Consider the following 69,356-nt stretch of genomic DNA (forward strand, 5'->3'; position numbering starts at 1 on the left):
AGGCAGGGCCGAGCTGGCTGCTCTCGAGGGGCTCAGCACCCCTCTCGGCCCGATGCATCGCTCCTGTGTCTGTTCTGATGTCCAAGCCCGCTGGGTGCACCGTGACCACAGGCCACTGTGTGCACAGCATTCTATGCTGACTGTGTGAGCACCTTCCTGCGTGCAGCTGGTCCTCCACATTACCCTGAGTGCTCGTTCCGACTCAGCTGGGCTGCACGCTGCCCGAGGACACGGTGTGCTAAGTGACTTCGTGTTCCTACCATCCAGTGAAAGGAAAGAAGGAAAAGAGAAAGGTCAGACAGGAAGGAAGAAAGGGAGAAAGGGGAGGCAGCAGGAAGGAAGGATAATAGCAGCGTGTATTTATAGAATGATGCTACACCAGGTCGTGTGCACTTTCTTATTTAATCCTCCAACTACTCGGTGAGGTAGATACTATTATTAATTTTTCCTAGCTTACAGATGAGGAAACATCCTTCCGAGGGTTGGGTAACACGCCCGGTGGAACAAGCCACGGCCACTGAATCGGGGAGGCGGTCTGTGAACAAGATTTGTTTAACTGAGTTCCCATCTCTGACGCCAGACTGTCCAGCTGTGTTCCCATCTCTGCGGCTAGACTGTCGCGCTGAGTAGAGTTTTGAGCACAGAGGAGCAGATAACTGGGAACCAGGACGTGACTCTAAAGAAAGAAAAAAGGAGAGTAGGAGAGAAGGCAGAAGAGAACACGGATGAAAGGGGAGATCTACAAACACAGATCTCACACCGGACCTGCGAGTGTGGTTTCTGCTTCATTCCTCGACATCTCCAGAAAGGAAGTATGTGCTTCCCGGTGATGTGTTCCAGGTTTCATTCTCCAAGTGCCAAACGCATCCTCAGAGAGCCCGTTCTGCCCGCCTGCCTGTGAGAGAAGACAGGCAGACAGCTGACTCTGGGTCTGTACCCCAAGTTAGCAAGTCCTGAACCACTGCTTGGGGAGGCGGGGTGGGAAATACAAGGCTCTCATGACATTCTCATCAGCCAATCAATACACAACCTTTCTTATGTTCATTTCTGTTTAAAGACACCTGATTTTAATAGATTGCTGACTCATTAACATTGAACTAGGACCAGCAGCACCATAACTATGCCTGGGCAGAGCTTGTACAAAGACCTGTATTTCCCCATAAGGCACATCACAGCCTCCTAGCACTGAGGAATCCTAGACGATCCTTCAGCATGACACTTGGGGGGTGTATTTTATTCTGTAAAATCGTCAACAAAACTGTCACAAATGTGGCAGGAAATAGACTGTGAAAAGGACACTTGGTTATGTCGGTGGAGCTGAAATCAGAAGGCAGAGGGTCACCCTGCCCTTCTCAGCGGGGAGTGTGCTCATCTGCTGGCTCAGTTTTCCACCGTTCTGCATGCGTGTGTGTGCATATGATGCCCAAAGTGGTGCCGAGGTCCCCCATTTCATCCTGAGGGTCAGTTACATCCAAGCAACTTGGAATTGATGAGGCTATTGCTTTTGCTTGGTGGCTAAGTCGTGTCTGACTCTTTGCAACGTCATGAACTGCAGCACGCCAGGCTTCCCTGTCCTTCACCATCTCCTGGAGTTTGCTCAAACTCATGTTCATTGAGTTGGTGATGCCATCCAACCATCTCATCCTCTGTCAGCCCCTTCTTCTCTGGGCCTCAATCTTTCCCAGCATCAGGGTCTTTCCCAGTGAGTTGGCTTTTCGAATCACATGGCCAAAGTATCGGAGCTTCAGCTTCAGTGTTGGTCCTTCCAATGAATATTCAAGGCTGATTTCCTTTAGAATTGACTAGTTTGATTTCCTTGCTGTTCAAGAGACTCAAGTCTTTCCAGTACCACAATTTGAAAGCGTCAATTCTACAGCACTAGCCTTCTTTATGGCAGATGCTTCCTTACTTTTGGGGTTACAAATAAATGTTAGCAAGTAGAAGAATTTGCAAATATGGAGGCCACGATGAATGAAGGAAGATTCACTGCAGGTAGTATTTAAGTTCGGCCAGTTCTCAGACTTGGACATTCCAGGAACTTGGTCCTCCTCTGGGAAAACAGGAAAGGCACAGAGACCTTGGGTGTATGGTAGTAACTGCAGCTGTATATATGAGGACATCACACACTTGTCCGGCAGGGACCCTCAAGGCCAGCCATCCATGTTGAGGCTTTAGCTGGGATTCTGTTCTGGTCATTAGAGATGGTCAGCAGCACAGATCCTAGAAAAGCCTACCAAGTCTTCTCACTTGAATCAAGTAGCTCCTCAAATCCATCGTCCTTGTATAGCTTTGTGGAGGCTGGATCTTGCTCAGCTCTGTGCCTGTGTGTGTGGAAGAAACTCAGCAAACACGGGCTGTGAACTGAATGAGGCTCGGCTGGATCTGCCCCCCACATTGCCTTATCCCGCCCTTTCCTTTGTAGAGTGCCCTTGAGGAAATATTTCTAAGTTTGAGGTTCCTAGAATTGGTAGTCCTTAAAGGTGTCTTAATGATGTCACTGAGCTACTGAAAAAAAATCTTTCCCAAGATACATTTCACCAGGACGAGACTTCACAGGTGAACAGAAAATGGCAAGGATTTGTTTCTGATTTTGTGAACCTGCCAGGAATGACAGTGAGCATGGTATGCCATGATGCTGCGTACCGCTTGCTGATACCCATTCAATTTCACCTAAATGGGAAAACTCAATCCTGAAGGAAATCAACCCTGAATATTCATTGGAAGGACCGATGCTGAAGCTGAAGCTCCAATACTTTGGCCACCTGATGAGAAGAGCTGACTCACTGGAAAAGACTCTTAAGCTGGGAAAGATTGAGAGCGGGAGGAGGAAGGGGATGACAGAGGATGAGATGGTTGGATGGCATCATTGACTCAATGCATGTGAGTTTGAACAAACTCCGGGAGATACTGAAGGACAGGGAAGCCTGGCTGCAGTCCATGGGGTTGCAAAGAGTTGGACATGACTGAGCAAATGAAGAACAACAGCAACAGAAGAGATATCTTCACCTAGAAACTGAACAACAGGCCCCAGGAGCCACCCTTTCCGCTCTGCTTGTTCTTTCAGCAAAGCTCGGCTGATTCTTCCGAGGGCCTCTGAAACAGGCCTCTTCCCGTGAATCCATCTTTCCTTTGTGGAACATTTTTTTTCCTCCTTGTGAGACTCAGCCAGGATCCAACTGCAGTGACACAGATGGCGTGTGCTTTGCCAGGAGGAGATCAGCTCAGCCAGCGCCCAGGCAACCTAAGCTGTTTCCCTTCAAATTCCTCTTCGTGCCTCTCTCCAACTCGGGTCACACTGCCATGCTGCGGAACAGCTGGGGCCACCCTTCCCCACTGCAGCGAGGTTACAGCCTTGCTGGGTTTTGAGTAGGTGAGTGGGGGTAGGGGAGAGGGCAGTGGGGACCAGAGACTTCAGGCTCAGTGCCACCTCGTCTCCAGAGCGTGCTTTTAAAGCCTCGAGGACCTCATCATCTGTCTTTGGGATCCTCAACCGTTTGTACCAGTTGAGACCCCAATGCTCACCGAGATGGTCTTTGCCACCGCCCCACGGTCTGCACTGAGGCTCCCGGGTCTGCACAACATCCCCTAAAGGCCCTTGCGGTCAGTTTGTTTCTCCTAGTTTCCGGTGGTGTTGCACCGCTTCCCTTCACTCCACCCCTGCTCCCGTCTGGACCATCATACGGTGGGCGCTCTTCCTCTTCTCAGCCTGCCAAGTAGCCGCCTTCTCATCATTGATGGAGTGTCTGAAACCACTCCCATCCAAGAAGCCTTCAGGAACACGCGGGGTACAATCTTCATCTCATTCTTGTCGGTCCAAACACCACACCACAGGCTTCCTCATCTACTGCTGCACTAAAATCTCCACCATTCAGTACTTTTAACTACACACTTGCTACCAGCTTAGTGCTCGGTGTGTGTTTCTAAGAATGGAACTCTGCTCAATGTTATGTGGCAGCCTGGATGGGAGGGGAGTTTGGGGGAGAATGGATACATGTGTATGTATGGCTGAGTCACCCTGCTATCCACCTGAAATTACCACAACATTGCTAATCCGCTATACCCCAATACAAACTATAAAGTTAAAAAAAAAAAATGGTATGGAGCATCACTGCTGGATGTTTCCAATCTTGGCTGGTGTCTAGTTGCTAAGTCGTGTCTGACTCTTTGTGACCTCGTGGACTGCATGGACTGCAGCCCACCATAGAAGCTTGCATCTGCTAATCCCAAACAATTTATTGAATAGGCATAAATTTTAACTTTTTGGTTTTTGGATGCAGACCATTTTTAGTCTTTATTGAATCTGCTACAATATTGCTTCTGTTTTATGTCTTGGTTTTTTTGGTCACAAGGCACGTGGGATCTTTGCTCCTGACCAGGGATCGAACCTGTATGCCTTGCACTGGAAGGTGAAGTCTTAACCATCGGACCCCCAGAGAAGTCCTGGCATGAATGTTAACACCTTTTATTGATCCCACTACACCCACCTCCAATTTGACCTGACACAGTACGAACCCCAGCAGTCTCTGACCCCGTACTGTACATTCCATTTCCTACCTACCTTATTTTGTGTTACAATCAGTCGCGATGGTAGCATTTGTGCTTAGAAGACAATCTCTTGCTCCAAGGGCAGAACACCTCTTGGTGGGACCACCGGCCTCTTTGGAAAAGGGCTTGTAAAGTGATAGTGAGTCGTGGACCCAGCCTGGAATGGTGTTCTCCTTGGGGCTGTTATTGGACAGTTGCTGCCTTGAGTAGATAAAGACACTTTCTGTGTTATGAGAAAGCACTGTCTCTGCCAAACTGTTTCTGTAAGTGATATGTGTAGGCAAACCAGTAAGAGTGCTTTTTGTTTCTTGTGGCTTCCCAGATGGCGCTGGTGGTAAAGAACCCGCCTGCCGATGCAGGAGACGTAAGAGACGCATGTTCAGTCCCTGGGTGGGGAAGATTCCCTGGAGGAGGGCATGGCAACCCACTCCAGTGTTCTTGCCTGGAGTGTTCTAGCCTGTCAGGCTCTGCTGTCCACGAGATCACAAGGAGTAAGACATGACTCATGACTCACTAATAAGCCTTGTACCCGGGTATGATTCAAACTTTTGGAAAAGTCAAGTATTTCCATGAAATTGTAGTGAATAATCTCCTACATCAAATGCCCATGTGTGAAACAGAGAAAGTTTTAACCCACTAGTATTCACAGATAGGACAGCAGGGAAACAGTAGGGAAAAAAAAAACAAGACCTTCTTTTTCCCATGAACAGAGCTTAAGAATGAATGTATAAGTAAGGGGCTGATCACCAGACTGTACAAATCTGGGTTTTTGGAATGTTTAGCAGACATTTATCATGACTGGATTTGTGCCTTGGGTGACAAGTTCTCTTTCTGGGCATCTTTTGCTTGACAGGATCCCAGCATCATCTTCAGCGTGTTGGTCTGTGGGGGCTCAGTGCTTGGAGGTCAAGGTCAGTGTCGATGACACCCGGAAGATCTGGGGAAGCATGTTACTAAGTTGGTAAAACATCTCTTCAGAAATACTCTGTAAGAGGTAACAAAAAAAGAACAGTTTGCAATTGTTAAACTATCAGTGATTTTTAAAAAATGTTTTTACGTGTCTTAAAATACGGAAGTAACACAAGTAGTCCTCGACATAAAGTGGAATGTGAGAACCTCATCTTTGGGAACTGATTGAACTGCACGGCTCTGGGCAGGGGCGTTTCCGTGGCCCCAGTGTCTGAGAGCCCATGCTGTGTCCGTCAAGCAGTAAGCCTGATAACTAGAAAAAGCCCTCGATAATACTAGAGTAGTCAGAGATGAAAGTACCACTCATTGTGCGGAATTCTACACAGAAGGTAGAATCGTTTCCTGCTCATGTCCGCCTTTACAAACTCTTTAGATTCTATATAACATAAATGTGGGGGAAAAAAGGAAAGAAGAGTCAAGTTTCGCTTTGTGTTAATCAAAGAACCCTTGAGTGGTACACGCTAACATCTTCGACGGTAAACGGAGTGCCATGATGGCTCCAAACACTTCTCCCCCTAAAACACAGAAAGCTGTGAGCATTTTGGTATGTAGTGATGAGTTGAGGGCGGGGCTTCCCAGTGGCTCAGTGGTAAAGAACACCCCTGCCAATGCAGGGCTATCCAAGAGAGATACAACGGAGCCACAAATATAAGGCACATATGTAATTTTTAATTTTCTAGAAGTCACATTAAAAAAACATATCTCTCATAGTAAGTCTTCAGTCTAGTGTGCCTTTTACTCTTATGTACCTTACTCACTTTAGATCCATTTCAAATGTTAACTATAGTTGCTCCCATATAGTGGCTCCTATATTGGGCAGCACAAAAGAACCACCAAGTAACCTACAGATCTCCACTTAACAGCTGCTGGTCTTGGGACGATCTCCTTGCCTGGCCTGCCAGTTGATTTTGAACCTGATTCTGAACTATACATCAGTTTCAAATTATTGAAACTGGTAGCTCAATATAGCAATGTCTTCATTTTTAGTCACATTTCACACCTGATCCTCCTAAAAAACAACCATGTAGGTAGGCATGTTATATCAGTTTTACAAATTAGAAAAATCAGTTTTACAAATGGGACAGCTGCCACTCTGGTGAAATTGAGACAAAATTGAAGTCTCCTGACTTCTCACCAAGCTCTCTCTACTTAAGCGTCAACAGCACCACCTCATTTGTCAAAGTTGTAATTTTGCATCTATCTTTGAGACTATTTCCTACCCCCAATGCGGGTTCGATCCCTGAGTTGGGAAGATCCCCTGGAGTGGATACCCACTCCAGTATTCTTGCCTGGAGTGTCCCATGGACAGAGGAGCCTGGCAGGCTGGAGTCCATGGTGTCGTGAATAGTCAGACATGATTGGAGTTTAAACAACGACAATACTGTGTGCAGGGCAGTGTGCCTAGCCACGTCTGTGAGGAATACTATGCACAGCTGGACTGGGGTGACATCTACCCGGTAACACACCTGTGGCACCAGAAACTGCACTGTCCTAGAAATCCCTCCGTCCCATGAGGCCATTTCCATCATGAAACCTGGAACAGAGCAACAAACATGGCTGAATGATGAGTTCTGGGCTTCAAGCCTACCTGTCCTTTACTGAAAGTAAACTGGATGTTTACGGTCAGGCTACCTGTCTTCACGTTTTAGGTACCATACTTCCCCATGGGAGAGGCTAAGCCTGAGGGCCAGATACACTTCTGTAATCCTTAATTCTCCACACCAGCACGGTTTCACATAGTGCTGTCAAAACACTTGGAATGATTGTTTCTTGAGTTCTATTTTGTCTCCACACAACGAAGCCAAAACAGGTCATTAAAGATTCCTTAAACATGTGGTTCTATCTTCTTTTTGGGAAAATGAAAGATAGCTGAGAGTAAGTTCTATCAATGTTCAAATATCGCTGCATTTCAAGAGGGTTGGAAATGTCCCTGGAGGCCTAATGGTTAGGACTGGGTGCTTTTCACTGCTGCAGCCCAGGTTCAAGCTTGGTCGGGGAATGGAGATCTTACAAACGGCACAGCATGACCTGAAACAAAGACGAGGGCTAGAGATTTTATTTTGTGATTGGAAAAGGTTTAAAAAGCCCATTATGAAGGATTTGCTCATTAAACCATTTAACTGGGGCACCAGATGACGAAAGGAATGGCCACATTCTTTCACCAGGCTTGCTTGACTGTCAAGATTTTCGAGGGAGAAATACAGGTCCTTGTTGTTAAACACAAGGTTGGATCTTACCTTTGACGCACTTGAACACAAGTTCCGCTCTCCTTAAGCACCAGGGTATAGTCATTTCCTAAAACCAGAAACAGAACAAACCATGCTTTTGACAGAACTTGGTAGGAAAAAACACCTAACTAATCTGTGCTTTTCAAAGTGAAAATGACGGTCACCCTTGTGGAGGGACAGTGGAGAGAATGCGGGTTAAGTGGCTGGACGAGAGCCTGGGGTGGCTTCTGGGGTGCTGGCTGGTGACGTTCTGCTTCATCACCTGGGTGTCGGTGGTCAGCCGGGGAACGTGGGAGCTGTGTGTTTCGGTGTGCTTTTCCCGAGGTGTATTATATGCTAACAAAGGTTAAAAGGGCTCCCAGGGCAGCTCAGTGGTGAAGAATCCACCTGCCAATGCATGATACGTGGGTTTTCGATCCCTGGGTTGGGAAGATCCCCTGGAGAAAGAAATGGCAACCCACTCCAGTATTCTTGCCTGGAAAACCCCATGGACAGAGGAGCCTGGTGGGCTAGAGTACAGGGGGTCATAAGAGAATCAGACGTGGCTGAGTGACTAAACAGAAAGGTTAAAAACAACAACATCTGTGTCGACCACAACCATTACAACTAAAACCTGCTGAGTCCCAAACGAGTCAACAAGTTCACAGCACAAACAAGAGGAAAAGCCAGGAACTTGGGGTTCGTGACCTGCAGGTTCACTCCCCATCTGTCAGGTTAGACTGATTCCAGGATGACACTGTCTTCAGAGCATGAAGATCTACAGGGATAGAACTGGGAAGAGCAGGATATCTTCCTTCTGGCCAATGGATTATTTAAAAAGAAAATTGCAATTCAGGGAGGTCTCCGGGAGGGGGGTTCAGGATGGGGAGCAGATGCATACCCGTGGCTGATTCATGTCAATGTACGGCAAAAGCACTACAACACTGTAAAGTAATTAGCATCCAATTAAAATGAATAAATTTATTAAAAAAAATTAATAAAAATTGCAAGTCATTTTATCAACCCCAGGACAGGACCATGCCAACAGTGGTGTCAGCTCACACGCGCTGCAGTGTGGGCACCGAGTGTGTGGCAGTCTGTCTGTTACAGGAAGAAAACAAGAGACGAAACGCGGTGGGACCCTTGTGTGAAAGCTAAGACAAACACCGCCTCTTTATCCTGGGCAGTGTCGTCTGAGTTTGCAGGACAGACTCTGTGACCTGAATGGATGTTTAAATACGACCGATGGGAGGAGCGTGGCTTGATTTACTCTTGTGAATTAAAATGGGACTCTGGATGCAGACTTAATGTTCTGCAGCTGGCCGTCCCGATTTAAAACATGTAACTTCTGTGACACTGTGGGAGAGGGCACGCTGCTAGTGTCAGATGTCTGGGAGTGAAGCCGAACTTGGTGACTTTTGGAAATGCTGCTTTTGAGGTTGTTTCCCACCTACATAGAACCATTTTTATAAACTGGTTAACCAGGAGTCCAGCTGCAGGCATGTCCGGATACTTCCGTGGGGCCGGACCTCGTCACAAACTTTCTTTGTTTCTCCCCAAAGACTCTGCTATAGATGGGCTGGTTTGTGATGAGAAGGATGGCTAAAAGTTCCTCGTGGGACTGAAACTTTATAAAGTGACAGTGGAAGAAAAGAAAACAACAAAACTTGTTGGTCAGTCACTTCTACTGCCATATGAGGTATGACTGAGGCTGACAGGCTAAGAACACTGATGCTCCTCTCATTAAACGGAGCCAGAGTTCTCTTAATCAGAAGGGCGTGTGTCTGGTATAAAACACAGACGGATGGTCAGTGGGAAATCATTTAAATCACCTTGTCTTACATGGACTTGAGCTGTGTGTGTGTTTATACAGAGAACTGCAATTAAAGTGAGGCCTCCTGAATATGATGAGTCTAAGCGGGGACTCAGTCACTCTGAAAAGTACAACATAAAATCTTCTGCACTGAGTTTTTTGGTAAGAGGGTTTACACACATCTGGTAAATAGCTACTCTGGTAAATAACTTTCAATAATCAAGGAGCGAATGCCCTTCCTTTCACAATCTGTCCTTGCCGGCTAGTCATTTTGCTTTTTAAAGAATGCCACTCAAAACCAGCACCACCATGCTGCTGGAACGGGTCCTTCACCCCGTTGGCCACTGGCTCTCCAGGAAGGACCAGCCGGCACCTGTTTGCTTTGAGGCTGTTTTGCTCCTCCAGACTCTCTAACTAAAGTTGGATTTAACCTCTGTATTATTTCCACAACTTATCCCCTCTAACCAGCTTTCATGGAGGGGAGAGAAGAAAGCCATGAGAGAAAGCAGACATGGGAGGATTTATAGCAAAAGGAGTGGACGATTGTGCCACATTTTAGCTACAGAAGCCAGTGTGCATTATAGCAACAGTGTCCTTGACCAACTGGTTAAAGGAGGCTGGCTTCTTCCTGCCAATGAGCAAGCATCTCTTTCTATTGCCTATTAATGCCTACTCAGAGGATGCTAAATAATTTTAATGGTTATCCAAGCCAATACAAATGCAGAGGTAAACCTAATGCTACCTAAAGACAAAAACTGAGAAGTTGGCGGGGGTGGGGGGAGGGAAGGGGAGGATTAGAGGCACGTGTCTCACCCAAAGCTAAAGTTAAGTTTGACGTTCTAGTTTGCCTACCCTAAGAGAATGCTGTAACTCTCTGAACATATGTGGCTCGGGATTATTCACTGCCTTGTATGACATGTCACTCGATTGTATTAACCAGATAGGAGATGTAAAGGTTCATTAAAAACGAAAAGTGCTTTTCAAATGTAAAGTGGATGATGCTTATTCTGGTGTTGCCACATTCTCAAACGCTGGCACTGTTCCCACCTGCTTACCTCTGACATATCATGCACCAGCAGGAGGGGAATACTGACGGTCGTGATGTCGTGGGTACAGCAAACCTTGAGGATGTTTCGGAGCCCCATGATGGCAGGGTCCCGAGCAGTGATGTTTCCTGATTTCACGTTGTCATCCACACAAAGGTGGAAAGCGACATGTATTTCTGAGAGGTTAGAGTGCCGCGTGATGTAAAATTCTCCTATGAACAGCAGATAACAATCATGACTTTCAGAAACACAAAGCACGTTCACTAGTGGGCTTCAGAGACGACTGTGATGGGCAGTCAATGTGCTGAACCAGCAGAGGAGTTTATCAGGGACCTGTGTGGAACTCAGGAAGCAAATAGGATTCAGTTCAGTTCAGTTCCGTCACTCAGTCATGTCTGACTCTTTGCGACCCCATGAATTGCAGCACGCCAGGCCTCCCTGCCCATCACCAACTCCCGGAGTTTACCCAAACTCATGTCCATCGAGTCAGTGATGCCATCCAGCCATCTCATCCTCTGTCGTCCCCTTCTCCTCCTGCCCCCAATTCCTCCCAGCATCAGGGTCTTTTCCAATGAGTCAACTCGTCACATGAGGTGGCCAAAATATTGGAGTAGCACTACTTAATTCTTGGAAAGGTGATGGAAAAGAGAGGAGATGGCCGAATTCATCTTAGGTTCATAAATTGGTATGAAGAGACCACCAAGCAGTAAAGTAAATCAAATGAGTGCTCATCATCACAATTTTGATATAAATACTCAAAGCGCTCTAATTCACTCAAAATTAACATGTCAAGACAGGCTACTTGAAGACCTGTCTTCCCCACACCCTGCATCTGCTCCTCTCCATCTCAGTTTAGGGGCCCAGTTTCCTTCCATTAGCTGCAAGGACAGAAACACACCAGTTGGCCTTCATTACTTTCTTTTTCTCAGGACATATGCCCCCATCCAATTCGCCACCAACTATTTTCAGTGTTGTTGTTTAGTCGCTAAGTTGTGTCCAACTCTCTGTGACCCCATGGACTGCAGCACGGCAGGCCTCCCTGTCTTCCACCATCCCCTGGAGTTTGCTCAAAGTCATGTCCATTGAGTCCATGGTGCTATCTCATCATCTCATCCTCTGCCACCCCCTTCTCCTTTTGCCTTCAATCTTTCCCAGCATCAGGGTCTTTTCCAATGAGTTGGCTCTTCCCATCAGGTATCCAAAGTACTGGAGCTTCAGCATCAGTCCTTCCAATGAATATTCAGGGTTCATTTCCATTAAGATTGACTGGTTAGATCTCCTTGCTGTCCAAGGGACTCTCAAGAGTCTTCTCCAACACCACAATTTGAAAGCATCAATTCTTTGGTGCTCAGCCTTCTTCATGGTCCAACTCTCACATCTGTACATGACTATTGGAAAAATCATAGCTTTATCTATATGGGCCTCGGTCAGCAGGGTGATGTCTCTGCTTTTTAATACACTGTCTAGGTTTGTCACAGCTTTCCTTCCAAGGAGCAAGCGTTTTATTTCATGGCTGTAGTCACTGCCCACAGAGAATTGGGAGGCCAAGAAAATAAAATCTGTCACTGCTTCCATTTTTTCTCCTTCTATTTGCCATGAAGGCCACCTCAACTATCTCAAGTCTGAACACTCCATTTTTATTGCTATCACCCTAGTTCACAATACCATCTTATCACCTAGGTTTCAGCAACAGCCTCCAAATTAACCTCTCTGTTCCCATTCTTGCCCACCAACAGATCATATCCACACGTACAGTTAAAATGATTTTAAGTATAGATCAGATTACATAACTCTCCCACTTAATATGGTCCAAAAGGCTCACATGACACTCAGGAAAAAAACCCAAACTCCATCCTCTTGTCACACCCTCTCCTCCTGCCCCAGCCACACGGCCTTCCTTAAGGTCTTCAAATACACCAGCCTTGTTCCTGATCCAGGGCTGCTTCCTGAGGGCCCTTCCCCCATGGCTCCTGTCCAGATGACTGCTTTTCACCAATCATGTCTCAGAACGAAAGTCACCTCCTCCCAGAAGTCTTCCTTGATTGACCCATCTGATTGATGTAGGACTCCCTCACCCCTCACTCATTCTCTTTCACATTGTTCTGTTTTATCTTCTCCTCAGCACTGAAATTCTTTTGTTATCTGTTTATGAGGTTGTTTTAAAGAGTGCACCACTGTTTACATGCCGTGACTGTAAGGACTTTTGTCTCTCTCGTTTACCGTGCTGTCTGCAGCTCATGAAACTATAGGACCTGGTACACAGAAGGTACCTGGTAAGCTTTGGTTTGCTGAATGGGAATCAAACGTTTTCAACCAAAAGCTTGTTTTATCAAGCCTTAACATCCAGGCTTTCTACAATCACTCCATTTCCTAGGTAGCCATGCCAGCCACTGGCTTTTATATTCGGCAGTTTCTGTCAATGTAAACAAACAGAAAGCATATAAAAATATGTTTTTTTTAAAAATATGTTTTTATAAACACACCTGCCTCACTGGAAATTCTGAGATGTTCTTCGAGGAAAATCCTGCTGTTATAAAACCTAGTCTTCCATCACTAACCCACGTCCCCACAAATTCCGCTCATCCTGGCCTCAAGGTCCTTATCTTAGGATTTTACTTTATATTTACTTATAAACACAGAGTATGTTTAAAGCACTTAACACACACTGGCACAGTGTTTAACCATTTCCAGTTACAAGTGTACATAAGTTGTGTCACTGATAGGCCCTAGTCAAAAGTCTGTTTTTTTTTTTCTTTGACTTATGATATAAGAACTAGATAAGCCATAAAAGAAATTAAAGAAAGGCCGGTGACAGGCCAAACTAGACAAAAGAAACATTAAAAGAAAAAAACTTGTCTGGCAAGAAGTGGTATGGCTGCCATTTCCCTGGCAGGCAACATGAGACGCAGACTGCTTATCAGAAACCGGGCAGGTGCCATGAAGCCTCACCTTTCGAGCTCTGGCTGATGGCTTAGGTGATGAGAGTCACCATGTTGAACCTGGGCCACGGCCAGCATGGGGGCTGATGACTTAGTGCACAAGTCAGGTGTTCCTAATCCCCAAGCCGGCACTGCTTCATCTGACCTCAGACAACTTGTCCTGGGCCTCGTTTTACCCGTGAGGAACAATGGGGGTCTCGGAGCTGGCAGCGGTGATTGAAATAACAGAAGATGGTAGGAAAAGGGACCAGACTGTGTGTTAAGAAGATCTGGCGTCTAGTACTGACTGATTGAGTGATCTTGGGCAAATCAATTCAATTTATGGATCCTCTGTACTTCATGAATTAGATGGGAAAAATAACGCCTGACTGCTTTCCTTACAAAGCTGTTTTAAGAATTAAAGAAGCTGATGTTTAATTCTTAAGATGATACAAGCTACAGGTAATTAAATAACAACAAAGCAAACTCACTGGTTAAAAGAGACATAAATCAAACTCTTTCTCTGTAACTTTGAAATCTAGAAGCATTTTGTGATCTGGACCCTTCTAATCTCCTGTATCCTTCCTGGCTAGGCTGGCAAGCTTTCCCCAAACGGAAACTCAGAAGCTACCAGCATAGCTCACTGAACCCTTACGACTCCTTCTCTGATGCTGACTTATGGCACAGTCTCCTGATTTACTAGTAATAGACAGATTCTCACCTACAGGCTTTCTCCAAGAGGGACCAAGAGGGAAAACACACACAGCAAAAAAGAGTTAAGTTTAAAAAAATCAGACATCTGTACCTCCAGAACAGATAAGGGTGACACATTTTAAGAAAGCCACTAAATATAGATGATTTAAATTATGGATCTACAAAGAGATAAGATAAATCCTGTCTCAATGAAGGTATTTTTAGACAGAGAGGAGGACGGTTTCCTGCTCCACAAAGTGGAGAACTGCCACGTGGTGACGCAATCCCTGCCACTTAGCATCACCCACCGGGGTGGGCTGTCTGAGGTGGGCGCGCACCCGGAAGCCGACGACCACAGCTAGCTGGCCAGGAGGGTAGTGAGCACCAGGATTACGTGGAATGTGGCCTCGGCATCGAAAATCTGGGGAAGGAAATGGGGCCAGACAACCTTGGTTGTTTCTGTACCTGTGACATGTGGTTGAAGAAACTTGACACAATGTCTGCAAAGGGGCCTTCCTGTTGTGACCTGTCATACAAACACTGCTGAGGGTCATCCGAGGGCATTCAGTCTGGAAGAGCATCAAGGGCCTGAACTTCAGTTGATAAGCAATATTCCCAAGAGATACGGGAGATTTAAAGAAAGGGAAAACAGGAAAATTTATGGGGAAATGGCAATAAAAAAGATTCTAAATCAGATGACCTGCATTCTTCCCACGTATTCAATTATTTACATCTCTATTTACTGTTGTTTATATATCAGAAGAAAGATGATTTATTGGCTCATTTAAGAAACTAAGAAACAATGTGTGAAGTAGCAAATAATAATAAAAACTTATGCAACGGCTTGAGGAATTTTTCTTATATGCATCTGGGAAAACTCAGGGCTGGTATAAGAATAAGGATTTAGTTGCTGGACACTGTGACAGTGTATTTACAGAGATACAAAGTTCTAAGGTGATACACTTGACAAACTGTATAATGTACACCAAAAGAACTTGTGTTTCAAATCTATGATTTCAATGCTTGTGATTATAAGAAAACTGCAAGTGAAATAATACTCACCAGGTAAAATATTTAAATAGTTTCTATCTGCAGTTTTAGTCTTATCATCACTTCCTCCATTTCGGCTTCCAGAATCTATTCATAAGATAATGCAACGTGAGAGAATATAGTTAATGTATGAGAACACACTACTACTGTCCCCCCAAAACCACAACAATAGCAAACATTTACTAAGGATCTCTAGGTATCAGGTGGTCTGATACATGCTTTATATGGATGGTCTCTCTTAATTCTTACAAAACTCCTCTAACCACAACACTGTACCCTTTTCACCTTATATGTGAGCACAGAGTCTTAGATGGGTTAATTCATTTAAGGAAGGAGGCACGGGTAAGTGGCAGAATCAGGTCTGGAACTCACACACTCAGATTCCAAATTCTGTGGTTTTGACCACAAGAGACTTGCCAAGGCCCTGTTTTCATCTGGGCGGTTCCGGGCGCTAAGTTAACGACACATAAAGTAACTTCATTAGGCGGCTGTGGGGTGGCCATCTCTATTTTTAGAATCTGAGTCACTGTTGAGGATATAACTTGTTCAGGACGACAGGCTAATGGTTAGTAGCACCAGGAATCATTTGATATTCAGCCCATCCTTGAAATCTGTCACTTCTTATCTGACACTGTATACAATTTCTTCCAAATAGATACTTGAGATTCCATTTCAAATGGAGTCTTCTTTTCCCCCCAGATATTCAATAGTTTTTCTTTCTTTTTAGAAGGCATGACATTACTTTGAAGGATAAATGTTGGTAAAATAAAATATAGCACATTTGATTATTCATTATTATGGCTGAACACATGATTTTACATGTGTACATATATTTTTAATAGAAGATACATCTGAATTTTATAAGAATCCTAAGAGAACTGAAAAACGCAGCATGAGTATTATTAGCATAGCTATCTTTAAGAAACTATATCTATACAAATTAAATATAAAACTATATTGCAATGGCCTTCAATATCAGAAAATCACTTGAAAACAGTCAGAACTTCAAATGAGTAAACTGAAACTACCAAGGGAGTATTATAGTTTTTAAAAAAGTTTTGAATAAAAGTAACGCAGTGTTTTACCCACTGACTACTTTGAGTAATTGATTTATAACACTGTACCTGGTAAACACATATATTTTATAAACAAACTGAGGGAGGGAGAGGCATAGACATAAGGCTCTGTGTTGCCAGAATCCACATTTAATACAATAATCTGATTCTCATACAGACCCATGAAATTGATAGGCTCTGAATAAATGGCTGCTGACAGCACAGAAAACAAAAAAAACAGTAACTGGGGACTCTTTAATTTTGTTCACATGCAATCTGAAACTGACAAAATCCTTCCTAAGAAACAAAAAAAGAACAGTTTATAGCCTACCCCGCTTTCCAGGTTTCAAAGGTCATACCCTGTAACACTAAAGAAGATGGTTATTTTTAAAAATGGGTGTAAAATATGTACAAAAATGAAACTGCTTTTGGCTTATCATGAACCATGGAAACACAAAGATGCTGATATAAAAAATACAGAAAAATAATGGAGTGTCTTAGAATAGACAGACTTGTGTACCAGGATGCAAACGTGCAGAACAAACACATGGGCATGTCTCAGAAAAGGGAGAGACAGGGAAAGCATTTTGGCAACTCTTCTATAACACCACGCGGGCTCCTCTAAGAAAGGAGTCTTTTATAAACCTACTTGTTTCACTGACTCACTTAAACCACAAAATAGCTGCCTGAACAAGAACAAAATACTACCATGATGTACACACGGTGCCCTAACCATGTGGTTTAGAAACTTTCCGTCCCCACACACTTTCTAACCTCTCGTAAATAACTCAGCACCCTCCGCCTTCTCCTACACTGTCGTGATCTCCGTCTTCATTCTTTTAGTCACTACTGAGAATAATAGCTGAACATCTCTGATCCCATCCGTGCCCCTCTGAGTGAGATGGAGGCAGGAGTCAGCAGAAGAATAAGAGGATGCACTGGAATTTGCCTGAAGGTCCTTGTTGGGGTACACTTCCACGCTGATTTCCTAGACTCAGCCGGGGTCTGTTGTGAGTGACGAGCATTGCCAGAGCAAAGCCACGGTTACCCAGACTGGAAATACAAACTGGTGGGGTCACGGTGCAGAGTAACTGCTCACATTATCAGAAGTACAATTGCCTATGCCCTTTAGCTCAGGAATGTCTCTTTAGGACTCTGTTTCACAGATATGCACACTCATGCAAGATGATATATGTGTAAGGTTATTCATGTATTATTACTTAGAAGAGCAAAACTCTGGAACAGATGACATGCCCATTAACAGGGAACTGATCATTAAGGGAAATCCTGCAGTGGACCCTATCCAGCAGTAACAGGCTCTAAGGATGCTCTGTCTGTAGAGACGTGGAAGGATGCCCAAGATAAACTATTCGGTGGGAAAAAAGCAGAGGACAAAAGAGTGTGCAGAGGAAGCTGCATTTGCATGAAGCAGGAAAATCTGTAAATACACACAGACATGTGCTCACACACACGTTCATAAACGCGTGCCTGGAAGGTACATGAGACACAGCACTGGCTGCCCCAGGAGCAGGAAACCGGATGGCTGGTGGACAGAGTCACAGAGTCTCTCACCGTGTGCTCTTTTGTACAGTTTGAATTGTGAATCTTGAGGTGGTACTAGTGGTAAGGAACCCCTACCAAAGAGGAGACATAGGAGATGTGGTTTCGATCCCTGGATTGGGAAGATCCCCTGGAAGAGGGCATGTCTGTAGTCCCCATAGGCTATAGTCCATGGGGTCGCAAAGAGTCGGACATGACTGAAGCGACTTAGCAAGTACAAGACTTATCTTTACCTATTTCAGCAACGATTACAACAAAAAAAACGTTTTTTTTTTTAAGTCTACTGAATAAACTTGGACACTATTATGAATGCTAATCAAGTTGATTCTAGAGAACTGCCTTCTATCATCAGAACAGGAGGAATTCTTCAACATACATGGGAGAGAGAATAAAGTCACCAAGCAAAGGTATAGCAGTGTCTCTACTATAAAAAACAAAACCCGTGAGCCCAAAGCACCAGAAAACTCTAAGGGTTTCTCTGAAACACTGCAGCTGCAAAACAAACAAATAAGACAGACAACCAAAGCACCAGAAGCAGATTTAAAAGTTTGACCAACTATTTAAAAACGTTCCGTTATTTTATTTCTTGGGCAAGACATCAAGTTTCTATAAGAAATAATAAAACACTGAGTATGTTCTCAAGCCATATAAGAGCATATATTGTAATTTTAAGCTTGTGACATACTATGAAATATCAGAAAAATAAGAAAAATACACCTCATGTATACTCTTGAATGAATATTACCCTTATATATTTAGCTCCTAACTAAACAAACTTATGGCACCAATTTACTTTTTAAAGAGATTCCTTTTTAAACTTTCATTTTTCAATTAAAGGTAGCAGAATTACTCTGTAACTTGAGCTAGAGTATCTTCTTTTATGTCTCCCCTGTCTTTTCAAAGGTCTTCTTACACATAATTAGAAATCACTAAACAGAGACACCATGAACTTTTTCCATAGCTTTTAAACCATCTTCCAGTAAATTTCCTATAAGGATGTTTAGATTGTGGATAAATATAGAAAAAGCAGGATATAGTTCTAAACATAGTAATTTTTAAAAAGAACAACCAAAACCAGTTCTTGTAACTGACTTCATGCTACCTAAGTGGATCAAAGATGGAACATATAAGAAGTGTATATTTCGGGCTGTTTACCCTATGATTTCAATGTCCTTTACAGTACTAATTATATCCATTGTAGAGATACAGAACTTGAAGAAAAGGATCCCAACTTTTCACTGAGTGCCTACTTCAAGTACAACTACAGAATCAAAATTTAAAAAGTTTTTCTAAGGATCTTGAACAAAATCAGGCAGAAAAGAAAATTAAGAACAGAATTCAAGCTTCTAAAGACTTTGAAATTTGTTCTTAATTTCTTTCTTCCACCTTCTCACCAGTACAACTTTCTCTATTTCAGGCGGCCAGGATGCTAGGAGAGTGCTTAGAGACAGAACATCCTCAAAGTGAAATTTTTTTAAAATCTGAGTTTCACTGACCATGAGATTCTTTCAACTTGCTCCTGCGCTGGGTTCTTGCATAAAGTACCACCTGCTGGACAACCTCCAGCTGCTCTTCAATCCGAGGGAAATGAAAGTCAGTGCACTCTTGGCAAACCGTGGCGAAATCTAAGGGACCCAACACAGTTAACGAACTTGCAAAGGTGAAGTATCAGATCGTTAGTGTTTACTTTAGAGAGATCCAGCAGAAATGGAACACAGTATTCCCAAGGACGTCATCTCATACTTGTCCTCTCTATATTTGTGTCTTAGTAAGTTAAGGGACAACAATTTGGTTTTGATCAGAAACTCACTTTCTCAATGGCTCAAAAGAATACATAATTAATAGGCAAGGAAATTTTAATATAAGTCCAAACCTTCTTTAAACAGTAGATACTTTGAGCATAATCCAGTCCCCAAAGGTGCTAAAAAATCAAGTTCTTACACTTATGATAGAAAATAAAATATTCAAGCATCTTAAAAGCAGTTCCACACTTCAACGCACTTTCTATGTCAAACTCTTAAAACATCATCAGAAAAAATGACCTGTACTAAGAGGGAAGGCAGAATTCAACCTGGCATTTTTAAGAGATAGATTATTTAAAAATATAAAGAAAAAACATGACAAATGGACGAACTAAAATTCATTCAGGATCTGCTTCTAAACTGAAAAACGTATTCATGCCTTGATCATTCTTTTTGTGATACCTTGGAAAAGGATCCTTAGAAGTGGGATCTAGGGTAGGATTTTAAGAAAAATGCAATACCCTGAAGCACCCCATGGGTGGCAAAGTATGAAACAAATCTCACACGACCACTTCTGCGTCTGTGTGCCGTCAGGACTACCTGAAGACTGGGGTGACTCAAGCTTTTTTCAGTTCTTTTCCTCTACCTGCTTTCTCGTTCAAATGGCATTAAATGGAGAACTCTGAGGGCGTTAACTGTGCGTAATGTTAACTTACCTCTCTTAATGCCACTGTAGGAATTGATTCGATTATCGACCAGCAACACCAGGCCACAAAGGGACGTGGAGTAGAGCGACAACGCCGTCTGCAGTCGGTGGAGCTTCACGCCGCTTCGCTGGTTCCTCTTGTGCTTACAGAAGTCCAGCATGTCTGCTCTCAGCAACCTCAGGTTATGCATGGTCTTCAACTGGGCCCCTGGGGGAAGGCAGCAGGCCCAGAAAGATACTTAGACAGCTGTGGAAAGCCAGCAGAACACGAGGCAAGTCTCTGTGGCAGGAATCCCAGTAAATCTGCGCTATGTATACTTTAAGATGGGCTTTTCAATCTTCTGTTTTGCTGTTGTTTACTTGCTGAGTCGTGCCCCACACTTTGCGAACCTATGGACTGTAGCCCACCAGGCTCCTCTGTCCATGGTGATTCTCCAGGCAAGAATACTGGAGGGGGTTGCCATTTCCTCCTCCAGGGGATCTTCCTGACCCAGGGATTGAACTTGTATCTCCTGCTCTGGCAGGTAGGTCCTTTACCACTGAGCCACTGAGGATGCTTATGTTCTATTTTAATCATGTTCTATTTTAATAACTATTAATATCTCATCTTTGCACTTGAAAAAGATAATAGATGAGCTAAAATAGAAAACTTACAGCCAAGAAACACAGGCCTTCTTGGAGAAGAACCTAATTTTTCATTTTAAAAGTGAAGTGGAAGTCACTCAGTTGTGTCTTGACTCTTGGCGACCCCATGGACTGTGGCCTACCAGCCTTCTCTGTCCATGGGATTTCCCAGGCAAGAACACTGGAATGGGTTGCCATTTCCTTCTCCAGGGGATCCTCCAACCCAGAGATCAAACCCAGGTCTTCTGCATTGCAAGTGGATTCTTTACTGTCTGAGCCATCAGGGAAGCCTTTCATTTTAAAAAGAACCTGGATATATTCTACTTATATGCTAAGGATTTTTCTCTTAAAAACATTAAAAAAGTTTCACCGGTTACAAAGTGGTGACTGTAAAAAATTAACACACTTACCTAAGTGAATGGTAAAACTTTCTTCTAACTTCCTCTGCTCCTCATAAACCCTTCCATTTGCTTCAGTGGATTCTCTGAACTGACTTGGCTGAACTTTAATTTCCTCGCTGCAATTGAAAAAATTATTGATATGCTTTTTTTTGGTAGGCTTGTCAAGAAATTTTCCTATAGGAAAGAAAGCTTTACAGTGAAATGAAAATGAAAGTCACTCAGTCCTGTCTGACTCTTTGCGACCCCATGGACTGTAGCCCACGAGGCTCCTCTCTGTTCATGGGATTCTCCAGGCAAGAATACTAAAGTGGGTTGTCATTTCCTACTCCAGGGGATCTTCCCAACCCAGGGATCAAACCCGGGTCTCTTGCATTGCAGGCAGAGTCTTTACCATCTGAGCCACCAGGGGATGAAACTAATTGTTGAAAGTAGCACTTAATTTATTCCTAAATTTATCCTTTATCCATGCGGCAAGGAAGACAAGCACTTATAAAATTCCCACTTATTCTTCCATTTCTTTGGTTCTTTCTTTCAGTCAGTGAGGCATATTTTTTTAGTTATTACAATATCAATTCCTATGTCACTATGTAATATTTCTTAGTAGCCTAGGGAATGATTAAATAGTGACTAACATTACTTTAGAATGTTTAAAATGACATTAAAAAACATTAATATATCCTTATATCAGGTGGCATCAGTGAAACTAGAGAATAAATGAAGTGAGAAAAATGAAAATTAAAAACAAAAAAGTCAAATAAAAGAAAGAATTAAAAAAGAAGAAAGTTCATTTTGACATATTCATATCCTTTTTTAAAAAACCATTTCCTATTTTTTCACTGCCAATAGTCTTGCATTAAAAAACTTCTCTCAGCTCTGATCTGCCCTTGCACTTCCTGAAAATATTTCCGTGGAGGCATCAGAATTGTACAACTATTCAATTCACATATTACAGTGAGCTGAAGATGATGCAAATCTGTAATAGTTATCTATTCCCCTGACTAGATTTTTGCAATAAACCCAAACAATCTTATTTACGTCACTGATGGACTTCATTAGCAAATATAGCCAATTTCAACCCCCAAATTCATACAGATTTACACTAATAAAATATCATCTTAGGATTCAGGAAGCCACCAAAGAAAGTTGTTCCCGTTCTAATAACAAGAAAAGCCGGGATAATCTATATGGTCATAACTGTTCTGAAGCTCATCAGAGATCTGAGGTAACAAGGTGACCAAGAAATTAAATTCTTAAGTGTGACATGCCCATCCCAGGGGAGACAGGACACACGGTTTTCGGTTTTGGCAGAGCATCGTAGAAATGAAATGCTGTAAAGTATGTAAGAAGGTAAGAAGAAATCAGCTAAAATGTTAACACATTCTTCAAGGTCAAGTATGGGGTGGCATGTACATTTAGGACAGCGATGGCTGTTACATGCTCTTGCAAACTCTTTCCCACCAGCCTCCACCGAGTGCTTCCAGGAAAGGCCTGGGGGTGGGGCAGGAGAAGACAGCCCACCGGGCGGCATGGATAGATGTGCTAAGGAGGCCCCAAGCCCTCAGCCCAGATCTGCAGGGCTTGCCCAAGACCATGCAACCTGCCTCCCACCCTCCATGAGGAGCCTGGCGCCAAACAACAAACAAGGTCCGTCTGTTGCCGGGGGCAGAGCAGCGGCACACACGGGGACCGCCTGCTGCGGAACAGGCCCTCAAAGGCTACTGACAGCTGAGGGTGGGGCAGGATGGCAGAGGAGAACCGTCTAGAAACCAGAGCCCCACTCTCAGCACAAAGTGGCCGCAGTGTACCGCTGTGGACAATGAAGCCTGAGGTGGACGGGACTGGAGAACAGAAACCAAACAGCCCGACCGCCAACTAGATTTCCATGGCCTTCACGTTAACAGCCTGCTCATTTCTGGGCATAGGTACTGTTTACGCAGGTGGCGCTAGTGGTAAAGAATCCGCCTGCCAACGCAGGAGATAAAAGAGACCAGGGTTCAATCCTTCGGTCAGGAAGATCCCCTGGAGGAGGAAACAGCCACCCACTTCAGCGTTCTTGCCTGGAGAACTGGACGCATCTGAGCCACACACTACTTCTCTTCTAATACACACAACAGTCAGCATTTTATAGTGGATATATTTACTTATATTCATTATAATATATACGAAGTACTATATCTTGAGTTATATGTGTAAGTTTGAACTATAAAATTTCTAGAAGAAAATATAGCAGAAAATCTTTGTGATCTTGAATTTCAACAATATCTTAGATAAGACACAGATCTTTTAAAAACTGACAAACTGTACCTAAGTAAAATGAAAAGTTACTCTTTGAAAGAAACTGATAAGAAAATGAAAACACAAGCCACAAGGTGCTAGAACACATTTGTAAAACATATATCTGGTTATACACTTGTACCAGAATACATAGAGAACTTTCACAACTCAATAATAAGAAAAAAAATAAAGGCGAGCTATGGCTAGAAGATCAGCACATGAAAAAATGTTCAGCATTAGCAGCCACCGGGGAAATGCAAAGACACACAAAACGAGACCCCATTACAAAACCTACCAGAACGGCTAAATATCACCACCGAGTGCTGACGAGGGTGTGGAGCATCTGTGACCCTCATACGTGGGTGGTGGGGATGCAAAAACGTCACAACCACTTCGGAGAACAGCTGGGCAGTTTCTTATAAGATTAAACACACCATGGATTTTACTTACTGTGTCACCCAGCAATCCCACTCCTAGGTATTTAGAGAATTTTAAACATATGTCTACACATATTATATTATATTATAAACATACGTCCATCCATATGTTCCTGCTTCCCTATTGGCTCAGATGGTAAACAGTCTGCCTGCAATGTGGGATACCTGGGTTCGATCCCCAGATCGGGATGATCCCCTGGAGGAGGGCATGGCAACCCACTCCAGTATTCATTCTTGCCTGGAGAATCCTATGGACAGAGGAGCCTGGTGGACTACAGTCCATGGGCTCTCAAAGAGTCGGACACAACTGAGCGACTGACTTTCATTTTCACTTTCATGACTAGACAAAGACCTGTATGTGAATGCTTACAGTCACTTTATTTATAATTGCCAAAATCTGGAAATACTTCAAATGTCCACCATTGGATAAACAAAAAAATAACAGAGCAACAAAAAGGGAAGAACCACTTATAATGGCAACAACATGAATGAGTCTCAAAAGGGTTAAGTGAAGAAAGTAAGCCATAAACTGCTGCATACAGTTTGATTCCATTTATTTGAGAAAATCAAAATTACAGGGACAGAAATCAGATCAGGTTACCACGAGCTCAGCAAGCAGAAGGGGGGTTAATATAAATGGATGAAAAGGCAATGCTATGTCTTGACTGCAGTGATGGCTTCATGACTAAGATTGTCAAAACTCATCAATATGTAAACCTAAAACAAGTGACTTTTATGCAATTTACCCTTCAATAGATCTGACTTTAAACAAAAATGCAAAAATAAATGAATTTTAAAAACTGGTCAATTTCATACAATTCCATACATAGTTAAGCTGAAAACAGGCTTCTGCTCCCCCAGGAAACCTATCAAAAAGGAAAGCAAGTGAACAAAGTCACAGTAAAAATACTCTTTCCTTGGAATATTTGATTTTTTAAAGCAGCAGCAGCTAGGGGTCAATATTTACACAATGGAACTGATCACATAGAATGAATTTCTGAAACCATAGTAGCAAGTGAAAGTGAAAGTGAGAGTCACTCAGTCATGTTTGACTCTGCGACCCCATGGACTGTATAGTCCATGGGATTCTCCAGGCCAGAATACTGGAGTGGGTAGCCTTTCCCTTCTCTAGGGGATCTTCCCAACCCAGGGATTGAACCCAGGTCTCCCACATTGCAGGCAGATTCTTTACCAGCTGAGCCACAAGGGAAGTCCAGAAATACTGGAGTGGGTAGCCTATCCCGTCTCCAGCGGATCTTCCTGACCCAGGAATCGAACCGGGGTCTCCTGCATCAAGAGATATTTTTTGTAGCAAGGGGCTTTCTGAGCTTCCATTAGGTCAGTGATTTTCTGCCTTTTTCACTACAGTATAGAGTACATATTTAATATTTTACATTTTGTTCAATACACACATGTGTAATGCACTGATGTTTTTTCCCCTAGTCTACTCTACTCAGATCTGTTCCATTCCATTCCATTCTATGATCATTTTTAAAGTTCAGTTGGAAAGTAGAGGATCTAGCATGGTTCCGAGCAGACTGCAAGCAGCAGTCTGAGAAATACCACTGGACCTTATGGCATATGGATGTTCCCAGCCTGTCCCCGACCTCTCCTTTTGTACTGAGTTTAGCACTTTTTTCATTTGAAATGAAGAGTATATACATGTTAGCATCCAGGGGATTATCCCATTTCTAATTATAAAAAATTGTTTAAATGTTTCTAAGGTATTGTCTTGGGGAAAACAACAACACAAATAAAAGATAATAGGAGGTGATAATAGACAGCATCATGTAAACAGTTTAATGATAATCTACTCATAAGCCTGTCTATACACCCATCCCATAAGTATTTATTTACATGCCTGTATCAATGGGAGCAAGATCATCCCCAAGAAAAAGAAATGCAGAAAAGCAAAATGGCTGTCTGAGGAGGCCTTACAAATAGCTGTGAAAAGAAGAGAAGAGAAAAGGAAAGATATATTCATTTGAATGCAGAGTTCCAAAAAATAGCAAGGAGAGATAAGAAAGCCTTCCTCAGTAATCAGTACAAAGAAATAGAGGAAAATAATAGAATGAGAAAGACTAGAGATCTCTTCAAGAAAAACCACGGGAACATTTCATGCAAAGATGGGCTCAATAAAGGACAGAAATGGTATGGACCTAACAGAAGCAGAAGATATTAAGAAGAGGTGGCAAGAATACACAGAAGAGCTGTATAGAGAAGATCTTCATGACCCAGATAATCACGATGGTGTGATCACTCACCTAGAGCCTGACATCCTAGAATGTGAAGTCAAGTGGGCCTTAGGAAGCATCACTAAGAACAAAGCTAGTGGAGGTGATGGAATTCTAGCTGAGCTATTCCAAATCCTGAAAGATGATGCTGTGAAAGTGCTGCACTCAATATGCCAGCAAATTTGGAAAACTCAGCAGTGGCCATGAGACTGGTAAAGGTCAGTTTTCATTCCAATCCCAAAGAAAGGCAATGCCAAAGAATGCTCAAACTACTGCACAATCTCACTCATCTCACACGCTAGTAAAGTAATGCTCAAAATTCTCCAAGCCAGGCTTCAGCAATACATGAACCGTGAACTTCCAGATGTTCAAGCTGGTTTTAGAAAAGGCAGAGGAACCAGAGATCAAATTGCCAACATCCACTGGATCATCGAAAAAGCAACAGAGTTCCAGAAAAAACATCTATTTCTGCTTTATTGATTATGCCAAAGCCTTTGACTGTGTGGATCACAATAAACTGTGGAAAATTCTTAGAGAGATGGGAATACCAGACCACCTGACCTGTCTCTTGAGAAACCTGTATGCAGGTCAAGAAGCAACAGTTAGAACTGGACATGGAACAACAGACTGGTTCCAAATCGGGAAAGGAGTACATCAAGGCTGTATATTGTCACCCTGCTTATTTAATGTATATGCAGAGTACATCATGAGAAACGCTGGGCTGGATGAAGCACAAGCTGGAATCAAGATTGCTGGGAGAAATATCAGTAACTTCAGATATGCAGATGACACCACCCCTATGGCAGAAAGTGAAGAAGAACTAAACAGCTCTTGATGAAAGTGAAAGAGGAGAGTGAAAAAGTTGGCTTAAAACTCAACATTCAGAAAACTAAGATCATGGCATCCGGTCCCATCACTTCATGGCAAATAGATGGGGAAACAGTGGAAACAAGTGAGAGACTTTATTTTTGGGGGCTCCAAAATCACTGCAGATGGTGACAGCAGCCATGAAATTAAAAGACGCTTGCTCCTTCGAAGGAAAGTTATCACCAACCTAGACAGCATATTAAAAAGCAGAGACATTACTTTGCCAACAAAGGTCCGTCTAGTCAAGGCTATGGTTTTTCCAGTGTTCATGTGTGTATGTGAGAGTTGGACTGTAAAGAAAGCTGAGCGCCAAAGAATTGATGCTTTTGAACTGTGGCGTTGAAGAAGATGCTTGAGAGTCCCTTGGACTGCAAGGAGATCCAACCAGTCCATCCTAAAGGAGATCAGTCCTGGGTGTTCATTGGAAGGACTGATGTTGAAGCTAAAACTCGAATACTTTGGCCACCTGATGCAAAGAGCTGACTCATTTGAAAAGACCCTGATGCTGGGAAAGATTGAGGGCAGGAGGAGAAGGGGACGACAGAGGATGAGATGGCTGGATGGCAAAACTGACTCAATGGACATGAGTTTGGGTAAACTCCGGGAGTTGGTAATGGACAAGGAGGCCTGGCGTGCTGCAGTCCATGGGGTCGCAAAGAGTCAGACATGACTGAGCAACTGAACGGAACTGAACTGAACTGATCAAGAGCTAGACACTTGACAGAGATCTGGGGATTACAACAGCAGAAAAAATAGACATGGTTTTTTACCTTCAAGGCAAGACAAGTAGGGGAGAAGGACATTATATAAATAAAACGCCATATCTAAATGTTTACAGCACACACTAGAAAACCCTGAAAACAGGATTATTATACTGTACTAAGTATATCTCCAATAGAATATACTTTAGGATTTGAAAAAAGAAAGAAATTCTCAAAGGTGAGTACACAGCCAGGAAAAAACAGGCAATATAAGAAACAGTGCATTTAGGCCATAAGGGACCACACAAATTATGAATTATAGAAAGTCTTTCTTCATTTTGTACCCTGTACATGCTTGTATTACTGCACATATCATTCTGTACAGTACTGTTTTATTTACAGGTCAGTCTCTATGGAATATAAGCTCCCCACAGGCAGTTATCTTGTTTTTCTGCTTAAAGAGTGCTTGGCATTTAAGATGCATTCAACCACTGTGTAGTGCATTGAAAGGAAACCAATTTTAAAAAACACAGGAGACAGTAGTCAAGGTATTTAGACATACATACCCACAAGATTTACAAGGCTAAGTTCTAGGTGGGGAATCACCTTTGTAAAACATCCTGCTCCACATAATCCACATAAAGTCTATAAGATGAAAGGTGTTAAAAGAAGCATATAGTTATCTTGAATTTTCATAACTTAAAAATATCTACAACTAAAAAGGTCCAATTTTACAGTAAATACAAACTGTTACTGATAACAACTTTTCATCTCATAAAAACGATACCTGATTAATACCTGAGGGAGCTGTTGTTGGGGTTTTTCAGGTCTTGATGAAGTTTAATTACCCATTCCTGATACTCTTGTTTTTGAATGGCAGTCGATTGTTTTAATTCATTGGACCACTTATTTTCTAAGTCCTAAAAAGAGACAGTATACCAATTAGTTAAATTTTTTTTTCCCACAAAAATAAACAAAAAAATGCACTCTGAAAGTCATTATATATACCTCACTTACCTGCTGGGATTCAAAATGTTGAGCAGCCAGGGTGTTTACATCTTGGTCTGTCAGTGACTTTCCCAACTCCTGCATCACTTTTTCCATTTCAATACCTTGTCTGAAACATAAATAAGCAGATCAGATACAGTCATCACATTTTAAAGGTGCAGAACCACTTCAGATTCATGGAAACAACAGCTACGAAAGTGAAAAGAACACTTTCTTCTTATAGGAAGGGGCCCAGGAACGGCAACAGTACTGTCTGGAAAGCACTCTGAAGCCTCGCAATGGAGAGGTGGAAACAGTGATGCAACGTCGGATGGTATACACAATGTCACGTGTGCAGTTAAATCGGAATATAGATTTAGTGCATAGAGGAGAACACTCAGAATCCAGGAGACATTTCAGCTTCCGTAACTACTATTGAAAAGTCCAGAGGCTTTTTCATTTGCAGATTTTCACAAAGAAGATACTCCACAATTCAGCTCAAAGTACATTTTTTATTCCTCTGAACGTGAGTTAAAGTGACTTCAACCTTCGAATCACACATTATAATCAGAAGCTGCCAGTTAGGTTCTAAGAATCAAACTGGTATTAAGTCACAGCGTTCCCTTTCTAGAGGAATGTGAAATACATTCTGAAGATACGTTTTAGTCTTAAATCCAAATAAACAATGTGCGGAAATTAAAAATGGTATTTCCCCATAAGAAAAACTAATTGATGGTGCTAGAAGTTCAGATAGTGGATATTTATGGAGGAAATGGGTGGGAACTGCTGGATGGGTGGGAGGGAGCCTTCTGCAGGCTGGAGATCACCTACTTCTTGATCTGGGAGAGGAGCACATGGGTGTGCTTACTTTGTGGAAGCTTACTGAACTGTATACCTACAGTCTATTGCCTTTTTGTATGTAGGTTATATTTTAATAAATAAGTTGATTAAATCTTATCTCTAATAAAAGTGTATTAATCAAGTTTGTTCTAAAATACATTTCAAACAAACTTGGAAGCAGTGAAACACAGACATGAACTAAAGGATTTCACTATCATTTCAGTCAGTTTACGTAAATTGCTCTTAAAAGAGAAACTGTACTTATTTCTAAGAACTGATTAAGATACTTACGTGTATATCATAAATGAAACTCATTCGTATGTTACTTTTATACATCTCAATGTATACCTTCCCGCATCAAATATTCAGTACCACTTAATTCCCACTTAATGATAATGCAGGTGACCCCATGAATTTTTTAATAATTACTAGAGGTCAGGTGAAGATAATGCTTGCAGGTAAGATTTTTATTTAAAACAGAAGTAACTGCTAAGCATTTATAATTACAAACTTTGATACAATATATTAATATATTACACATGTTCCCTCTAGTGGATAAAAAGTATCATTGCTACTTTATAAAGTTTCAAAGAACTATCTTGAATCTGGTTTGCTAAAACAAGGAAATTTTCAACCAGCAAAAAGAAAACTAATAAGTAACAATTCAACAAATAAAACTTCATGAACATTTATTTCACCCTTAATGTGTTAGAAGTGCAAGTACAGTTAACGATACAACATTTATTTCTACGATTAAGATGAAAGAAAAATTTATTACATGAAATACTATGTAGTGGCTCAGTATGTCTGTCATGATGATTCTGACAACCTGTACGTTATCTTGAAGACATTTAGGAAAAAAGATCATTATAACTGTGCTGATGCTATATTGAGACAAATTTTTTTAAAGATGTAAAATGGGATTAAAATGAAAGGAGGGATGAGAAAAGGTGTCACTTCTACTCATGAATGAGATAAATGAATTAAACATCAAAATTTTTGGTGAACTTCCACTAATGAATTCCAATTTACTATTAGTTATACGGTTCAACTTTGCAAAAAATATTACCTACCTTAAAGAGAACATGGTTTATTTTTATTTATTAAGCTGACAGCTTGGACACGTGAAAAACTATAAAACTGTTCTTAAATGTATTCAAACATTTTTAAAGTCTTTATTGAACTTGTCACAATAGTGCTCTGTTTTATGTTTTGGTTTTTTGGCCATGAGGCATGTGAGATCTTAGTTCCCCAACCAGGGACAGAACCTGCACCCCCCTCATTAGAAGGTGAAGTCTCAACCACTGGACGAGGGAAGCCCCAAATGTACTCCATTATAGTCTGTATGTTTGGAGGTGGGGGAACAAAGCCCTGTCAAGAAGTCTGGCCAAAGGACATTTCAAAAAATAACATCAACCAAAACAAATCCCTATTGAAAAACTATCCTGTAACAGAACAACATGTATATAAAGTACCAGTAAATGTGATCAATCCTGGGTGTTCATTGGAAGGACTGATGTTGAAGCTGAAACTCCAATACTTTGGCCACCTGATGCGAAGAGCTGACTCCTTGGAAAAGACCCCAATGCTGGGAAAGATTGAGGGCAGGAGGAGAAAGGGATAATGAGGATGAGATGGCTGGATGGCATCACCGACTCAACAGACATGAGTTTGGGTAAACTCCGGGAGTTGGTGATGGACAAGGAGGCCTGGCGTGCTGTGGTTCATGGGGTCGCAAAGAGTTGGACATGACTGAGCAACTGAACTGAACTGAACCAGTAAATGCAGATAATTAGTAACTTAATGCAGCTTTTAAAAAACTGAAGGGTTAAGTGGAGTAAGAACCTTCTTCCAACTTAGAAAAAAAGAACAATGATAGAACAGTGATGGCCAGAGATGAAATTTTCTGGGAGGTGGAGTGAGCAGGCAGCAAAGAGGACCACAGCTCAGAGCAGCTCAGCCACTGACTGAAAGCAGGAGCAACAGCCACTGACGAGAACTACAGACGCCGAGCTGGGCATTTTCTAATATCCCTAAACAGGTAGAACGAGTGCAGGCCCAGAAAACCTCAGACCCGGGACCAGATTCAGAAGGAGAGGGAGACTGTATTACCTGAAGCCCCGGTGGGGAAAAATCAAACAGATGAAGTTCAACAGAAGTAGTTAGTGCTGGGTAACTACCATCGTATTTTAAAAAATCTAATCTGTATTTCACGCTTATTTCAAAGTCTGTTCACAATATTCCATGCATGCGTGCTTAGTTGCTTCCGTTGTGTCTGACTCTTTGTGACCCAATGGACTATAGCCCACCAGGCTCCTCTGTCCATGGGATTCTGCAGGGAAGAATACTGGAGTGGGTTGCCATGTCCTCCTCCAGGGGATCTTCCCAACCCAGGGATGAAACTGACATCTCCTGAGTCTCCTGCGTTGCAGGCAGAGTCTTTACTCATGGAGCCACTTGGGAAGTCTGTTGACAATATTATTCGATATGAAAAAAAGAACTACAGGAAATCCAATTTCTGCTTCAGTAAGCTGGGGCAGTAACAGTAGGCTTGTGGATCAAATGAGATAGGGCATCTGTTAAGGACTGCATGTTTGTGGCCCGAGAGTACAAATGTTGAAACCCTAACCTTCACTGTGATGTTATGTGGAGGTGGGGCCTTTGGGAGGCAATTAGGTTGAGGTGAGCTCCAGAGGTTGGCGTGCTCATGATGGAATTAGCCTGGAAGAAGGGGTGCTACTGTTCTCCATCTACAGGCAACGCACCAGGAGAATGCATGGAGGAAAGGCTGAGGAAGCAACGGCAGGAAGGCACTGGCTACAAGCCAGGTGGTGGGTCCTCACCAGACACTGAGTCTGCTGACCTTGGACAACCCAGCTTCCAGACAGTAGGCGATCAATTTCTGCTGTTTAAGCCATCCAGTCTGTGGTATTTTTTTTAAATATAGCAGTCTGAATGAAGACAGCATCCAAAGCATTTTGCACAAGGCCTGGAACAAGGCTGACCTTCAGAAGAGGTAAGTTCTTCCTCCATCAGAACTAAGAGTAGATAGAGCTGTCATAATTCGTTTAGGTAAATCCCTTGAGGAGTCCTATAGACTAGGAGAACCTTACCTGCCCAGGTAAAATGAGAGATCAAAACACACAAGAAAATCAATTTCAACTGTTGAAGATGTTTTCTACTCTATTTTTCAGTTTTATTAAAAAAAAAAAGAGAGAGAACACGCTGTTCTGTAGCCTGTCATTATTTGACGATGTAACATTTAATTACGGTAATGCAAGAACTAGGAAGTACCTCTCCCGTAACTTTTTCAGCTCCACATCTCTTTCACCAATGAGTTCGGAAATACTGACGAAGTAGTTGTGTTCCAAGTTTAGGAGAGTTTCAGAGGCGGGAGAATGGATGAGGTCATGGTACACATCTGCGAAGTCTTCATCCCAGCTGGGCTCCTCGGGCCTCGCGTGCTCTAGCGTGGTCTGCGAGATGGGACCACACATTATTAAATCCTGATGCAGTGTTCTTCGTTAACACACTACTAGAAAAGTGAGTATACTATGATTCCATTTCTGTACATCGAAGGACAGAAAGGCCTGCTATATATGTGTTTATAGGTTACATAGGATTATCTGAGCATACACAAAAAAGTACAGAAAGATGTGAACTTAGTCGTCAATGTGGGTTACCTGGAGGCAGGGTAAGGGGAAGGTGTTAATGTGGAGCAAGGGATAGGAGTGTCCATAATTTGAAAAAAAATAACAAAGAAAGGGTAATAAGTAAGCTAACATCTAATTTCTGTAAAACACATACACACACACTTGAAGGGGCTGCTTGCAGCAGAGTGGGATTTCTAAGTCCCTTACTTTGTATTCTAATGTGCCACGTAAGAGAATAAGTTGCATATAATAATTACATTATCAGAAAAAAAGCTTTTCATTATTAAAAATATATTGCTAAAAAAGGCTTTGTAGGCTATATATTTAGACAATGAGCTTACCTATGCAATAACACTGCCCTTGATAACCCAATTCATGCGTAGGATTTTATATCAAGATATACCTGTGAAATTTTCTTACTTTGAAGTCAGGTATTGTTTTCTTCATCAAATTTAAGTCCCCTCAATTAAATGTATGAAAACAGCAGTTATCAAAATGATAAAGGGACTGCATAAACACTGATAAGCCAACAAACACAAACCCAGAAACACGCAGAAGCAGAAAAGAGACACCCTGAGTGCACATACAGACACATCTGAGGAGGCAGATGCCTGGCCCAGACTCACGCCATGATAACACATCAGACACACACAGTGCTCTGCAGCGGAGGAAACGGACATGCTCAGAAGTCCCCTGCCAAAGGTCGTGCAATACAATGGCAAAAGTGGAAATTACACAAAGATTTCAAAAATTTTTCTTTTTTTGATCTTTGCAGCTAGACACCTGTAAAAGAGAACAATCTAAATTCTTCCCTTTTCTTACCAAAGAAAATACCCCAAACGGGAATCTATGATAGGACTCAGAATAATAATTTCCCTTACATAAAACAAATGAATAAATCATGGAAACAGGTATTTTGAACTGGGACAATCAGGTAAAGTCTTGCCCTTATAGTTACACTTGGATCCACTCCAGGTCAGGAGGGGAGACTTATTAAGAGAATCAGCTGAATGTAGAGGGTGGATTTCACCTGCCCCATGCCTCTGCAAACCCGGACAGCACTCTTATAACTTCTCTGCATCCCTAGACCCAGCATCCCTCTAGGAATTATAACCAGTCCATGTGACTTAGGCTCTGTTCCAAATTCACTCCGGGCATGGGCTGAAGTTTTATAGGAAGGAGTCAAGGTCAAATCCTAGGGACCTGTTTGGCCATACGTAACACCAGACATTCAGTAACCCTACAAGGTCAGATCAGCTCGTTAGGTACCTTGCAAGCCTCAGTTTACAACTCATCTTGGAGTGAGACTTGTGAATAGGGAGAAGCGTCCTAATACACGAGACATACCCAACAGAATTCTTACTCACCCTCAGTCAACTAGAACTCTGGCACACTTCCTCTCTGTCCCACATCCTGAGACCAGCCTGGGCCACCTGGATGTCCCGGTGGATGATTCACTAAGGCCCTGCCTTCCGGTGTCCCTCAACGCCGTATTTTTAATAAGTTTTCCCCTTCGCCTGGCACCCGTTTCTATACACTCACCGGGAATAGCTCAGCCACTAAAATTCAAACACTCAGTCACTGACTACAAACTCCAACCGAAACGTCTCATTTAGCAGCTCCCAGGCAACTGGGAGCCTCACCAGGACCTCCGCTTCACAATCTCCACTATCTGAGCTGCTGGCTCCCTCTCACTGCCCTTTCTTCCGGACAAAGCTTACAGTCAATTACTGTCTTGTCCACATCCTCCTTGCCCACCTAACAAAACCCCATCTTATTCCTCTAGCTCCACCTGCAGTCAGGCTCTGGGGAGCCGCAGCAGAAAAATCACAGAAGTCCAGAGTCTATGGAAGCAGACCGGTGCCAGTCCAACCCTTCCTCGCGATGCTGCCTGGCAACTCTGGCTTCCTCTGGTCAGTTCAGTCCTCAGACATCCAACCATCTCATCAGCACCCCCACCACCCCATTTAGACAAACAACCTCCTTTCCTATTTCTCAGATAAAGCAGAAGCAGTCAGGAGAGAATTATCTTCAACTTCCTGCTACCAATGTAAAGTTTTCTGAATTGATGTTTACATTTTCCTTCTTCCTCTCCACTATGATGGAAGCCACCTCCCTCCTCCCTGGAAAGATTGATCCTCACTTGGGCTCTGGGTCTGAATCCTTTCGGCCTTTCTCTCTACCATCTTAAACAACAAGCCTCTGATCCTGGGGGTCCCATTTTGCAAGTCTCACCCTCCTCTCTGCAGCCCAACTTCTTCCACTTCCACACTCCCACTCATTCTTAAACTCACTGAAATCTAGTTTCTGCTCCCACCAATCTGCTGGAATTTATCTTGCCACAGATAAGACTTGATAAACCCAGTGGGTATTTCTGAGTCTTCTCCTTGCTTGATTGTCTCTGCAGCATTTGAACTACAGACCAGTCCCTCCTTCTTGGTTACCTCTTTTTTGGTCAGCTTTCATGAACCTATAAACTTTTTCTTCTTTGAAACTATAGTCTTTTATCTTCTTTCTGCTTCCTTGACCAGTTCCTCTTTCTGTTGCAGGGTTTTCTTCCTCAATTCATCTCTTAAGTGTTTGGATTTGTTTACTTATTTGTATATATTCATCCATACACCCATCTATCACAGACCAAACCCTGTTATTTGCAAGCTTGTTGCTGGATATATTGTTGTTTACTTGCTAAATTGTGTCTAACTCTTTTGTGACCCCATGGACTGTGGCCCGCCAATCTCCTCTGTTCATGGGATTCTCCAGGCAAGAATACTTGAGTGGATTGCCATTTCCTTCTCCAAAGGATCTTCCTGGCTCAGGGATTGAACCCAAGTCCCCTGCATTGGCAGGGGGATGCTTTACCACTGAGCCACTGGGGAAGCCTTCTGTGCTGGTTACTAGTTAATAAAAGAGAAGAAGGCAGATGTTTTCAGGTGGATATTCAGACAAGCCAGAGATACAGGCAGGTCAACAGACAATTACAATAAAGGATCTTGTTAAGATTCTGTCCAGGTGTCTTCTCTTCTCAGTCTACAATAACCCTGGGCCATTCCATTCAGCAATGAATAATTTTTTAATATAAGCATGCTCCATGTATATGTGGGATATACTCATACGAAAAAATTCATTGTTTATCTGAAATTCTAGTTTATCTATTTATGTAGGGCCACACCACATGGCATGTGGGATCTTAGTTCCCCAACCAGGGATCGAACCAACAATCCCCTGCATTGGAAGCACAGATTCTTAATCACTGGACCACCAGGGAAGTCCCTGAAATTCTAAGTTAAATGGGTGGCCTGTATTTTTAATGACTAAATCTGGCAACCCTATGCTGGGTAGAAATACAAAAGTAGCATCTCATTTTACAGGAGTATTACATGAAGCACCGTGTCCTCTGTGCTCACCTTGATAACAAGAAGGAAGCACATGAGCACCAATACAGGTTGCAAATTATGGAATAAATCTCTGTACACAGAGAACAAAGGGTTCTACAACTGTTCCAGTACTACCTTGGCAATTTAAATGCCCTCATCATCCTGCTTCAGAAACAAACATGTGTGGTTACTCCAGGCTGGGGATGGAGGAAGCGGAAATGGGATGAAGGCAGTCAAAAGACACAAGCTTCCAGTTACAGGAAGTACTAGGCATGTAATGTGCGATGTGATAAACATAATGAACACTGCTGTATGCTACACATGAAAGTTAAGAGAACAAATCCTGAGCGTCCTCAGCACAGGAGAAAACATTTTACTTTCTGTTTCTTTAACTCTGCGTCTGTATGAGATGATGGGTGTTCAGTAAACTTGTTGTGATAAACATTCTGTGATGTATGTATGTCAAATCATCATGCTGTACCTTAAACCCATGCAGTGTCATATGCCAACTACATTCCCAACATCTCAATAAAACTGTAAAGGAAAAAAAAAACCACATCAGAGTTCAGAATATCCTTGAAATTTACAATCTCATCTATTTTCATACCTCGGCATAAGCTTTGGCCCATGTGCTTGCCAGATGATGCAGATCGACTTCACCTGACTTCACAGCTTCCAGGGCGGCTTCGGCCTCCCTGTCATAATCTCTGAGGGATTCTTCTTCGATAAACTGGCTCAGAGCTTCTTTTAAGTCTGTAACAGCGATAACAAATACCATCATCGGCAGACATAAATTGGGAACATTTTACCTGGCTAAGTATTTCAGTGTAAAACTCCTGTCAAGCTTATACCCTTAAGAGCATGTCTAACTAAGATAAATTCAGCTTAGGGGATCATTCAACTAATTTCACACTTAATTTTTCTTTATAACCACAGGTTACTGAATGGTCAAAATTCTTAACTCTTATGTAATATAACCCTGATACCAATTAAAAACATTAATCTCTTAAGTCTTCATCTGAAACTGAGTAGAGAAGAGCACATAAAGACCTTCTACAGATAGAGGATATGAAGCTTCCTGTATTTAAATGAGTTTCCTATATAACTTTCAAGGATATACATTGTTGTGTGTGTGTGCTTAGTCGCTTCAGTTGTGTCTGACTCTTTGCGACCCCCGTGGACTGTAGCCCGCCAGGCTCCTCTGTCCATGGGATTCTCCAGGCAAGAATACTGGGGTGGGTTGCCATGCCCTTCTCCAGGGGATCTTCCTGACCCAGGGATTGAACCTGCATCTCCTGTGTTTCCTGCATTGCAGGCAGATTCGTTACCCACTAAGCTACATGGGAAGGCCGTATATTGTTACATTCTTCGAACCTAAAATAGAACTTGAGTGATCAGCATATTAAAACTGATTTATTTCAGATGATCTACAATTCCAACTTCAGAGACACTACTTAAAGACTGCTTTGAGGATATAAGAAGACCATGGCTTTCATCTTGGGCATTTCCTTGCTCCCTCCCTCTCTCAGGTTGCTGGCCCTGGGGGAGACCAGCTGTAGATGTGGAGGTGGTCCTATGAAGAGGCCCACATGATAAGGCCTGACAACAGCCTCACAAGTAACCTTGGAGATGATCTTGTGCTAGTAGAGCCTTCGGATGAGACTCTGAAGTCCAGACTGACAGTTTGGCTGGAATCCCATGAGAAATCCTGAGCCAGAGGCACCCATCTAAGTTGCAGCACTTGGATCCCTGAACCACAGTAATGGTAGCAAGATAATACATACTTGCTGCTTAAAAAAAAAAAAAAAAAAGATTAAAGAGCACTGGGACAGAAACCAGGATACCCGTGCTCTGGTCTCGGTTCTGACACAACGTATGTAACTCTGGACCAGAGGGTCTCAGTTGTTAGGACGCGTCAGAGTTCCCTGGGGGGCTCACTGGAATGGACGCTGCATCCCAGTCCTAGAGTTTCTGATTCAAACGGAATGCAGTGGAGCCCAAGAATACACACTTCAAACAGGTTCCCAAGTGATGCTGCTTGGGTAACAATTTTCGAGAACTACTGCCTTGGGCAAACTATTTAACCTTTCTAGGTACCAGTTTCCTTATTTGTACGATGAGATTATGCTAAAAAGTTTCCACGTTCCCTTGAATCTCTGACCTTCTATGATCCAACATATTCTCAATTAAAACATTTTCCCTTCTCTGTAGACAGAATGTAGACCTTTTAAAATGGCATAATAAAGATGACTCTATGGAACTAATTTAGATGAGCAAAGATTATTGAAAGATAGGTATCCCCTTCTCTTCCATGGCATCTCAGAAACTGAGGACCAGATTGTTAAAAGGGCAAAACAGTGAGCACATAACCAAATGATAGCCAGCATGCCTTATGAATCCATCTAGCTACATGAAGAGGTTAGGAGTTCTAATTCAGACTCGGTCACTTTTCATCATATGTAATTAAGTTTAATTTTTATACTAAAATGCCTAATAAACAACTACAAGAGATACAGGAAAAAAAATCCCATAGAAGAAAGATCTGGGGAACCTTTTTATTCTTGAAAGCTTCACATTTTGTGGTTGTTTCCAGTGCTTCTCAGGTTTATGCTACCCCGAAACTTCTAATGACAGAGACCAAAGGAAAATAACAAAGTGATATTTTCCAAAAATCAGTCCTCACCTTTTTCTATAAAGCATGGTAAGTTGTGCAGTAGCATCAGACGTCCATGTAAATGACTGGCATTCTCTTGAACAGGAAATTTGAGGGGTACCCTCAGTTCAAAGCACTGACTTCCAACTTTGAATTTATACACAAATTCCCTCTCTCGGTTGCAGAATCTTTCTCTGTTTTTCTTCATCTTTAGCAGGATTCTAGAAAACTAACAACAAAAAATTCAGCCAGTTATGAGTTCAAAAAAACTTACAATGTTTCATTATTGCTAAGCCACTTCTGGACTTCCCTATAGCTCAGATGGTAAAGAATCTACCTGCAATGCAGGAAACCTGGGTTCAATCCCTGGGTCAGGAAGATCCCCTGGAGTAAGAAATGGCAATCCACACCAATATTCTTGCCTGGAGAATCCCATGGACAGAGGAGCCTGGTGGGCTACAGACCTGCTGCTGTTGCTGCTAAGTCACGTCAGTCGTGTCTGACTCTGTGCGACCCCATAGACGGCAGCCCATCAGGCTCCCATCCCTGGGATTCTCCAGGCAAGAACACTGGAGTGGGCTGCCATTTCCTTCTCCAGTGCATGAAAGTGAAAAGTGAAAGTGAAGTCGCTCAGTGGTGTCTGACTCCTAGTGACCCCATGGACTACAGCCTACCAGGCTCCTCTGTCCATGGGATTTTCCAGGCAAGAGTACTGGAGTGGGGTGCCATTGCCTTCTCCGTGCTACAGTCCATGGATTCACAAAAAGCCACTTCTAAGATGGCTCCCCACTCAGAGATTTTACTTGTGTGACACTCAGCTAATTACTTTTCCCTACTTTTATCCCTTCATAAAAGTAGGGATGTTTTCATGATGAAAACAAAGTGCTTCTTTTTTAATGAAAAGTCTCTCTTCAACATCATATATGAAAAAAACTGCCCATTTAGCATTCCTAGGCACTGTGCTCAGTTGCTTAGTCATGTCTGACTCTGAAACCCTATGGACTACAGCCCACCACGCTCCTCTGTCCATGGGGTTTTCCCAGCAAAAATATTGAAGTGGGTTGCCAATCCCTTCTGCAAGGGATCTTCCTGACCCAGGGATCGAACTTGATCGAACTACAGGTGGATTCTTTAGCACTGAACCACCTGGGAAGCCAAGATTCCTAGGTAGAGTTCTAACAAATCGGTAAGGATCATGCAGAGAACAGAGAGGACTCTTTGGAAGAGATGCACGGTAGCCAGATATAGTTCATGAAATAGTCGGTGAATACAAAGTCAAAGAAACAGATCAGGGGTCGGGGCATCTTGAAGACCTTAGAGACTGTGGACCTAAGATCTGATTGAGGGGTGGAGGGAAGGGAGATGGTGCTGGAAAGATTTCTATATGGGGAGAAAATATACAGGATAGACCACAAAGCAAAATGGGAAACTGCTGGGAAAGAAAAAATCTAGTCAGAAAGAATACCTCAATTGAAGATTTCCTTATTAGCCCCCAAACAGGAGTCCGATTCCTAAGCATTCCCCAATCAAATCAGTTTTCACACTATTCTCTACACTGAAGTCAGAGTAATCTTTTTCAAGTGCATATCTGGTCATGCTGATTATCTGCTTAAAATCCTTCTGATATTCCATTGCTTTTAGGATACAGTACAAATTCCTTAACAATTTTTCGCCCCTGCTTATACCTCCAGACTCTTCTTTGGGGAGCTGAACCCCCCTCCTCTCCAACACACAAACTGACAAACTTTATTTTCAGCCACACTGAACCTCTTTCAATACCAAACCTCTCTTTCGACTTCCAACCTTCCTGAATGTTTTTCCTTTGCCCAGAGCATGCTTACTGCTCTTCTTTCCTTGGCCATGTCTCAGGCTAGACATGCCCCAGGAAACCTTTTAACTTGTAGGACTGTCTTCATGCTTAATCAAATAATAAATACGAAGCATCTGGTAAACAAAACATGACCAGTAAATGGAAGCTGGTAAAAATAATAATGAAAGAAGCTTTTATATAAGAACATATCAGTTTTTAAAAATCAAAGGCTGCTAAGTACACATGAGGCAGACAGAGGCAGTAAAGGAACATTTTGCAGGGAACTGAAAATTAATTGAATATGGGCTCATGGTCTCATTTTGTTTACAGTCAATATTCTAGGAAAACCAAAACCAATAGCTCTGGTTTCAGTTGATTAGCTCTTTAGAATTGTGTCTCAAAAAATTGATACTTTAGTTATTTCTCCCCGGTTTGTTATTACTGCCTGCGTGCCTGGGTGTGCTCAGCCGTGCTCCACTCTTTGCAAGCCCAGGGAAGGTAACCGGCCAGCTCCTCTGTCCATGGGATTCTCCAGGCAAGAATACTGGAGTGGGTTGCCATTTCCTCCTCCAGGGGATCCTTCCCATCCAGGGATTAAAAGCCACCCGGATTACCACAGAGCCACTTGGACCCTCCCGAGCGCTGAAATCAAGGAAGATTTCCATACAACAATGGGATGGGAAAAGGCGAGCTGAGTCAGGGAAGGGAGGGCAGACTGTCGCGCCGAGAAGTCCCAGCCGAGTGAGGGGACCAGGCCCCCGACTCGAGGGTTCCGGCCCGAGGGAGCTTCCTTGCTCCGGTCACGAGCTCACCTCTTCTAGTTCCGAGTTCCCAGCTGTCCGCAGTACGGGTCCTGACCACCGGCCTTGGCCCTCGGCCCATCAGCTGACTGCTGCCTTGTTTTTACAGTCGTAAGATCCGCTACGGCAGATTCTTCCAAGCATTTTCCTCTTTCCTGGCACCTCGTGGAAAATTCCTCGGTATAAATGTTCCCTTGTTCCATTCTACCTACTTTTAATCATTTAAAACGTGTCGGAAGGTGTATTTATACTAATATTGTGCATTTTGGAGACCGCGCAGAGACAACTCTCGTTACGAAACTGAAGCGGCGAAACACAATCTCAGCTCTGGCAGACCGGAAGCGGAAGGGCGGTGCTTGGGGAGGGCGTGAACTAACGCGCTCTTCTCAGAACGCATGCGCGGCAGCCGGAATGGCTGGCGAGGATTGGCGAGCCGCAGGATAGGCGGAACGCTCAGGGTTTGATTTTGGGCGGGAATTGGAACTGCCGTGGCGGCTGCCTGCTAGAGCCTGAGAGCTGCAGGTTTCCAGCCTCGGAGGGGACCATGGTGCGGCCTGCGAGGTGAGTAGCTCATGGAATCCGGCGAGGGTGGAGAGGAAGGTCAGGAAGACGCTGTAGGCCGCGTTACCTGCACGGGATGGAGAGAAGGGCCCGAGGACCCAGGGTGGCGATAGTGGGACGAACAGGGAAACACTCCGGCCTCCAGTGAGAGCTCCCGCTCCTAGGAAGGGTCCTGTCAACCTAGCCGTTTCCTTCTCTTGGGCGTCCTTGACCGTTCCTGCTGTTTCTTTTACCCACCCCGTTCAACTAAGACCTGATTACGCTTTGCATTTTACTGAGCTCCTCAGTTCAGTTCAGTGGCTCAGTCGTGTCCGACTCTTTGCGACCCCATGGACGGCATCGCGCCAGGCCTCCCTGCCCATCACCAACTCCAGAGTTTACTCAAACTCAGGTCCATTGAGTCGGTGATGCCATCCAACCATATCAGCCTCTGTCGTCCCCTTCTCCTGCCCTCAATCTTTCCCAGCATCAGGGTCTTTTCAGATGAGTCAGTTCTTTGCATCAGATGGCCTGCTAATTCATTTGTTGGTCACTATACTTCTTTCAGATAGAAAGTTTAGGTCTTCTCATTTTATCAGTTTAAACCTGGACCTGAAAGTCAGTTTGCCTGAATCATACAGCTAGTAAGTTGCTGGGTAACAAGCAAATCTAAGCCAGCTGGCGCCAGATCCTCTGTGTTTTCCACCAAGTGCTGTTGGAAATTCTTCCTCTACTTTACCTCAGTCGAGCACCATGGAGACCTAGGGTCAGCCATTCATTTAGTAGGGTTTCGAATATACTTACTTCTGCGCTGGAAGTATGTATTTACTAGGTATATATCCATATATTTAGGTGCTGGAGATTGCATTCTAAGGGGCTGAAAATAAACATGGCAGTGTGAGAGAGTGACAGGAAGGAAAACCTTATTTTAATTTTCATTAAAAACTTTTTTGAAGTGTAGTTATCTATAATCTTGTGTCTCTGGTGTACAGCAAAGTGATTCAGTTTATATATATGTTTTATGTATATAAAACATATCTGTGTATACACACACATACATATATGTATTCTTTTCCATTATGGTTTATTACAAGATATTGAATATAGTTCCCTGTGTTGTATAAACTTTTTGTCTATCTGTTTTGTATATAATAGTTTGTATGTGCTAATCCCGAACTCCTAATTTATCCCTCCCACCACCTTTCCCGTTTGGTAATCCGAAGTTTGTTTTCCATGCCTGAGGCTGTTTCTCAGACTCACCATGTTTTAAATGTCTATTGCATGGTGAGCCATGGAGAAGGAAATGGCAACCCACTCCAGTATTCTTGTCTGGAGAATCCTGTGGATGGCGGAGCCTGGTGGGCTGCTGTCCATAGGGTCACACAGAGCTGGACACGACTGAAGTGACAGCATACATGCATGCATTGGAGAAGGCAATGGCAACCCACTCCAGCATTCTTGCCTGGAGAATCCCAGGGACAGAGGAGCCTGGTGGGCTGCCATCTATGGGGTCACACAGAGTCGGATATGACTGAAGCGACTTAGCAGCAGCAGCAGCAGCAGCACCATAGTGAGCATGAATTAACACTGGAAGAGATAAAAGAAAATGGCTTTCAGTATCAGGAAGTTGGTAATTTAATACATCAGAATTCATATATAAAACAAAAGAATACATACAACAAGAACTTCTAAATGCCCAATGGCAATTAAACAGTGTATAAACTTCGTGTTAATTATATTGATTATTCCTACTTTATTATCTGAATTTTTTTCCTTATCAAGTATAACAATGTTATATCTTTGCATAAAATGCAAATCATGTTTTTAATTTATATGTGCTTAAGGGAATCCAAACATTTTTATTTACTCAAGAGTATTAATGGCCTTAAAAAATGGAGGTGAGAAATTGACATTTGTATAAATAAAATTTCTGTCTTGGTCACAGGCATAAGAAGCCAGTCAATTACTCCCAGTTTGAGGATTCTGATAGTGATGGTAAGTAGAGCATCTTATTTCTTCATTAAAGATTTGATAATTTATTTCCTTAGTTTATAGGATATAATGTGTATGTGGGGTGTGTATGTGTATGGCTAAGACATGGTTGTACCAACTGTATATGAGGAAGGTCTGGGGAAATAATTTTCTTAGCATTTAGGATAATTATGCTGATCACTACACTGACAAGAATTATTATTGGCATAAATCATAACCACACAGGGCCAGGAGAAATGATTTTTCAGGTCTAAACTACTCTAGATCCAGGTTCCCCATATCTTTCAGATATGCAGATGTGTTGCAGAATATAATGTAAAATCCCCATTAATGATAGAGCAAAGCAAGCCCCTGAAGGAAGTTCAAGCTTAAGCTTTACCCTATTGTGTTACATATGTACTTGTCTTTGCTCTTAAGAGAACTTTGGTCAAAAACTTTGAGAAACATGGTGTTAGGTTACATTATACTTCAAAGTAAGTTTTGTGTTTCTTTCTTAGACTTCTGGAGTTTTCTGGGAGTCAAATGTTAAGTAATCCCTTGGTTTGAAGGAATCTGTTTTTGCCTGGAGCCCAGTCTTAGATGTGTCTAAGACTTGGGAGAGAAGAGTATAGAACATGACTTTCTAGCTTTTTACTCTTGTCATCAGTCTGTTGCAAAATAGGTATAAACTGCTGGTTGTATTCTGGAAACTTTGGTGTGGAGGTGGGGGAAAAGTCACAGATTATTGTATTTCTATGTGGAGAAGCATAAAACACTTGTCGATAAATGGGAAGGTCCATGAATCAGACTGTGAGTACCTCGAAGGTATGCATACACGTCATGTATGCGTTTGAAAGTTAGAGCAGTGGTTTTACGTTGAGTGTCAACAGAAGAACCACCTCAGTTCTGAGGATGGTAGAACAGAAAAACCCATGCAAACAGAATGGACTGGAAAACAACATCCCTTTGCCAAAAATAAAGTTACTGTGGTGGGATCGTAGGAGGGCTCTTACGGTGATGATACCACTGTAAAGGCTGCTACTGTAAAGTCCTAAGTAGGAGCTACTTTCTCTTCATCCAGGTTCTGATGCTTCTTACTTTATTTAGCTTGATTGTTGTTTTAGGAAAGGTAATGAGGATGAGATGGTTGGATGGCATCACCAACTTGATAGACATGAGTTGGAGCAAGCTCTGGGAGTTGGTGATGGTCGGGGAAGCCTGGTGTGCTGCAGTCCATGGGGTTGCAAGGAGTCAGACATGACTGAGTGACTGAACTGTACTGAACGGGTCTTTGAAAGAAAGTATTTGGCTGCATTATGAAATTTCCATAAAAATAATTTTCTTCCACTTGTCAATATGATAAAATTATACAGGGAATTTTATTGATTTTTCTAATGGTTTTAGAGGTTTTTAACTAATCATTTTTTTCTTTGCCACTTACATATGCTAGCTTAGTGGCCCTTGTAGTTTTTCAGGGAGTTAGTTTTTGACAGATGGATTTTTTCTTTTTTTAAAAAAGTCACTAAAACAAAGTGAAAAGCTCGAGTGAGAATAAAGACAGTATACCAACTATATTTTTTAGATTATGGAAAACAAACAGTTTGCTTATCTTTAAAACTTGAACACACATAGTAATGACTCTCAACTACCAAGAAAGTAAGTTTACCTTATGTTTTCCTTAGGAAAAGCAATTTCACATGTTCTTTTATTTTTAATTCTTGCATAAATAGATGATTTTGTTCCTGCAACCGCACCGTTAAATAAGAAATCCAGAACAACACAAAAGGAGTTGAAACTAGAAAAACCAGAACCTAAGGTGAAGAATCTCCAGGAAAAAGACATCCCACTACAAGAGAAAACCCCTAAAAAAAGGTGAGAGGTAAGACATACAGTGAATATATGACATTAGATATGTTAATCTAAAAGAGATAAATTCAAACTCTTGGTCTAAATTAGAACTTGATCAGAATCACAGGTCTTATTTAATTCACGTAGGAGAACAGGAATGTACCACGAATCCCCTCTGGCTTTCTGAACTGCTTTAGGTTCATGAATGCATAAGGAAGTAACCATTTAAGTCATAATCACCAAGTTTACAAGGTGTACCTTGCCCTTACAAGGAGACCTTACACCTGGCTCTGAACTCCTCAGGTCTTAAAAGGCTACTTTGTTTAAAGTTACGTCTGTCAGGACAGTTTATAAATTTCAAAGCCACATTTCTCAATGAGATGATGGATGGTCCCTAAACTTGTCATCATTTGATGATGTATATGAGCCACATCATTGTGCCGCACACCTGAAACTTTCACGGTGCTGGATGTTAACTGTAGGTAGCTCAGGAAAACCAGGAAAAAAAAAAAGTGAAACCGTGTATTTCTCTACAGATAAAAAATATTTTCACTTTATCTTACTGAGTTTTGTCCAGCAGTGAGAAAGACCTGTAGTTTCAAACTAATCTTGGAGTTCCATTAGGTAGTACTTGGAGGCAGTGGGGGAGATGGAGGGGAGGAATCCCTGAGAGGCCCCAGACTTGCAGTGTGGAGAGGAGGCGGCTGAGGAGGGATTCTGACAAGTGGAACGTGGCACGTGTGATGCTTCACTGCTCCAGTAGTATGAGGAAACTTGCTTAACACAGAGAAGCTTACCCCACGTCATTCCCTTCACTTTTGATTCTTTGTTTTTGAGCTTCTTGTACTATCTTTAAAATATAGTTTAAAAAAAACCAATGGATGGGAAAAAAGATTTGCAAATCATATGATCCATTAGGGACTTGCATCTAGAATATATAGGGAACTCTTACAACCCAACACTACAAAGGATCATGACCCAATTTAGAAATGGGCCAAGGACTTGAATAGACATTTCTTTAAGGAATATATACAAATGGCCAATAAACACATGAAAAGATGCTCACCATCCGCAGCCGTCAGGGAAATACAAATCAAAACCCCGGTGAGATCATATGTCACACCCTCAAGAATGGCTGGAAGCAGAAAGACAGATAGTAGCAAGTGTTGAGGAGGCTGTGGAGAAATGGAAACCCTCATGCATTGCTGCTGGGAATATAAAATGGTGCACCCTCATTGGAAAACAGAGTAGCAGTGTCCCAAAGTGTAGAGTTATTATACGACCCAGCTAGGTATATGCCCAAGAGAAATAACTCTGCCCACACAAAAACCTGTACCCAGATATTCATAGGAGCACTAATCAAAATAGCCAAAAGTGAAATGTAAGTAATCCAAATGCCTGTCGATTAATGACTGGTTAAATAAAATGCAGTATACCCACACAGTGGAACCTTATTCAGCAATGAAAATAAATGAAGTCCTGATACATGCCACAACATGGACGGACCTTGAGGACATCATGGTGAGCCAAAGAAGCCAAGCACGAAAGGCCACATTTTATGTGATTCCATTAATATTAACATGGAAAACCTGGGACAGACAAGTCCATGGAAACAGCACGTAGATTAGCGCTTGCCAGATGCTGTGGAGGGAGAATGGGGGCTGACAGCTAGTGGGTATGCAGTTTCTTTCTGGGATGTTGAAAATGTTCTGAAATTAATAGTGGTGGTAGCTTCACAGCTCTCTGAATATACTAAAAACTGCTGAATTGTAGGCTTCAAAGGCTGCATTTTACACTGCGTGACATATCTCAATAAAACTTATTATTTTAAAAAATACTAAATCCTTCGAGGTGCATCTCAACATCTCCTTTATGTAACCTTTTCTGTCTGTCTTTTTGCATTCCCTTCTTAAACACTGGAGCACTCTTGACCACCTTGAACAGAAGGCATGATAATCTGTTTACCTGGGATAATTATTCCAGGACTTTCTTTCCTACCTCCTCATTAACTGCAGACTCTGAGGGCACTTCTAGTGTCCTGTCTAGTGCAGTTCCTCACGCAGAGTAAGTGCTTACTGAAATACTTGTCAGAATCCAGATTGGGCAGAGAAGATGTTTAAAAAGAAAAAATATATATATATATATATATATATATAGAGAGAGAGAGAGAGAGAGAGAGAGCGAGAGTAATTTCAGTTGAATATAGGAGCTGTAATAGCTGCCTAAGGAGGTGTGGCTGAGGTCAAGGAAGATTCCTAAGCAGAAATGATGTTTCACTCACGTCTGCTGTCACTTGGGCAGGTGCTTCGCACATGGACAGGGCTGGTGGTGAGGAAGAGACGCCACAATGACGTAGACACCGTCACCCACTGCCCCTGTCTATTCTGTTCTGCTGGGTCCAACATGACACTTAAATTTCAGGAGGTGGAATGTTAAAGTCCGTTATGATAATGATCATTGTGTAAAAACATCTTCCTGCTGTTGGAAACTCTCAGCTAACCTCTCTCAAGGTTTGCTGTTTAGTTGAGACTGATAGTTTAAAAGCTCATTAGTATTTATGTGTGTTTTAGGATGGCTTTGGACGACAAACTCTACCAGAGAGACCTCGAGGTCGCACTGGCTTTGTCGGTGAAGGAGGTTCCAGCCGTCACCATTGATGTGGAGCAGTCTCAAGGCAAGCGTAACTTTATCTTCTGTAATTATCTTTGAAACCTTCTTACCCCTTTTGTAATCATTTCTTTGGATGAGCTTGTACAGGGGGAAGGATGTACTTTTAATACTTTGGACTATAAAATGAGCAGTTTGCAGAGGGTACTGCTGGATTAGTTGCTTATTCCATCACATAACTCTCCTCCACACACAAATATCTCTCTGCCCAACACTCAGGGTCCACTTGAGGACATGGACTGTGACCCTGGATCCAAAGTTCGTCTTCGTACTCAGTGAAAATGTAATTTCTTGGTCTAATAAATTGACCTCTACATCCTAACGGCCCACTTCCTTTCTCTCCAAATTGCAATTAGTTAAGCGTCATCTAATGGTGGTAATTTTTATTTACTCAGAAAGGTAAAAGTACTAATTTGGTGAGCAAGCTCAGTAGACTTAATAGGTTTATGACTGCTGACTTTTTCTGTAGATTTTTCTTCTTTGATTTTTCTGACAACTAGGAAGCAGATGGCAATATTGATATCCTGGAGAGGCAGAAATCATTATTCTTGGAAAAAACATTCATGTTGCTAAAATGCTTTCTGAATTAAACTACTTTGGCCTAACTTCTTTTTTGTTGGAGGTTATTTTAAACACATTCCCTTATTTAAAGGGTAAAGATGTTTAAGTCAATAGTGCCTGCTGTTTGACAATCAATGAGATAGTTTTGATTAGAGGGGCCTTTATCAAAGAAACTTAAGAGAATTGTCTTACACCTAAAATTGAGAAAATGAAAATCTCTTTCCTATAAAAGATTGTGACATGTGTAACAGGATTTCCTTCTCTGAGAGTCATGTATTCCATAGCATTAGGATCAATACTCTAGATCATTTTAAAGTTATAATAATGATTGAAGAGTATTTACATTAGTAAAAGCACAGATCTGCCTACACAGGGATGATAGTTAACATTTATGAACTGTTTCCTATGTGCTGGGCACCACAATAAGTAGTTTCCACATTCAGCCAACATCTAATTCCCCACAGGAGCCTCATTTAATCCCTACCCTGTTTCTATGTCTCCCTATGGATGAGGAAATTAAGTCTTGTAAAGGATAAGCAGCCTCCCCCTGGTATGTAGCTAATTTAAGAGCCTGAATTTGAACTTAGGTCCCATTAAAGTTTGCGTGATTTCAGAGCTGAAAGTCGTAATCTTAGAGTAGTTTTGCCAAGTCAAATCAGTGTGCTAGTTTGAGTTTGGTTCATGTGTCTGTATCTAAACGCTGTCAGATTTTAGCGCTTCTCTTCCTGCTTCTAGCCCCTGGTTGATTAGGGTGCATCTGCACGTTCCTTCTCCCTGATATCCAGGCTTTGACAAACACGGCAAGAGGGAAACAGAAGCACCGAGTAAGTCTCCTCATGTCTCCAACTGCAGTGTAGCCAGTGATTATTTAGGTAAGTTTTTTATACTAATAATATTTATTTTTTCCATCATCATTTTTCTAACTCTTACTTAAATTCTTGAACTAAAACTAGAACCAAGGTCTTCACATTTGTGAAGGTTCTCTTTACCTCTTCGTCTCTTTCTGTATTCAGTCTTTCACTGAAGACCTGGTTCCTTCCCTGGTGTGGGGTCATGACTGCCCCTGACTTCTAGTTGACAGCAGTTGAACCCTGAAGAAAGGGGCTGCATCTTCCCAGTTCAGCATGAAAACTCTTGGGGAAAGACTCTTAATTTGGGTCTTGGACTTATGCTTCACTCAGACTGCTGCCAGGAGACTGATGTACTGTATTGACCAGACTGGGCTCTGTGGTCTGTTACTGGAAGCACAGGAAGGATGCAGCTGGGCAGATTTTTTAGAAAAGCAGGTGTAACGGAAGTCTGCTTTGCAGTTCGTTAGATGATGTTGTTTAGTCGCTCAGATGTGTCTGACTCTGCAACCCTGTGGACTACACCCCACCAGACTCCTCCGTCTCTGGGATTCTCCAGGCAAGAATACTGGAGTGGGTAGCTATTCCCTTCTCCAGGGGATCTTCCTGACCCAGGGATCAAACCCAGGTCTCCTGCATTGGCACATGGATTCTTTACCACTGAACCACCTGGGAAGCCCCTCTTTAGATGTTACCTGGCACAAAAACTTTCTTTTTTTTTTTTTTTTAATGTCCTGAAGATCTAGATAAAATCACTGAGGAGGATGATTCTCAGGACACTCCACAGAGAAGGAAGGCAGCCTCCCAAGCCGTGGTCCAGCAGAGGAAGATTCTCTTGGAAAACAGTGATGACGATGGAGCTGATGACTCTGAGCCAGACTTTGCAACTGGTAGGTTATGGCCTCACTCAAGCTCCACCCTATGGAGAGTCAGTCAGAAGTTCCCGGAGACTGCTGCTATATGCAGAACACTGCTGAGCGTTGGCTGTGCAAATTTGAGGAACACAGGACAGTTAAATTCAGCTATGCCTTTGGCGGAAAAGCTTTATCCGGAGGTGAACTTTAAGCTGTGCCTTGAAAAATGAGTAGCATTTAGGGGTGAAATAGCACTTCTGACTGATGGAAAGGCCACAGACCACAGAACAGGCAAGTACATACACAAGAGCTCAATGACATTAAAGATTTCTCAAAGAAGTAAAAATGGAACTGCCTTACAATCCAGCAGTTCCACTCCTAGGTATTTATCTGAAGAAAACAGGAACAGTGATGAGAAAAGATATATGCCCGCTGTGTTCACTGCAGCGTTATTTACAATAGCCACGAGACGGAAGCAACCTAAGGGCCCGTCAGTAGATGAAGGGATTAAAGGAGATGTGGTACATATATATGTTTGTATGTGTGTATATTGGGGTTGTTCATCCACATTTATTCAGCACATATTTGGGTTTCTATTTTGGATGCTGTGTTCTTGACACTAGAGCTTACCTTTGAGGGTGGGGACACAGACAGAAAACCAAGATCTGAGGTGTCAAGTGTTGATGGTTTATGTACTAGTAGATACTTAAGAATTCATAGATTCCGAGAAGTATCCTTTGTCTTCTTGCCTCACTTGTGGACCAAAAAGACTGTCTCTTTTTCAGTTCTTTGAGAGCTGGTTTGGTTTTTCTCGCTGCATTGTTACAGTCCCCCCCAAACTCCCCGTGTGGCTGTGCTTTCCATCAAACGCCATGTGGTCCAGCCCCAAGAACAATCCTTTTGGCCTCCGGGGGGGCAGCTTGTCGGGGGGAGGTGGTGACCACCATCCAGCCTGTGCTGTGGATGCTTCATGCACAGTCTCCCTCCTCCCAGCCTCCTGACTCCTTCTGAGTCCCCCACCCCAAGAGAGCACAAGTCCACACTGTCCTGTGGGTCCAGAATCCCCTTTGGATCCCCGTCCAAGCCTGCTTTACCTACCATGGAAGAACACCCGTGTTCCCTGTCTTGATCGGTGTACTTCAAGGAGCGGTACAGCCAGTTTATTTTCTTCTGCCCTAAGCTGAGAATGGCTCCCTCTCCTATCCCCTCAGCTGATGGTTTATTATACTTGAATGTGCTGCTGGAATCATCTCAGACAGCCCGCATTATCTGGAGCAGGGTCCCTTCTTTAAGTGACCTTTCAGAATTTCCCTCTGCATCGGCTCACCCTAGATGAGAGAAAGCACCTTTTGTGACCTTCAGTAGGGAAAGAAAAGTGAAAAGGAGAGAATCAAGGCTTCTCCTAAGGACATATAAAGCTCTCCCAAATCCATAACCCAGTGTCTAGGTTTTTAGATTGCCCAGGAGGAGATGCTGATGCTTGGGATTCTGGGTGTCCTGTCGCTGCCCCTCCAGTTTATGTACATAGAGTCCTAGCCTGTCCTATAGTCGGTCCCCTCAAGCCAAAAGAGAATACGTAAAATGCCATGGCTGTTGAGCTTACAGGAAGCCGTGCCTCCTGGACTCTGTTCTGAAATTCTAGAGAAGCTTCTCTACCACCTGCCTTCCCAAATCCAGATCCTCTTGGGACTCCAGAAATAATTACTTGATTTTGCCAGGTGCTATTTATATTGATAGCAGCCTTCATGCAATCTGCTGGCCTTATATAGTAAATTCTGTATAACCCGGTAACTGTTATGTGACCACGTGGGTTGATCATCTGTTTTTAAAATTGTGTTAGTGTGGGAAGAATGACAGATAAGGACATCACAGTTTGAGATCATAATGACATAGTTGGTTTAGGCAGAGGCCATCAGCGAGAGGTTGATTGAGCATCTTTACGACGGGGATTCAAGCCAGGCATCCGCTGACCCCACCGGGAGCCAGGCAGCCACACGTTCTGTGCTCTCAGACACGAGTGACACCGTAGGCAGAGCAGAGCATCACCTAGGAAGTGTGTTTATTACCTGTATTAACTCAGTCTGCACAAGAGCCCCGTGGTGGAGGCAGTAGGGTCCTCCCCATCTTATCCATGGGAAACTGAGGCACAGTGATGTCAGGGGCCTGTCTGAGGTCAAGGACACGTAAGTGAGGGGCCCGGATGCACACCCACGCACCGTGCCTTGTTCGGCCCCTGGAGACGGCATGACACTGGGGGGACGGGGATGTGTGTGTGGAAGGTGACGCTGGGGCCCCGGAAGCCCCGCATCTTCCAGCAGAGGTGTGATCTGTTTCAGGTGAAGACTCTGAGGATGACTCTGATTTTAGTGGGAGTGAAGACGATGAAAGCTTCACCGTGAGAAAAAGTAAAATTAAAGAAACCAAACGGAAAGAAGTAAAGGCGAAACCTCCAGCCGAAAAGAAGGAGAAGCCTAAACCCAAGCGTGGTGCTGGGGGTAAGCCAGTCCCTCACACGTCCTTCATGCCGGACATGGGCCTGCTCTCCTTAGAGTGCTTCCCCACTCTGCCCTTAGTCTCCCTAACCTGTGGGGTGTTCCTTTCTCGTCACAGCCCGGGGAGGACGGCAGGCCGCGGTGGGGCGGGCAGAAGGCCGAGGGGGCCCTGAGCAGTTCCCGTCCCCTGCATCTCACAGCCACAAAACTGAGGCTCTCAGAGGTCAGACCACGGGTTGGATTCTCACGGCTAAGCGATGGCTGGAACTAGCCCCAGCTTTCTCCATGCAGAGCCTGGATCCGTCCATTAGACACATTTTCTCCAAGCGATTGAACGGGGAGGTGGCGCATCTCATTTGCTGCTGTCGCACATGACCGGTCTTGGAGGGGAGAACCTTTCTGCCTGTGTTTAGGGCCCTTTGGTTTCTTTAGAATGGATTTAGTTAGAAGAAACCAGTTTTACAAGACAGCTTCTGAAACTAGTGACAACCTGAACGTGGAATAGTTGTTTCTTGTGTGAAAGAAGTTGGGATGTTTGTGAGTTCATGATACATTAATAGATTACTGTAAAGTATAACTTCCTTAAACCTGATTTGTTTTTCTTACTGATAGAGTTTTTACGTCTTAGTTGTTTAATATATGTATAGTATTTGAAACTATTGTTCAGACCCCATTGCTAAGGATGGCCTTTGTCTCACCTCCCCTTGAACAGATCAGTGCTGAGTACTGGTGCCAAGTACTGCTGAGAAATGAGAACTAAGTACTGATAGAGTCCCGTAATTTTTCCCTTGGTAGAGAAAATTGTAAGAGCTGAGGTATCCAATACAGTAGCCACTAGCCAAAGTAGTTCCATCACATTTAAGATAATTAAAATTAGGTACAGTTTGAAAGTCAGTTTCTTGGCTTTGCTGCCACATTCCAAGTGCCCACCTGACTGTGGCTTGTGGCTACCAATGTGTTGGACAACACAAAATACCGGACATCCCCGTCCTGGCAGCGAAGCCTGAGGGGCAGTGCTGACCGCGGGAGTGCAGACGGTAACAGGAGGAGGAGCATGTGGTGAAGGTGTTCACGTCCACGGGCACTCAGATGCTGCTGAGGTGTCTCGAAGAGACTTTGTATCCTACTTCTCCCTCCATCAAAAACAAACCCAAACCCACTCCCATTCTGTGTTCCTTCTCAGTGTGTCCATGACAGGAATTTGCGAGTCCTGATTATTCCCGTGTCTCCAGCACCCTCCTCCTTTCTAATGACTGAAAACTCTCCACTCTGCTGTTTTCCCCACTTTCTCCCGCTTCATTCATTCCCGATTCATTCCCGATCCCCTCTCACCTGGGCCACCACGGAGCCACCTAGGTGCTCTGCCTTTACACCGCTCTTGTGAGATGCTTCTAAACGTACAGATCCACGCGGCTTGTAAGTTCCCCCAGGCCCACCTCTAGGTTCTGTCACCTCTCTTACCACACTGCAGTGTACATATCTCTTTATTTTTCTGCCGTTTCTACCGGAGTCTAGTGAGGGGACCATACATTCCCTGGGAATAGGACACTCTGAGACCCGGGAGCCTGATAACATTCAGTATCTCATGACACATCGTGACTGGACACTGTTGTGTGAGTAACAAGTGTGGACTCTGGACTCAGACGTGGTTTCCACTTCCGGCTCAGACGCCTACTAGCTCTCAGACTACAGGCCGCCTGTCTAATCTCTCTGTTTCCTTAACTGACAGTGGGGAGAGTCATTTCTGTATCGGAGCTGCCCTCAGGGTTAAAGGTAGTGTTAAAGGATATACTTACCATACTTCCTAGCATAGAAGTGCTCAGAAAGGATGGCTGTTCCTAGGCCCTCTGTAAATGTTGATTAATGAGAGTTTTCTGGATTTACGATTCTGCTTCTTTAATTTTTATAAGCTGATGGAACTGTATAATTTTCACACATGCATGCTAGATGTCATTCTTGCTCTGTGACCCCTGTTTTATGTGTATTTTCAAACAAGTGACTTCAGTAGACTGCACTCCAGCTGCCGTCAAGTCACAATCTCGGTCCTCACCAAGAAAGGGTTCTGTCTCTTCAGAGGCCGGTAAGATGCCGTCACAGATACGCAGTCCTGCAGCAGAAAGCAAGAGACCTAAGTGGGTCCCACCAGGTATGTATAGTGTGTTTATTTACTGCTCAAGGGCAGGGACTTGGAAAATTGCCACAGGTAGTTATTTTTTTCTTGTAAATGTTACGAATGAGCACTTCCTCATATTATTACACAGTCTTCAAAACTAAGGTTTTTAATTGCGGCATTTATTCATCACTTGTTATTCCCTTATATTTGAGCATCCAAGTTGTTTATTATTTCTTCATGGTGATAAATAAGGTTGCAATTAGCACAGACACCTTTATTTTAGAAATCTGAGCACATCCCTGGCTATTTCCTAGGATAAATTCCAAGTAGTAGAATTACAGTGAGAGAGTACCAGCATTTAAGATTCCTGATACATATGAATGTTTGTTGACAAATCTCTTTGCTCAAGACCTGCTGACCCCTGCAGTGTGGCAGAAACCTCGGGAATTCCAGCATTTAGCAAACTCGACCTTCAATGGTTACACCTCGGCTTCCCTTTGTTTTCTCTTGCTCCACAGCCCAGCCTCATGATCCTTCGTGCTTCTTGACATTCCTAAAACCCTAGTCCAGGCCCTGCTCATTTCACACCCAGACTGGTGGTGACTTCCTGCCAGTCCCTCTCTACTTCCCCGCATCCGGCCCAGGAGGGGAAGATGCGTTCTTGGTTCCTTCAGCACCCTGTGTGTGCACTTCTGTCCAGCTTCCTCCCTCTGGGATGGCTTTCTTCACGTGTCTGCTCTCCTTTGCTGAGTCATTCCAAGTCTCCTGGGGTTTCCAATCCTCCTTCTCCATGATGTCCTTTGGCTGGTCCACAGTGGTCACTCTCCTAAGGATGACTGATTATTCACAGATGGATGTGGGCCTGAGACTCTGTGGTCGCTTCATTTCTCTGTGGCCTCATTTCATCATCTGAAATGGGTTATCACATCATCATCGTCATCACAGTGGCAGGCACTGTATAATCTTTAAAGTATACTGGTTTCAAAATTCTAAGTTTAGGGAGGATTTAAAAAGTTTCTGGAGAAGGAAAGGAGAAAGATTATTTACTGAAATAATGATGCTGTTTCAGTTCAAGGGTACTTCTTAAGTCTATTTCTTCTGAGAATAGTGATTCCTCAACAAAAGAAATTTTAAAGAATTGATATAATGAGTTACAGAAGTTTGAAGGCAGCATAAGCCAAAAGATAAGGGATAACGGAGTGATGGCTGAAGAGTCATCGTCATAAAACACAGAGTGCTTGCAGACTCATTGTGTGGAAGGCGGGGCGGGTCAAGTGCTGGCCGCAAGGGACCGGGGCCGGGAGAGGCTTGAGTGAGCGGGCGTCGTGCCCTCTGTAAGGAGGCCGCGCTGCCCTGCTCCCCTTGCCTGTTCACACTTGGGACGATGGGCCGTGTATTTCTCTTTTCAAGAGAAGCCAGGAATCCACATTTCAGTGGGAAATCTACTAGTTCGTAAAAATGAACTTAAAAGTCAACCAATCAATATATCTGGGAGCAGGATTTGACTCTCAGATGGCCAGCTGGTCTTCTGTCTTACACAAACTTGAGAAGACCAGCGAGGCTCCAGTGGGAAAATGAGCCAAGGACATAAACGTACCGCTGCCCCCAAGAAATACCACCAGAAACAAATATGAAAAGAGTGGCAATCTCAGTGGTAATTAAGGAAACATAAAATGATAAAATACAATTTTATACCTCTCAAGCTAGAAAATAATAAAACTGTCAACCAGTGCATCTGGGTTGTGGGGTAGCAGGTGTAATTATTATATATTTGTAATCCTTTTATAGGACAGCTTAACAGGAACCATAAAAATAAACTTGTCTTTTGATTTCAGAGCTACTTTTGGGAATTTATTCTTACAAAGAATTCAAAAGAAGAAAAAGTAATAAGTTGTCAGTTTTTTTATAACCATTTATAGAAAAGTGGTGAAAAATTAGAAACAACCCAAAAGTTTGTTGTAGGAATTTTATCAATATATGACGCATACATGCAATTAAGAATGATAAATCAGATGGCTAGACTCATGGAAATGTTTATAAAACCTTTGTATGAAAAAATTATACACAGTTGTACTTTTTATGGTTATACTCCGTATCAACTACAAACGTATATGTGGATAAATTCTGAAATTTAATACTCTATGGAAATAATCGCTCCATTAGTGTGGTAGCATAAATGAAATGTGTAAATAAAGAAAAATGGTACTTATCAAAGTTATTTACTGTTTGAAAAATAGACTCTTTAAGGAGTATTTGTAAAAGTTACAGAATTTTTAAAAATGTATTAGATTTGCTATTTTAGAAATTATAATTACATTTTTTTAATGCCTTTACAATCAATGTTCTTTGCTCCCAACTTTCCTATTTAGTTTTCACATTTAAAGTTGTGGTGTCATTACATTGGCCTCTGGGGATGTTTGCTGTCCGACATACTTTCTGCTCTCTAGTACTTCCCACTCTTTTGCTCGAACTTGATAGAACCTACATAGCAGGAGAAGGAAATGGCAACGCACTCCAGTACTCTTTCCTGGAAAGTCCCATGGGAGGTGCCTGGTAGGCTACAGTCCATGGGGTCGTAAAGAGTTGGACGCAACTGAGCAACTTTACGTACTTCTGCTGGCCTCTCCTGTTTCATAGACTGATCTTTGTGAAGGGTGTCTGACATGCTCAGCATCAGGTGACGTGTTTTCTTGCAGCCATGTCCGGAAGCAGCAGCCGTAGCCCCCTGGCAGGAGTGGCCGTGAAATCTCCGAGTCAGAGCCTCCGCCTTGGCCTGTCCCGCTTAGCACGGGTTAAACCTCTGCATCCAAACTCCACCAGTAGCTGCGTGTAGCCACAGGAAGATATTTGATTAAGAAGCTCTCATTTGTATAAGTGGGTTTATATTTGAGGAGGGAATTGTAATATAAAGGAATCCTTCAATGTCATATAAATTACCTCTACCTGTTTTGTGACTGTTCTCTGCAAAGCTGCCTGAGACTTCAGCAAGAGTTTTGTTTATGTGAATTCTCTTGGAATGTCCTTTCCTTCTGAAGGAGCATATTCTCCTCCCTCAGTGGATATAAGCGGTCACTATAATCACCTTGCTGTCAGTGTGACACGGAGGAGGTCCACGTTACTTGCTGCTCATTGCCAGTAACAGGATGCTGCTTCCTGCCTTTGTCGAGTTGATGGTACCTGAACGTCGTGTGCAGAGTTTATCTCGAAAGAGGAAGATTCCCACTTTTCCCAGGGATGTTTCTACACTGACAACTACACTGTCAGTTTTATTACCATGATGTTTCATGCTTTAGCCAAATGTTTTTATAATGAGAATTCAGAATTATTTTCCACATTAAAACAGTTGCTGTACTATAGTGTATGTCTCCTACCTAGGAGTATTAATAGATGGTTATCTTACAGCAAATAAAATTTCGTGACATTTCATGAAGCCTTCATTGTCAAAACCTTTGATAAAAGTGGAAAAGTTTTGATATGCACTTTCCCTTGATACCATTGCATCCGTCTGTCTCTGTCTACATTTCATGATAAAATAAGTGCTCTGCAAAAGAAAAAGAAAGTTATTCTTTTTATTGTAAATAGAAAGAGGAAGAGCTGTTTCTTAAAGTCATCACTGTATGTGAAGCCCATGTTTTAGCAGGTGGCTGTCAAAGTTGTCACCCCTGTTGTATTAGCGTAGCTCTTCAGGAAGCTTGGATACAAGTTCACTGTGAATAAAATAGTAATAGATGTTTTTTATTTACAGTGAAAATTTCAACCAGCTCCTGATCACTTTTTAATAAAAATTCTCTGAATTTTAACCATTAAAAATGTATATAATACCTAGTTCTTGGTTTATGAAATATGTTAATGTGAAAATAAGTAATTCAGACTTATGATTAAACTGAGCATTTGCCTACTGCTGCTGTGTATATTTTTCCTTGTCTGGTATATATTTTATACTGTGGTGCATCCCCAACCCATCCTACCCCGCCCCCAGCTGGAAGCATGCTTTCCACGAACAGGGGGTTGAGGGACTCTGTATGCTGCAGTTTAACAATAAACACTAAGAGCTCTACTGTGCTAGTACTGATGTCATTGATTAATCACCTGGGCCAGCTTGATGACCCTGTTATCTCTGTGTGTGGTAAAACACTCATGACCATTCTGGTGTCAAATCCAGGGTACGTTTTCTCACCGTCTTACAGACCCTGCTCATCGGACCCTGCTTAACACGCTTTATTTCCTGGGCCATAGCACACCACTCGGGTACTTTTCTCCCCGCCTACTCATTGCTTTGCGGCTTGCTAATGTTCAGTGTCTCCCACACCCACTGCTCTCACCACCCTGTCATATTGTGTGTGAGTCTATTCTTTCCCTGGTGGCTCAGACGGTAAAGCGTCTGCCTGCAATGCAGGAGACCCGGGTTCGATCCCTGGGTTGGGAAGATCCCCTTTAGAAGGAAATGGCAACCCACTCCAGTACTCTTGCCTAGAAAATCCCATGGACATAGGAGCCTGGTTAGCTACAGTCCATGGGGTCGCAAAGAGTCGGACGCCACTGAGCGACTTCACTAAAAGTTTGGTGTCACCCACACCCACTGCTCTCACCACCCTATCATATTCCGTGTGAGTCCATTCTTTCCCCCTGCTCCTTTTTTCTTTCAAAACGTGAGTAACTTCAAGTTGTCTCGGTCACAGGTGACAGTGCTGCCAATCAGGCTCTTCAGCCCAGAACTTGCTCTTGACGCAGCTGTGTTGCCTGGCCCCTTGATCATACATCATCACTAAATCGGTGACATCCCCGCAACCCAGGCGTCTTCCCTCTGTAGTTCCTATTAGTACACAGCGTCACCATCAGTCAGCTGAGAGACCTGGGGCACTTGCTCCCTGCACATCCCATACGGTCAGCAAGCTCTAGTCCATTTCCTGCTCTCTCTTTCCAGGTGTCGCTCTTTCTCTGACACTCCCATCACTTACTGCTGCTAAGGGGCATCCTTGCCCTGATGAGCAAGCTGCTCTGTCTTCCTTTCAACCCATTAGAGCCAGAGGGAGTTTCCTAAAACAAAATCTGAGAACACCCGTCTGCTTAAAACCCACACACACTCCTCAGCCTGTTTAGTTCACAAGCTATTTAGAATCAGGCTGGCTCCTTGTCCCCTTCTTCAGCCTTGTCCCCTGCTACCCCTGTGCACCTTTGGCCCTTGCCACACCACGCTGGGTGCTGGCACCTGTGGTTCTGGGTTTTCAGATGATTCTATTTGCCTTTTTCCCGTTGCTAATTCCTTCTTGTGCTAGAAGACCCATATCCAACTCGGCTGTTTCAAAAAGCTTTATTTGAATGTCTGTTTCCTCCATGGACCACATTGAATGTCTCTAGGTAACTCTGCTGTCATTCAACTATTTAGTTTTCCTGCTTTTAAAAGCTGGTGCAGAGTAAGTGCACAAAAAAATGTTCCTCTGACGAATAAATCCTACCCAGAACCTTTACTGTGTGCTTCTGATAACCCCGGGTTTTGCCTTTAAGGAAGAACCTTATACAGAGATAACTTGACTAGATTACATTTGTATCAGTTTAAGAGCTTTTTGCTTCCCTGGTGGCTCAGAGGTAAAGCCTCTGCCTCCAATGTGGGAGACCTAGGTTTGATTCGTGGGTCAGGAAGATCCCCTGGAGAAGGGAATGGCAACCCACTCCAGTACTCTTGCCTGGAAAATTCTGTGGGCTACAATACCTGGGGTCGCAGAGCCGGACACGACTGAGCGACTTCACTTTCACTTTCTGATAACCCCACACTTTTGTGAAGGGGGAGAGAGTGAGGGGTCGCTTCATGAGCCTATTGCATCAACTGGAATCTCTCTAACCTCAGAATGTCCTTCAATTCTTGTCCCAAACTTTAAAGACCGGAGGCAAGAGAACAGGAGCAGGAGGAAAAGAGCTGTCTCTCTCGGCTGAGGTGAAAGGTGGTTTGGGACCAGCCCAGACCCCAGCCTTTCAGCTCAGGAGTCACAAAAAGGGCGGAAACAGTTTCTATAGCGACGGGAGCAGGGTGTGGCCCTCCACCGGCGCTCACAGTTATGGGTCCGAACCGGCAGCTCCCGCAGTCTGCGCAAGCCCGATGCAGCTCCTCCCGCCTCCCACCCACACCGGCACCAGGTAAGGGGCGGGACGGGGCGGGGGGGACACGTGGGGGCCATGGGGGCGGAAGGTGGGGCGCGCGAGAGTGACAGGATGCAGGAAAAGAGAAGGGCTGCGGGTCGGAGGAGAAAAAGGCAGGTGTGAATGCGGGGAGGAGGCAGGTACTATTTCCGATTTTGCTCCGAGTCCAGCTGCATCCTCAGAACCCAACATCCGTGTATTTAGGATTAGTTTTATTTTCAGATCATAATATCAAAGTATGGCCCCATTATCTCCTTGATGACAAAGTACTCAAATGATAGGCATGTCTCTAAGAAGCATGGATCATCATTGCTGAGTGTAGTACCTATACATAACCCTTCTCCGACATGTATTTCCTATTTTTTTTTTTTTTTTTTACTTTTTATTTTGTATTGGGGGCTTCCCTGGTAGCTCAGCCAGTAAAGAATCTGCCTGCAATGCAGGAGACCCAAGTTTGATCCTGGGGTTGGGAAGATCCCCTGGAAAAGGGGTAGGCTACCCACTCCAGTATTCCTGGGTTTCCCTGGTGGCTCAGTTGGTAAAGAATCCGCCTGCAGTGTGGGAGACCTGGGTATAGCCAGCTAACAAACAATGCTGTGATAGTTCCAGGTGAACAGGGAAGGGACCCAGCCATACATACACATGGATCCATTCTCCCCCCAAACTCCCGTCCCATCCAGGCTGCCACATAACACTGAGCAGAGTTCTCTGTGCTATACAGTAGATCCTTGTTGGTTATCCACTTTAAATTTAGCTGTGTGTACCTCTGACATGTATTTCTTAAGCTAAAAACCTTAAATGTGCACTATTTTAATTGCTTCCTTATAGAATTACTAACTTTTGTATAATGCTCTTTGAAAGTCTCACTAACTGCTCCTAAAAGATTTGGGTGTGAGGAGAGTAGAATTTTTATTTCTATTTTCTTGTTGAGAAAAGCTAAGTGACTTGCCCAAGGCTTCCTGATTATCAACTGCTTTCTTCCGATTGGAGCTTCTCCCCTTGGCCCTGGTGTGTAGCTTTATAAATCTGCACCCCCACAGCCCTAGGCAATGTGTTATACTTTTCCATTAAGATAATGTTGCATCACTGGCTTGGACTGAGTGCAGGATGGGGAGAGGTGGGTTTTAGAGAAGTCATAAGACCTACTGGACATGCTTCCAGCCCTGACCCCAACAACTTGGGGCCCAGAGCTTTCTTCTCCCATTCTTTTCTTTTTTTAAAAAAAACTTCAGTGGCGTATAGTTGCTTTACAGAGTCGCATTACTTTCTGCCGTGCTGCAAAGTGAGTCAGCCACATGTACACATATATTCCCTCTCCCTTGGGTTTCCTTCTAATTTAGGTCACCACAGAGCCCTGAGTAGAGTTCCCTGTGCTACACAGTAGGTTCTCGTTAGTTACCTGTTAAAACCAATGGTGTACACATGTCCATCCCAATCTCCCAACTCATCCCACCCTTCTCTTCTCCCCTGGTATCCATGTTTGTTCTCTACATCTGCATCTCTATTTCTGCTTTGCAGTTAGGTTCATCTGTACCATTTTCCTCAATTCCACATATATGTTACTATACAATATTTGTTTTTCTCTTTCTGACTTACTTCACTGTGTGACAGTCTCCAGGTCTGCTCATGTTTCTGCAAATGGCACCGTTTCATTCCTTTTCGTGGCTGAGTAATATTCCGCTCTCTATATGTGCCACGTCTTCTTTATCTGTTCATCTGTTGGTGGACATTTAGGTTGGTTCCATGTCTTGGCTACTGTAAATAGCACTGCAGTGAATGATCATTGGGGGCATCTATCTTTTGGAATTATGGTTTTCAATAGGCAAATGCCCAGGAGTGGGATTGCTGGATCATATGGTAGTTCTGTTTTTAGTTTTTTAAGGAACCTTCACAGTGTTCTCCATAGTGGCTGCATCAATTTACATTCCCCCCAAAAATGTAGGAGGGTTGCTTCTTCTTCACACCCTTTCCAGCCTTTATTGTTTGTAGATTCCCCCCCCCCAGTTTTATTTATTTATTTATTTTTTTACTTTACAATATTGTATTGGTTTGCCATACATTGATATGAATCTGCCATGGATGTACATGTGCTCCCCATCCTGATCCCCCCTCCCATCTCCCTCCCCATCCCATCCCTCTGGGTCATCCCAGTGCACCAGCCCTGAGCACCCTGTATCATGCATCGATTTTTGATGATGTCCATTCTGATCAGGGTGAGGTGATATCTCATTTTAGTTTTGATTTGCATTTCTCTAATAATTAGCAGTACTGAGCATTTTTTCGTGTGTCTCTTGGCCATCTGTATGTCTTATTTTGGAGAAATGTGTATTTAGGTCTTCCACTCATTTTTGATTGGGTGCTTTGTTTATTTGATACTGAGCTGTGTGAACTGCTCCCTTTCTTGTCTTCACTGCACATCTCACCTGACTTGGTCATAAAAAGTGGGTCCATGACCCCACGGCTCATGTCCAGGGATCTCTGGCTGATACCCACCTCTTCTGAGCAGCCCACGTGCTTGCCGTTCATTCCAAGCCACACTGTCCTATTAGTGGACACCTGCCACTCAGGGGTGATTCCCAGGCTTAGCGAAGTTTTTTCTTAGAAGGAGATGAACAGTGCAAAATTTGGAATTTTTTAAAGTCTGTAGTTAACTTGTGATATTGGAAATGTTCTATCAGTCAATTCAGGGCTTAAGTAACCTGTGGCACCTCTGACCTGTTTTGGATGACTGATGATCAACAATGTTATTAACTCAGGTTTCACTGTTCAGGCTTAAATGGAGACTTGGCCAAAATGTGAGGCTGTTTAAACAGGAAGTTCAGACTACAAAAGAACAATGGAAGTGTCCTCAGTCACTGGTCTTGCTTGAGGGATTTAATTGTCTACATGTAGGTACATAAAATCTAGGCGTTCTAAGGAATTCTCCAAACATGGACTCTGCCAAATTGGTTCTGAGACTTAAGTCTGTTAGTTCCCTTCTCTGTTTTGGACTTTATCAAAGAGAATGATGATAAATGTGAAGGGATTCTGGTATGCCAGCCACTTTCCAACTGCTATTGTTGTCAGCACCTGAACTGTAATGCACACTTCTCAGCGTGTGGAGAACCAGTGCTGACCACAGACCCAACATAAATGTATTGTAACAGCTGAAAAGAACCAATACTGGTTTTGTCTGCTTTAATTGAAGATCAGTGACCATGTTGATACATGGCATAAACCAGCACAATGTTGTAAAATGATTATCCCCCAATTAAAAGGAAAAATGAAAAAATCAGTGACCAGGTGAGGGATGCAAAATTCTTGATGCCTAACAGGGTGTTGATTAGAAGAGAATCTTAATTCCAGCAAAGTGTAGTAATTCCAGCAAACCTCCTTTTTAAGGGAGGTCATTTTTAGTCCAGGCTTTCTCCATCCTGCCTGGATGCTCTATCAAATGAGGAGGGATTTGATATAAAAGCACAGATGCCTGAAGATGAGCAGGTGCTGGGGAAGCAAAAAGCCACTCTTTTGAATATTTAAGAGCTCTTGAGTAGAAGAGGGGGTGAGTGTGCTCTTTGTAGCTCTGCAGAGGAGAACAGGTGTCAGCAGAGAAGAACAGGTGTCAGCAGAAAACAGGTGTCAGTGGAGGAGAACAGGTGTCAGTGGAGGAGAACAGGTGTCAGTGGAGGAGAACAGGTGTCAGCAGAGAACAGGTGTCAGAGGAGGAGAACAGGTATCAGTGGAGGAGAACAGATGTCAGTGGAGGAGAACAGCTGTCAGAGGAGGAGAACAGGTATCAGTGGAGGAGAACAGGTGTCAGTGGAGGAGAACAGCTGTCAGAGGAGGAGAACAGGTATCAGTGGAGGAGAACAGGTGTCAGTGGAGGAGAACAGGTGTCAGCAGAGAACAGGTGTCAGCAAAGGAGAACAGGTATCAGTGGAGGAGAACAGATGTCAGTGGAGAACAGCTGTCAGAGGAGGAGAACAGGTATCAGTGGAGGAGAACAGGTGTCAGCAGAGAACAGGTGTCAGAGGAGGAGAACAGGTGTCAGAGGAGGAGAACAGATGTCAGTGGAGGAGAACAGCTGTCAGAGGAGGAGAACAGGTATCAGTGGAGGAGAACAGGTGTCAGTGGAGGATTACAGCTGTCAGAGGAGGAGAACAGGTATCAGTGGAGGAGAACAGGTGTCAGTGGAGGAGAACAGGTGTCAGTGGAGAACAGCTGTCAGAGGAGGAGAACAGGTATCAGTGGAGGAGAACAGGTGTCAGTGGAGGAGAACAGGTGTCAGCAGAGAACAGGTGTCAGAGGAGGAGAACAGGTGTCAGTGGAGGAGAACAGGTGTCAGTGGAGGAGAACAGCTGTCAGAGGAGGAGAACAGGTATCAGTGGAGGAGAACAGGTGTCAGTGGAGGAGAACAGGTGTCAGCAGAGAACAGGTGTCAGAGGAGGAGAACAGGTGTCAGAGGAGGAGAACAGGTGTCAGCGGAGGAGAACAGATGTCAGTGGAGGAGAACAGCTGTAAGAGGAGGAGAACAGCTGTCAGAGGAGGAGAACAGGTATCAGTGGAGGAGAACAGCTGTCAGAGGAGGAGAACAGGTGTCAGAGGAGGAGAACAGATGTCAGTGGAGGAGAACAGCTGTCAGAGGAGGAGAACAGGTGTCAGCAGAGAACAGGTGTCAGAGGAGAACAGGTGTCAGAGGAGAACAGCTGTCAGAAGAGGAGAACAGGTATCAGTGGAGGAGAACAGATGTCAGTGGAGGAGAACAGCTGTCAGAGGAGGAGAACAGGTGTCAGAGGAGAACAGGTGTCAGAGGAGGAGAACAGGTGTCAGTGGAGGAGAACAGGTATCAGTGGAGGAGAACAGCTGTCAGAGGAGGAGAACAGGTATCAGTGGAGGAGAACAGGTGTCAGTGGAGGAGAACAGGTGTCAGCAGAGAACAGGTGTCAGAGGAGGAGAACAGGTGTCAGAGGAGGAGAACAGGTGTCAGCGGAGAACAGATGTCAGTGGAGGAGAACAGCTGTCAGAGGAGGAGAACAGCTGTCAGAGGAGGAGAACAGGTATCAGTGGAGGAGAACAGCTGTCAGAGGAGGAGAACAGCTGTCAGAAGTAGGAGAACAGGTGTCAGAGGAGGAGAAAAGCGTCAAGGAGGAGACAGGTTCAGCAGAGAACAGGTGTCAGAGGAGAGATAACAGGTGCAGAGGAGAAGAACAGCTGTCAGAAGAGAAGAACAGTGTCAGTTGGAAGAAACCATGTCAGTGAGGAGAACAGCTTCAAGAGGAGCAGAACAGGTGTCAGCGAGGAGAACAAGATGTCATGAGGAGAACAGCTGTCAGAGATGAGAACAGGTGTCAGAGGAGAGAACAATGTCAGTGGAAGGAGAACAGCTGTCAGAAGAGGAGAACAGGTATCAGTGGAGGAGAACAGATGTCAGTGGAGGAGAACAGCTGTCAGAGGAGGAGAACAGGTGTCAGAGGAGAACAGGTGTCAGAGGAGGAGAACAGGTGTCAGTGGAGGAGAACAGGTGTCAGCGGAGAACAGATGTCAGTGGAGGAGAACAGCTGTCAGAGGAGGAGAACAGGTGTCAGCAGAGGAGAACAGATGTCAGTGGAGGAGAACAGCTGTCAGAGGAGGAGAACAGGTATCAGTGGAGGGGAACAGATGTCAGTGGAGGAGAACAGCTGTCAGAGGAGGAGAACAGGTGTCAGAGGAGGAGAACAGGTATCAGCGGAGGAGAACAGGTGTCAGTGGAGGAGAACAGATGTCAGTGGAGGAGAACAGCTGTCAGAGGAGGAGAACACATATCAGTGGAGGAAAACAGATGTCAGTGTAGAACAGGTGTCAGCAGAGAACTGGTGTCAGCAGAGGAGAACAGGTATCAGTGGAGGAGAACAGGTATCTGCCGAGGAGAACAGGTGTCAGCAGAGGAGAATAAGTATCAGTGGAGGGGAACAGGTGTCAGTGGAGGAGAACCATGTCAACTGAGAACAGATGTCAGTGGAGGAGAACAGGTGTCAGTGGAGGAGAACAGGTGTCAGCAGAGAACAGGTGTTAGCGGAGGACAACAGGTGTCATTAGAGAACAGGTGTCAGTGGAGAACAGGTGTCAGCAGAGAACAGGTATCTGCAGAGGAGAAAAGGTGTCAGCGGAGGATGCTGTTCAAGATCATTTTCTCCAATCGACATTGATGTAGGTCCAACCATGTGAAGGTTAACAGCTGGATGTGAAATGGGTTGCCTGGGAAAACAGTGAGTTCTGTCTCAGAAATATTCAAGCAGAGATGAGCAGTTGCTTGGAATCCTCTTGAGAAGGTTATTCACACCAGCAGTGGGATGAGGTGGGGAGATAGCGTCTAAAAATTCTTCCAGCTCTTAAGCATCTGTAAATCTGTGAGCCATGGAAAGTATCAGGGAGAACTGCATAGAGTCTGAGGAGTTCTCTTTGGCAGAAGAGGTGTGTTAAATACACCATCTCCTGTTCATAGAACTGTAAGGGGGGGTCCCTACAAGTTGTATCTTGCCACAATCTCTGCCCTGAATGTGGTCCCTGAGCATAAAGATCTACTGCAGTAGAAATCCTGAAATTACAACAGATGAATCTCAAAAGACACATTTCCTTTCTGGGCTCTGAAGTTCGGTCTAGATAGATAATGGCTTCCCTGGTGGCTCAGTGGTAAACAACCTGCCCTGTTCTATCTACATTCAGGTCCTAAGCCCCCAAAAACTAACAGTGCCTCCTGAAATAAAGAAAGTCCCCTTGTCATCTTCTGCGTTGTGGATCGCTTCTGTTCTTCAGTTTGTTCATCTTCCTCTTGTCTATGTCCTTCTCTGGGCCTCCAATTCCATCAGGTCTTCATTAGTAAGGCTCTCATGTCACATAGCAATAGTCCTGTAAGGTAAAGTACGCAAAAGCACACCCAAATAGAGAGGATGCATGCGTGTGATAGTGGACACCAGACACATGAACTAGCTTCCGTGATTGGACTTGCAAACGCACGTTTGCATCTTTGAAAATTCGAAACTTGAAGGTTCGCGTGTAGGGGACTTGCTGTGTTTAACTTCTAATACCAGTCTATCTTTTTCTCTCCTTCTGCAGGACTGAAATGGATGCTAAAAAGCCAAGGAAAGGCAGTTTGACATCCTTCCCGATTTTGAAAGCAACAAAGAAACAAAATCTCACCTCTGTGAAGGTAAGGACCTTTGCATTTCATTTGGGAGAACAGAGGTTTTGTTGTGAAGTTTTGGGGACTCAGGACCCAATGGGACTGTTGTGCCCGCGCATCTCTGGTGACAGGGGGAGGGGAAGGGGCAGAGCCAGGTCTGGGTGGGCCAGAGGGAAAACAAGCTGGATGGCCAGGGTGTGGTTTCTTGAACTTGAAGATGTCAAGATCAT

The 69,356-nt window shown here is 43.4% G+C and overlaps 3 protein-coding genes and 1 non-coding gene across 8 annotated transcripts in view; 3 read left to right on the forward strand and 1 right to left on the reverse strand.

The window, feature by feature from the left end:
* Positions 1 to 5,168: 5,168 nt before the first annotated feature.
* C21H12orf4 (chromosome 21 C12orf4 homolog) lies at positions 5,169 to 42,320 on the reverse strand. Of its 5 annotated transcripts, none has more exons than XM_043440522.1 (14): positions 41,972 to 42,320; positions 39,380 to 39,578; positions 37,304 to 37,449; positions 32,964 to 33,145; positions 28,860 to 28,959; positions 28,641 to 28,762; positions 21,339 to 21,445; positions 20,315 to 20,512; positions 19,353 to 19,481; positions 15,254 to 15,328; positions 10,590 to 10,792; positions 7,752 to 7,809; positions 6,981 to 7,048; positions 5,169 to 5,530 (listed from the first exon to the last, which is right to left on the reverse strand). In XM_043440522.1, the coding sequence occupies exons 2-14, from the start codon at positions 39,555 to 39,557 to the stop codon at positions 5,438 to 5,440; spliced, it is 1,659 nt and encodes a 552-aa protein (XP_043296457.1). In that variant the 5' UTR covers positions 39,558 to 39,578; positions 41,972 to 42,320; the 3' UTR covers positions 5,169 to 5,437. The 5 variants fall into 5 exon arrangements, with proteins under 5 accessions (XP_043296457.1, XP_043296459.1, XP_043296458.1 ...); XM_043440524.1 differs by having other exon boundaries at positions 39,380 to 39,570; positions 41,972 to 42,178; XM_043440523.1 differs by lacking the exon at positions 41,972 to 42,320 and adding an exon at positions 41,827 to 41,965.
* Positions 42,301 to 59,749, forward strand: RAD51AP1 (RAD51 associated protein 1). Its single transcript, XM_043440526.1, has 9 exons — positions 42,301 to 42,520; positions 44,445 to 44,494; positions 46,201 to 46,342; positions 48,889 to 48,992; positions 50,332 to 50,418; positions 51,135 to 51,284; positions 53,585 to 53,743; positions 55,737 to 55,886; positions 58,550 to 59,749. Exons 1-9 carry the CDS (start codon positions 42,504 to 42,506, stop codon positions 58,684 to 58,686), a joined length of 996 nt encoding a protein of 331 aa, XP_043296461.1. The 5' UTR covers positions 42,301 to 42,503; the 3' UTR covers positions 58,687 to 59,749.
* A 458-nt stretch (positions 59,750 to 60,207) lies between these two features.
* On the forward strand, positions 60,208 to 60,279 carry TRNAC-GCA. Its single transcript has one exon. It is a non-coding gene; the product is annotated as a tRNA-Cys (tRNA).
* Positions 60,280 to 61,947: 1,668 nt separating this feature from the next.
* Positions 61,948 to 69,356, forward strand: part of DYRK4 (dual specificity tyrosine phosphorylation regulated kinase 4) — a 48,777-nt gene continuing 41,368 nt past the window's right edge. The window contains exon 1 of the mRNA XM_043439901.1: positions 61,948 to 61,985. Coding sequence (XP_043295836.1) covers positions 61,948 to 61,985 — 38 coding nt within the window. The remainder of the gene's footprint in view (positions 61,986 to 69,356) is intronic.

Source organism: Cervus canadensis, chromosome 21 (genome assembly GCF_019320065.1).
Source record: "Cervus canadensis isolate Bull #8, Minnesota chromosome 21, ASM1932006v1, whole genome shotgun sequence".
NCBI lineage: Eukaryota > Metazoa > Chordata > Mammalia > Artiodactyla > Cervidae > Cervus > Cervus canadensis.

Coding starts and splice junctions, on each gene's coding strand:
- C21H12orf4 (XM_043440521.1), bottom strand. CDS start 41,824: ATGGAAATCTTCCTTGATTTCAGCGCTCGGGAGGGTCCAAGTGGCTCT. Junction 37,450..39,379: donor ACCATGCTTTATAGAAAAAG/GTGAGGACTGAT, acceptor TCGCTGTTACAG/ACTTAAAAGAAGCTCTGAGC. Junction 19,482..20,314: donor CTACAGTGGCATTAAGAGAG/GTAAGTTAACAT, acceptor TGGGTCCCTTAG/ATTTCGCCACGGTTTGCCAA.
- RAD51AP1 (XM_043440526.1), top strand. Junction 46,343..48,888: donor GAGAAAACCCCTAAAAAAAG/GTGAGAGGTAAG, acceptor TGTGTGTTTTAG/GATGGCTTTGGACGACAAAC. Junction 48,993..50,331: donor TGATGTGGAGCAGTCTCAAG/GCAAGCGTAACT, acceptor CCTGATATCCAG/GCTTTGACAAACACGGCAAG.